The sequence below is a fragment of the Lipotes vexillifer genome, unplaced genomic scaffold (assembly GCF_000442215.2).
Source record: "Lipotes vexillifer unplaced genomic scaffold, Lipotes_vexillifer_v1.1 scaffold152, whole genome shotgun sequence".
Lineage (NCBI taxonomy): Eukaryota > Metazoa > Chordata > Mammalia > Artiodactyla > Lipotidae > Lipotes > Lipotes vexillifer.
The window spans coordinates 349,560-402,521 of NW_006795886.1; the positions used below are offsets into that span (position 1 = coordinate 349,560).

At 41.1% G+C, this 52,962-nt stretch overlaps 4 protein-coding genes and 1 non-coding gene across 7 annotated transcripts in view; 2 read left to right on the forward strand and 3 right to left on the reverse strand.

Annotated features, from left to right (window-relative positions):
- Window positions 1-18,236: 18,236 nt before the first annotated feature.
- HNRNPH2 (heterogeneous nuclear ribonucleoprotein H2) lies at window positions 18,237-24,025 on the reverse strand. Of its 2 annotated transcripts, none has more exons than XM_007467949.1 (2): window positions 23,944-24,025; window positions 18,237-20,506 (listed from the first exon to the last, which is right to left on the reverse strand). In XM_007467949.1, the coding sequence occupies exon 2, from the start codon at window positions 20,451-20,453 to the stop codon at window positions 19,104-19,106; it is 1,350 nt and encodes a 449-aa protein (XP_007468011.1). In that variant the 5' UTR covers window positions 20,454-20,506; window positions 23,944-24,025; the 3' UTR covers window positions 18,237-19,103. The 2 variants fall into 2 exon arrangements, with proteins under 2 accessions (XP_007468011.1, XP_007468012.1); XM_007467950.1 differs by lacking the exon at window positions 23,944-24,025 and having other exon boundaries at window positions 19,104-19,297; window positions 19,358-20,453.
- A 361-nt stretch (window positions 24,026-24,386) lies between these two features.
- GLA (galactosidase alpha) lies at window positions 24,387-32,948 on the forward strand. Its single transcript, XM_007467951.1, is given in 7 exon segments — window positions 24,387-24,595; window positions 27,328-27,502; window positions 28,667-28,844; window positions 29,644-29,735; window positions 31,166-31,327; window positions 31,773-31,970; window positions 32,658-32,948. Coding segments are annotated over 7 exon segments (1,305 nt in total).
- On the reverse strand, window positions 26,279-26,351 carry TRNAE-UUC (transfer RNA glutamic acid (anticodon UUC)). Its single transcript has one exon. It is a non-coding gene; the product is annotated as a tRNA-Glu (tRNA).
- A 2,504-nt stretch (window positions 32,949-35,452) lies between the features above and the next one.
- On the reverse strand, window positions 35,453-38,183 carry RPL36A (ribosomal protein L36a). The gene is made up of 5 exons (XM_007467952.1): window positions 38,031-38,183; window positions 37,509-37,614; window positions 37,240-37,307; window positions 35,808-35,930; window positions 35,453-35,507 (listed from the first exon to the last, which is right to left on the reverse strand). Exons 1-5 carry the CDS (start codon window positions 38,139-38,141, stop codon window positions 35,487-35,489), a joined length of 429 nt encoding a protein of 142 aa, XP_007468014.1. The 5' UTR covers window positions 38,142-38,183; the 3' UTR covers window positions 35,453-35,486.
- Window positions 38,184-41,313: 3,130 nt separating this feature from the next.
- BTK (Bruton tyrosine kinase) overlaps window positions 41,314-52,962 on the forward strand; it is a 28,418-nt gene continuing 16,769 nt past the window's right edge. The window contains exons 1-4 of one of the 2 annotated variants that reach the window (XM_007467953.1): window positions 41,314-41,477; window positions 49,845-50,014; window positions 50,562-50,660; window positions 52,567-52,635. In XM_007467953.1, coding sequence (XP_007468015.1) covers window positions 49,874-50,014; window positions 50,562-50,660; window positions 52,567-52,635 — 309 coding nt within the window. In that variant the 5' untranslated portion in view covers window positions 41,314-41,477; window positions 49,845-49,873. Of the gene's footprint in view, window positions 41,478-49,844; window positions 50,015-50,561; window positions 50,661-52,566; window positions 52,636-52,962 lie in introns of those variants that run through there. The other variant, XM_007467954.1, reaches the window with a different exon arrangement.

Sequence of the window (52,962 nt, forward strand, 5' to 3'; positions counted from 1 at the left end):
AGCACAGGTCACTGCCCCCACCCCTCTTCCGGGGAGCCTGTGCAGCCCGCCACTGCCAGGTTCCCGGGATCCAGGGACAATTTCTCAGGGAGAACACACGGCGGGCCTCAGGCTGGGGCAACGTCACGCCGACTTCTGCCGCCGCAGGACCGCTCCGCACTCCGTGCCCCTCCCTGCCCCCGGCCTGAGAGCGCCAGAGCCCCCGAGTCAGCGGCTCCTTTAACGCCGTCCTGTCTGAGCAAAAAGCAGACGCCCTCCAGCGACCTACACGCAGAGGCAGGGCCAAGTCGAAAGCTGAGCCCCTGTGAGCTGTGAGAACAAAGAAGAAAAAGGGAAATCTCTCCCAGCAGCCTCAGAAACAGCGGATTAAAGCTACACAATCAATTTGATGTACCCTGCCTCTGTGGAATACATGAATAGACAGCGAATCATCCCAAATTGAGGAGGCGGACTTCTAGAGCAAGATCTATGATTTTTTCCCCTTTTCCTCTTTTTGTGAATGTGTATGTGTATGCTTCTGTGTGAGATCTTGTCTGTATAGGTTTGCTTCCACCATTTGTCCCAGCGTTCTATCCGACCATTTTTTTTTTTAATTTTTTTCTTAATAATTAATTTTAATTTAAAGAACTCTGTTATACTTTACCTTCTTTCTATCTTTCCTTCCTTCCTTCCCTTTTTGAGACAACGAATCGTCCCAAATTGAGGAGGTGGACTTGGAGAGCAAGTTTTATGATTTTTTCCACTTTACCTCTTTTTGTGAGGGTATATGTGTATGCTTCTATGTAAGATTTTGTCTCTATAACTTTGCTTCCACCATTTGTCCTAAGGTTCTATCCTTCCCTTTTTTTTTTCCTCTAAATAATTATTTTTTTAATTCAATAACTTTATTATACTTTATTTTATTTTACTGTATCTTCTTTCTTTCTGTATTTTTTCCTTCCTTCCCTCATTCCTTCCTTCCTTCCCTCCTCCCTCCCTCCCTCCTTTCTTTCCTTCTTGCCTTCTTCCTTTCTTTTCTTCTTTCTTTCTTTCTTCCTTCCCTCCTTCCTTCCTTCCCTCCTCTCTTTCTTTCTTTCTTTCTTTCTTTCCTATTTCCTCCTACTTATACTAATTCTCTCTACTTTCTCTCCCTTTTATTCTGAGCCGAGTGGATGAAAGGCTCTTGCTGCTCCAGCCAGGAGTCAGGACTCTGCCTCTGAGGTGGGAGAGCCAACTTCAGAACACTCGTCAAGAAGAGACCTCCCAGCCCCACATAATATCAAACGGCGAAAATCTCCCAGAGATCTCCATCTCAACACCAGCACCCAGCTTCGCTCAACGACCAGCAAGCTACAGTGCTGGACAACCTATGCCAACCATATAGCAAAACAGGAACACAACCCCACCCACTAGCAGAGAGGCTGCCTAAAATCATAATAAGTCCACAGACACCCCAAAACACACCACCAGACGTGGACCTGCCCACTAGAGAGACAAGATCTAGCCTCATACACCACAACACAGCCACTAGTCCCCTCCACCAGGAAGCCTACACAACGCACTGAACCAACCTTAGCCACTGGAGACAGACATCAAAAACAACGGGAGCTACGAACTTGCAGCCTGCAAAAAGGTGAACCCAATCACAGTAAGATAAGCAAAATGAGAAGACAGAAAAACACACAGCAGATGAAGGAGCAGGATAAAAACCCACCAGACCTAACAAATGAAGAGGAAATAGGCAGTCTACCTGAAAAAGAGTTCAGAATAATGATAGTAAAGATGATCCAAAATCTTGGAAATAGAATGGACAAAATGCAAGAAGCAGTTAACAAGGACCTAGAAGAAATAAAGATGAAACAGACAATGATGAACAACACAATAAATGAAATGAAAAATACTCTAGATGGGATCAATAGCAGAATAAATGAGGCAGAAGAACGGATAAGTGACCTGGAAGATAAAATAGTGGAAATAACTACTGCAGAGCAGAATAAAGAAAAAAGAATGAAAAGAACTGAGGACAGTCTCAGAGACCTCTGGGACAACATTAAACGCACCAACATTCGAATTATAGGGGTTCCAGAAGAAGAAGAGAAAAAGAAAGGGACTGAGAAAATATTTGAAGAGATTATAGTTGAAAACTTCCCTAATATGGGAAAGGAAATCGTTAATCAAGTCCAGGAAGCACAGAGAGTCCCATACAGGATAAATTCAAGGAGAAATACGCCAAGACACATATTAATCAAACTGTCAAAAACTAAATACAAAGAAAGCATATTAAAAGCAGCAAGGGAAAAACAACAAATAACACACAAGGGAATCCCCATAAGGTTAACAGCTGATCTCTCAGCAGAAACTCTACAAGCCAGAAGGGAGTGGCAGGACATACTGAAAGTGATGAAGGAGAAAAACCTGCAACCAAGATTACTCTACCCAGCAAGGATCTCATTCAGATTTGATGGAGAAATTAAAACCTTTACAGACAAGCAAAAGCTGAGAGAGTTCAGCACCACCAAACCAGCTTTACAACAAATGCTAAAGGAACTTCTCTAGACAAAAACACAAGAGAAGGAAAAGTCCTATAATAACGAACCCAAAACAATTTAGAAAATGGGAATAGGAACATACATATCGATAATTACCTTAAATGTAAATGGACTAAATGCTCCCACCAAAAGACACAGATTGGCTGAATGGATACAAAAACAAGACCCATATATATGCTGTCTACAAGAGACCCACTTCAGACCTAGAGACACATACAGACTGAAAGTAAGGGGATGGAAAAAGATATTCCATGCAAATGGAAACCAAAAGAAAGCTGGAGTAGCAATTCTCATATCAGACAAAATAGACTTTAAAATAAGGACTATCAGAAGAGACAAAGAAGGACACTACATAATGATTAAGGGATCGATCCAAGAAGAAGATATAACAATTGTAAATATTTATGCACCCAACATAGGAGCACCTCAATACATAAGGCAAAAACTAGCAGCCATAAAAGGGGAAATCGACAGTAACACATTCATAGTAGGGGACTTCAACACCCCACTTTCACCAATGGACAGATCATCCAAAATGAAAATAAATAAGGAAACACAAGCTTTAAATGATACATTAAACAGGATGGACTTAATTGATATTTATAGGACACTCCATCCAAAAACAACAGAATACACATTTTTCTCAAGTGCTCATGGAACATTCTCCAGGATAGATCATATCTTGGGTCACAAATCAAGCCTTGGTAAATTTAAGAAAATTGAAATTATATCAAGTATCTTTTCCGACCACAACGCCATGAGATTAGATATCAATTATAGGAAAAGAGCAGTAAAAAATACAAACACATGGAGGCTAAACAATACACTACTTAGTAACGAAGTGATCACTGAAGAAATCAAAGAGGAAATTAAAAAATACCTAGAAACAAATGACAATGGAGATACAACGACCCAAAACCTATGGGATGCAGCAAAAGCAGTTCTAAGAGGGAAGTTTATAGCAATACAAGCCCACCTTAAGAAGCAGGAAACATCTCGAATAAACAACCTAACCTTGCACCTCAAGCAATTAGAGAAAGAAGAACAAAAAAACCCCAGAGTTAGCAGAAGGAAAGAAATCATAAAAATCAGATCAGAAATAAATGAAAAAGAAATGAAGGAAACAATAGCAAAGATCAATAAAACTAAAAGCTGGTTCTTTGAGAAGATTAACAAAATTGATAAACCATTAGCCAGACTCATCAAGAAAATAAGGGAGAAGACTCAAATCAATAGAATCAGAAATGAAAAAGGAGAAGTAACAACTGACACTGCAGAAATACAAAAAATCATGAGGGATTACTACAAGCAACTCTATGCCAATAAAATGGACAATCTGGAAGAAATGGACAAATTCTTAGAAATGCACAAACTGCCAAGACTGAATCAGGAAGAAATAGAAAATATGAACAGACCAATCACAAACACTGAAATTGAAACTGTGATTAAAAATCTTCCAACAAACAAAAGCCCAGGACCAGATGGCTTCACAGGCGAATTCTATCAAACATTTAGAGAAGAGCTAACACCTATTCTTCTCAAACTCTTCCAAAATATAGCAGAGGGAGGAACACTCCCAAACTCATTCTACGAGGCCACCATCACCTTGATACCAAAACCAGACAAGGATGTCACAAAGAAAGAAAACTACAGGCCAATATCACTGATGAACATAGATGCAAAAATCCTCAACAAAATACTAGCAAACAGAATCCAACAGCACATTAAAAGGATCATACACCATGATCAAGTGGGGTTTATTCCAGGAATGCAAGGATTCTTCAATATACGCAAATCTATCAATGTGATTAACCATATTAACAAATTGAAGGAGAAAAACCATATGATCATCTCAATAGATGCAGAGAAAGCTTTTGACAAAATTCAACACCCATTTATGATAAAAACCCTGCAGAAAGTAGGTGTAGAGGGAACTTTCCTCAATATAATAAAGGCCGTATATGACAAGCCCACAGCCAACATCATCCTCAATGGCGAAAAACTGAAAGCATTTCCACTAAGGTCAGGAACAAGACAAGGTTGCCCACTCTCACCACTCTTATTCAACATAGTTTTGGAAGTTTTAGCCACAGCAATCAGAGAAGAAAAGGAAATAAAAGGAATCCAAATCGGAAAAGAAGAAGTAAAGCTGTCACTGTTTGCAGATGACATGATACTATACATAGAGAATCCTAAAGATGCTACCAGAAAACTACTAGAGCTAATCAATGAATTTGGTAAAGTAGCAGGATACAAAATTAATGCACAGAAATCTCTGGCATTCCTATATACTAATGATGAAAAATCTGAAAGTGAAATCAAGAAAACACTCCCATTTACCATTGCAACAAAAAGAATAAAATATCTAGGAATAAACCTACCTAAGGAGACAAAAGACCTGTATGCAGAAAATTATAAGACACTGATGAAAGAAATTAAAGATGATACAAACAGATGGAGAGATATACCATGTTCTTGGATTGGAAGAATCAACATTGTGAAAATGACTCTACTTCCCAAAGCAATCTATAGATTCAATGCAATCCCTATCAAACTACCACTGGCATTTTTCATAGAACTAGAACCAAAAATTTCACAATTTGTATGGAAACATAAAAGACCCCGAAGAGCCAAAGCAATCTTGAGAACAAAAAATGGAGCTGGAGGAATCAGGCTGCCTGACTTCAGACTATACTACAAAGCTACAGTAATCAAGACAGTATGGTACTGGCACAAAAACAGAAAGATAGATCAATGGAATAGGATAGAAAGCCCACAGATAAACCCACGCACATATGGACACCTTATCTTTGATAAAGGTGGCAGGAACGTACAGTGGAGAAAGGACAGCCTCTTCAATAAGTGGTGCTGGGAAAACTGGACAGGTACAATGTAAAAGTATGCCATTAGATCACTCCCTAACACCATACACAAAAATAAACTCAAAATGGATTAAAGACCTAAATGTAAGGCCAGAAACTCTCAAACTCTTAGAGGAAAACATAGGCAGAACACTCCATGACATAAATCACAGCAAGTTCCTTCTTGACCCATCTCCTAGAGTAATGGAGATAAAAACAAAAATAAACAAATGGGATCTAATGAAACTTCAAAGCTTTTGCACACCAAAGGAAACCATAAACAAGAACAAAAGACAACCCTCAGAATGGGAGAAAATATTTGCAAATGAATCAACTGACAAAGGATTCATCTCTAAAATTTACAGGCAGCTCATGCAGCTCAATAACAAAAAAATAAACAACCCAATCCAAAAATGGGCAGAAGACCTAAATAGACATTTCTCCAAAGAAGATATACAGACTGCCAACAAACACATCAAAGAATGCTCAACATCATTAATCATTACAGAAATGCAAATCGAAACGACAATGAGATATCATCTCACACCAGTCAGAATGGCCATCATCAAAAAATCTAGAAACAATAAATGCTGAAGAGGGTGTGGAGAAAAGGGAACACTCTTGCACTGCTGGTGGGAATGTGAATTGGTTCAGCCACTATGGAGAACAGTATGGAGGTTCCTTAAAAAACTACAAATAGAACTACCATATGACCCAGCAATCCCACTACAAGGCATATACCCTGAGGAAACCAGAATTCAAAAAGAGTCATGTACCAAAATGTTCATTGCAGCTCTATTTACAATAGCCCGGAGATGGAAACAACCTAAGTGCCCATCGTCGGATGAATGGATAAAGAAGATGTGGCACATATATACAATGGAATATTCCTCAGCCATAAAAATGAAACGAAATTGAGCTATTTGTAATGAGGTGGATAGATCTAGAGTCTGTCATACAGAGTGAAGTAAGTCAGAAAGAGAAGGACAAATACCATATGCTAACACATATGTATGGAATTTAAGAAAAAAAAATGTTATGAAGAACCTAGGGGTAAAACAGGAATAAAGACACAGACCTACTGGAGAACAGACTTGAGGATATGGGGAGGGGGAAGGGTGAGGTGTGATAGGGCGAGAGAGAGACATGGACATATATATACTAACAAACGTAAGGTAGATAGCCAGTGGGAAGCAGCCGCATGGCACAGGGAAAGCGGCTCGGTTCTTTGTGGCTGTCTGGAGGGGTGGGATAGGGAGGGTGGGAGGGAGGGAGACAAAGAGGGAAGAGATATGGGAACATATGTATATGTATAACTGATTCACTCTGTTATAAAGCAGAAACTAACACACCATTGTAAAGCAATTATACCCCAATAAAGATGTTAAAAAAATAAAAAAATAATAAAAAAATTTAAAAATAAAAAAAAAGGTAAGGTAGTGCAAAATCCAAATTTGTCTTTTCTCTCTGTTAAGAGAACAAAATTTTCTTGAAATATTGAGCTGCTTTTGATAACAGATTGTAAGTTACTTTACCTTTTAAATAATCTGTTGTACTTTCTGTATTTACCTTTGAAATCTTTTATTGTCGCTTGGTTAGGTGAATAAGTATTATTTCACAGTGCCCGATGATCCTATTTATCCAAATGTTTTAAAACCTTTTTGAGGGACTTCCTTGGTGTCACAGTGGTTAAGGATCCTCCTGCCAATGCAGGGGACATGGGTTCAAGCCCTCGTCCAGGAAGATCCCATGTGTCGTAGAGGAAATAAGCCTGTGTGCCAAAACTACTGAGCCTGTGCTCTAGAGCCTGGGAGCCACAACTACTGAGCCCACGTGCCTAGAGCCCGTGCTCTGCAACAAGAGAAGCCACTGCAATGAGAAGCCCACGCAGTGCAACGAAGAGTAGCCCCTGCTTGCCGAAACTGGAGAAAGCCCGCGTGCAGCAATGAAGACCCAAAGCAGCCAAAAATAAAATAAATAAAATAAATAAATAAATAACTTTTTGATATTTTTGACAAACTGCCCAAAGATCATATTCTAATTGAAGTTCTTTTGACCTCTAGCCAGGTTTGGTATACTTCAGAGGTCCCCTGAGACATCTCAGAAAGAGATATTAAAATAATTACGGGCTTCCCTGGTGGTGCAGTGGTTGAGCGTCCGCCTGCCGATGCGGGGGACGCGGGTTTGTGCCCCGGTCCGGGGGGATCCCGCATGCTGCGGGGCGGCTGCGCCCGTGAGCCATGGCCGCTGGGCCCGCGCTTCCGGAGCCTGTGCTCCGCAGCGGGAGGGGCCGCAGCAGTGAGAGGCCCGCGTACAGAAAAAAAAAAAAAGTAAAATAATTAGGCTTATTTGGTATGTTCAATTACATAAGAAGCATTGTCGAATGAGTGATAAGCCTCCTAAGTTATACCGTATGGGTAAATGTTATTGATATAGATATTCTAGAAATTATATGGAATTCCTAAATATCTGGTATGTCCTGGTAAAATATTATCATTCATAACTCTAGTTATTATCTTAAAATGTTGTATGCCACAGCAGTAACCAAGTTTCTTTGTCAATTGCACTGTAATCAGGTCTTTTTTTTTTACTGAAGTATAGTTGTTTTACAATGTTGTGTTAGTTTCTGGTGTACAGCAAAGTGATTCAGTTATATATGTTATTTATATAATATATATATATTCTTTTTCAGATTCTTTGCCATTATAGGTTATTACAAGGTATTGAATATATCAATAGCTCCCTGTGCTATACAGTAGGATCTTGTTGCTTACCTATTTTATATATAGTAGTGTGTATCTGTTAATCCCAAACTCCTAATTTACCCCTCCCCTCTCCTTTCCCCTTTGGTAGCCATAAGTTTGTTTTCTATGTCTGTGAGTCTGTTTCTGTTTTGTAAATGAGTTCATTTGTATCATTTTTTTAGACTCCACATATAAGTGATATCATATGATATTTGTCTTTCTCTGTCTTACTTCACTTAATATGATAATCTCTAGGTCCATCCATGTTGCTGCAAGTGGCATTATTTCATTCTTTTTTTTGACTGAGTAGTATTCCACTGTGTATATATCCCACATCTTCTTTATCCATTTACTGTTGATGGACATTTATGTTACTTCCACGTCTTGGCTATTGTAAATAGTGCTTCTATGAACATTGGGGTGCATGTATCTTTTCAAATTAGAGTTTTTGTCATTTTTGGACAGGAGTGGGATTGCTGGATCATATGGTAACTCTATTTTTAGTTTTTTAAGGAACGTCCATACTGTTCTCCATAGTAGCTGTACCAATTTACATTCCCACTAACAGTGTAGGAGGGTTCCATTTTCTCCACACCTTCTCTAGCATTTATTTATTATTTGTAGATTTTTGATGGTGGTTATTCTAAATGGTGTGAGGTGATACTTCATTGTAGTTGTGATTTGCATTTATCTAATAATTAGTGCTGTTGAGCATCTTTTCATGGGCTTGTTGGCCATCTGGATGTCTTCTTTGGAGAAATGTCTACTTAAGTCTTTTGCCCATTTTTTTTTGTTGGGTTGTCTGGTTTTTTGATATTGAGCTGTATGAACTGTTTGTATATTTTGGAAATTAATCCCTTGACAGTTGCATTTTTTGCAAATATTTTCTCCCGATCTGTAGGTTGCCTTTTCATTTTGTTTATGGTTTCCTTTGCTGTGCAAAATCTTATGTTTGATTAGGTCCCATTTGTTTATTTTTGCTTTTATTTCTTTTGCTTGGGGTACTGACCTCAGAAGACATTGCTACAATTTACATCAGAGAATGTTTTGCCTACGTTCTCTTCTAGGAGTTTTATGTTGTCATGTCTTACACTTAAGTGTTTAAGCCATTTTGAGTTTATTTTTGTGTATGGTGTGAGGGAGTTTTCTAACTTCATTGATTTACATGCAGCTGCCCAGGTTTCCCAACACCACTTGCTGAAGAGACTGTCTTTTCTCCATTGCATATTCTTACCTCCTTTGTTGAAGGTAATCAGGTCTTTGTGCCTTTTGTCATTCATAGACGGTTACTGTTTTACTCTGATACTTTTGCAAAAATGCTTCATCTTCTAGAAGATTCATAGGAAGGACTTATTGACAAGTATATGTTTCTGACAAATTTCAGATCATACCACTGAATTGGATACAAAATTAAATAATTCTAATGGAAACCCTGATGGCTTCACAAAACTGTTAACAAGAGATTAAGAATTAGCTACATAAGACTGAGTGAACTGATGAATATGGTTATAACTTTATGGGATTTTTTTGTCTGAAATATTACTGGGTTTTAATCTGTGTTTTCCAGATATGAGGAAACCTTTCTCCTTAAGCTAATTATGACTTACAGCAATTTGGTAAATTATACCTTTGCAAGCAGAACTGAAACATTTATCTTTTCTCTCTACCTGATCCCTCCAGAAACTGGAAATTCTTAGGTTCCCAACAGCCTTACCAGGTGAATAAGAAAGGCCACCTCCTGACAGGTGCAGGAATCTCAAGATACCTTGGGGACCTCAAGAAGAGAGGAATTCATCCATATCTACAGATACTGCAGGTAGAATCTGATGGCAAGCCCTTGCCATGGCTTTCCTGGCCTTGAGAGGCCTTTTGAAACTTGAATCTGAGATTCCTTATGAAAAGTTCCAGCAAAGCCAATTTTTTTTAAAAGCCTGTATGATCAATTACACATATGTAAATAATCAAGCCAAGTTTATTGAAACCAGACTTATTTTGCAAACAAATTAGCCTTAATTTGGCTATATTTGGTAGAAATAAGGGTAATTTTAGAAAGAAAAAATTATGTTTCAATAATAAACTTTTGTGAACATTCTCTGACATAAATCATACCAATGGTTTCTTAGGTCAGTCTCCCAAGGCAATAGAAATAAAAATAAAAATAAACAAATGGGACCTAATCAAACTTATAAGCTTTTGCACAGCAAAGGAAACCATTAAAAAAAAAAAGAAAAGACAACCTACAGAATGGAAGAATATACTTGCAGATGATGCGACAGACAAGGTCTTAATCTCCAAAATACACAAACAACTCATACAATTCAACAAGAAAACAAACAACCCAATTGAAAAATGGGCAGAAGACCTTAACAGACATTTCTCCAAAGAAGACATACAGATGGCCAGGAGGCACATGAAAAGATGCTCAACATCACTAATTAATTATTAGAGAAATGCAAATCAAAACTATAATGAGGTACCAGCTCACACTGGTCAGAATGGCCATCATTTAAAAGTCTATAAACAACAAATGCTGGAGAGGATGTGAAGAAAAGGGAACCCTCTTACACTGTTGGTGGGAATGTAAGTTGGTACAGCCACTATGGAAAACAGTATGGCAGTTCCTCAGAAAACTAAAAATAGAATTACCATATGACCCAGCAATCCCATTACTGGGAATATACCCAGACAAAACTATAACTCAAAAAGATACATGCACCCCTATGTTCATAGCAGCACTGTTCACAATAGCCAAAACATGGAAAAAACCTAAATGTCCATCTACAGATGAATGGATAAAGAAGATGTGGTACATATTTACAATGGAATACTACTCAGCCATAAAAAAGAATGAAATAATGCCATTTGCAGCAACATGGATGCAACTAGAGATTATCATACTAAATGAAGTAAGTCAGAAAGACAAATATCATATGTTATCACTTATATGTGAAATCTAAAATATGGCACAAATGAACCTATCTACAAAACAGAAACAGACTCACAGACATAGAGAACAGACTTGTGGTTGCCAAGGCGGGGTGGGGAGGGAGAGAGGTAGACTGGGGGTTTGTGGTTGGTAGATGCAAACTATTACATTTAGAATGGATAAACAACCAGGTCCTAATGTATAGCACAGGGAACTATATTGAACATCCTGTGATAAACCATAATGGAAAAGAATATAAAAAAAGAATGTATATATTTGTATAACTGAGTCACTTTGCTGTACAGCAGAGATTGGTACAACATTGTAAATCAACTATACTTCAATTTTGAAATTTTTTTAAAAAATTAAAAATATATATATACTTTTGTGGATATTAAGTTCTAGCACTGAGGTTTGGTATTCACTGCCTAAGACTCACTTCCTAGATGGCTCCTTGTTGCAATGTTACACTATTATAAAGCTTAAATGAATTTTTTTTTATTTTTTTAACATCTTTATTGGGGTATAATTGCTTTACAATGGTGTGTTAGTTTCTGCTTTCTAACAAAGTGAATCAGTTATACATATACATATGTCCCCATATCTCTTCCCTCTTGCATCTCCCTCCCTCCCACCCTCCCTATCCCACACCTCCAGGTGGTCACAAAGCACCAAGCTGATCTCCCTGTGCTATGCGGCTGCTTCCCACTAGCTATCTGTTTTACGTTTGGTAGTGTATATATGTCCATGCCACTCTCTCACTTTGTCCCAGCTTACCCTTTCCCTTCCCCGTATCCTCAAGTCCATTGTCTAGTAGGTCTGCATCTTAATTCCCATCTTGCCCCTAGGTTCTTCTGACCATTTTTTTTCTTTTTCTTTTTCTATTTTTTAGATTCCATATATATGTGTTAGCATACGGTATTTGTGTTTCTCTTTCTGACTTACTTCACTCTGTATGACAGTCTCTAGGTCCATCCACCTCACTACAAATTATTAAAAGGACATTCTAAGTTTGTTTCTGAAGCTTATCACAGTAATCTATCTTTGGATGAAGATCAGATGTCCCATGACCTGCAACTAGGAGATTATGCATACTGGAAAAGCCATCATTTAAAGGGCTATCTCCAACCTAGATGGAAGAACACTTATCAGGTTCTCTTAACTAGCTCATACACAGAAAAACTGAAGGGAATTGACTCTTGGATTCATATTTCTCACTTAGAAAGTGCTCCTGCATCGGACTGGTCTATAGAGAGGACTGCTGACCTCAAAATCACCTTAAAACAATGCTCAAACCGAGGAGAAACTACACCCATACCAGGATGAGAAGAAGATGACATCAGAAGCAGAAAGCTATCCCATGGTACTGGACCTGAGCCATATGATTATTTACAGTGCTTTCTTAATTTCTTGGATTTTTGCATAAATCAATGTTTTCCTATCATGGGCACAAATCCTATGCAGAGTTTAAAAATTAATCCAGTTTTTGGGTTTATGGTCAATTACCTACATGCAGTACTTCTGGGTTTCCTTGGTGGATTTCTCCTCTCCAAGGATCGAATTGGATGGCCCTTAGGAAATTTATTCTAGAAGAAAGAAGCTATAGCTCTGTTTGGGCCACTGTTGATATTACTAGCTGGGACCCCCTCACTTGGCTAATCAGTCATACTTGCTCTGACCATGACCATAAATATGACTTTTCTTTTAAAGTTACTCAAGCTCAGTCAGAGCAATGAGCTAAATTTCAGTCAAAGAATATAACCTTCCTCAGTTATGTATGGGATGGATTAATATGACTAACATCAGGCTACAGTCATCTAAGTTTAAAGCCCCCTAATGTTGGGAACAATTGAATCATACTAAGGATAATCAGCCTAATAATCAGCCTAATAACTAAGGATAATCAGCCTAATAACATACTAAGGATAATCAGCCTAATAACAGTAGGTAATTGAGCTGGGTGCCTTATGAATAATGACAATATATCCTTACCTTAAAGATAGAGATTGGTATGGAACAGACCAGGTCAGATGACCTGGGGATATACTGGGCCGCACCTAATGGAAGTTCTTAGTATAAGTATTTACTTATAACCCTATTAATGTTACTAGCTGGGAATTCCCTGGTGGTCCAGTGGTTAGGACTCCACGCTTTCACTGCCAAGGTTGCAGGTTCAATCCCTAGTCAGGGAACTAAAATTCCACAAGTTGCATGGCGTGGCCAAAAAAAAAAAAAGTTACTAGCTACATTACTTGTATTCTGCCTATTTTACAAGATTATTGTTTTTTGCATTACCAAAGTATGACTGAGCCTCCGATAAAATGATGATGACTAGGCGACTTGAAACATCTGACCAAATATAGTTCTATAAAATCAATGATTATAATAGTGTAACTCCAGATATGGGAAGAAGCAACAAGAGGGAATCATTTCCTGGAACATAACAGACTAGTAATACAGGTGGTCCAGAGACTTTTGGCTACTGTTAAAAGGGTCTAGTCTAGTAATAGCACATTGAATGGCCTATCAATGAAATCCTGGCCTGACCTGGGAATTAGCATTCCTAACACCGTGGGACAAAATGGTCATAAAACGCCTCCCAAACTTTGGTCACATTTATGACAAAAAGGGGGCACTGCCAACTGAAGAAGGTCACTCACCATCCACTTCTACAAGGATTGAGTCATTAGCCACTGAAGTCACCGACCTTTAACACACTCTAAAAGGGGGTCAGGGTAGAGATCAGGAATGAGGAACTCTGTGCTCTGGGAAAACTAGCAGAACAGAGCTTCATATAGTTAGATATTTTCAGAAGAAATGTTTTATGAACCTGAATTCTTTCATCTTGCCCTACTTAGAAAAGCACTGTAACCATTAACCAAGATATCCATTCCTTGGGACTAGCTGCAACCTTCTACCAAGATGTGTGCTTGGTTGCAGGTAGCCCCTCTGCCAAAATCGTACGTGCTGACCTCTCCCCTTACCTCTTGGGAGCAGTTCTTCAGAGCTCTCTGAGAAGCTGTTTCCAGAGCTATAGTCCTCAGTTAGTCCCCAAATAAACCTGAAACTCACAGCTCTCACTTTTCGTTTCTCTAAAATCTCCCCCTTCACCTCTTTGGAACAGTGCTCAAAACTCTTGAGAGACGGGTCGCCCAGGTTATAAACCTCAGGTTGGCTTGAATAAAAATTTCCATTTCTGGACTTCCCTGGTGGCGCGGTAGTTGAGAGTCCGCCTGCCGATGCAGGGGACACGGGTTCGTGCCCCGGTCTGGGACGATCCCACATGCCGCGGAGCGGCTGGGCCCGTGAGCCATGGCCGCTGAGCCTGCGCGTCCAGAACCTGTGCTCCGCAAGGGGAGAGGCCACAACAGTGTGAGGCCCGCGTATCGCAAAAAAAAAAAAAAAATTCCATTTCTTTCTTAAATTGACTATTGATTACTTTTTTTCACCTACAGGGGCCAGACTTAGCACGCCCTGGGTGTTTACCAAAGTAGGTGTCTCCCCTCTCGGAGCTGGGCAGGGACTCCGGAAACCCCTTCCTCCCGGAAGCCACGGGCATCAGTCACCACGCTAACCACGCCCCCTCAGCCGCGGCCTGTCCCAGGGTGGCCATTGCCAGGCTCCTTCCCCGTCCTGCTTGGGAAAGGAAATACACGGGGGACGGAGAGTGGGAGGGTCGAGGGTCTCTGGAAAGCGGGAGGGGAGAGGGAATAATGAATTCTTATCAAATTCTTTCTCCGTCCTCCTGAGGCCCTCCTACCTGACCCTCTCCCCGACACTCGCGGGCTAGCAGTGGGGAAAGGGAACTTTGGTCTGGGGAGCGATAGAAGAGCTTGACCCAGGGCTGGTCAGCGCCACCCTCCTCCCTCATGTATCAGGGCACGGGCACCCTTCCACCATTCCCTGACGATCTGAGACATTTCCTTCTCTTTCCCTGGCCAGATGTCATTTCCTCCACTCTCCAGCATTCTGCTTCTTTCCCAAAGGCAGAGTTGATTCCTACCCTCCCTGAGACGAGTTTCCTCATCTCAGAAGTAATGACATGCTTGCATGAGAAACGAGCCCTGTGTGAAGAAGGGAGGGAGGCAGAGAGGGAGGGAGAAAAAGGACTCTTGGAAAAAGTCCTTCCACAGACAGACTCCAGGCACAACCTAACCCCCTCACCTCCCAAATGGGGTCTTGCACCACGCTAAACTGGTGACCCCATAGACGTGCGTGTTTTGTATTCACAAGACTGAATTTTGGTCAGTGTGGGAGCAGGTTGTGAAATGGCCCTTGTGACAGTCCCAGCCTGTATCAGGCACAGCAAGTGGAATTTCATTCCATCAGCAGCTGTTTTGCAACAGTGCTCAAGGCCCAGCTTGGAGAAATCTTCATTTTTGCTGACAGATTAGGCATTTTCACTGAAGGAAAAGGACCTTGATTTGTAAATGAACTTGCAGTGCATTTTCATATCAATTCGACGGGTGGGGGGTACGGGCTGTCAAGGTACAAAAGATGTGCCGTGTTTACAGATAGGATTGTCTCTGGCTTACTGACCTCCTTTATGGTTGGATGAATAAATGTAGAAATAAATGAATGGGTGAATAAGTAAATCCATACATAAACCAGTGGTTCTGAGCATCAGAATCACCCGTAGGGCTTGTTAAAACACAGATTTTGGGACCCACCCCCAGAGTTTCCGATTCAGTCAGTCTGGGATGGGGCCAGAGAACTTGCATTTCTAACAAGTTCCCAGGTCTGCTGATAAGCTATAAGCTTATCAGTGGAGACTCCCTTAGGCCATGATTGTTGTCACTGCAAACTTTCGGCCTGATTCTGCCAAGTAGCCCAAGGGGGCAGTCTAAAATGAATCCTTACTTGGTTGCAGGGTATGGGTGGGTTGCCCACTTTACCTCCCAGCAAACTCTCCCGGGTAGTGTTAGTGTTAGATTTAAGAGAGTTAGAGGTGTTTTGTGTGTGTGTGTGTGTGTGTGTGTGTGTACACGAGCATCTCTGCTGCTGTCCCCACAGGTACTGCTATCCCTTTTCACACCTCTAGTGCTAACCGCTGGCCTTCTCCAGGGTCTCTCTTAACTGCTTCCCTGAGCCCCTCTGAGTTTTCTTCTCCAGCACAGAGGAAGCAAACACCATTGATGGCCAGGCTCAGCCAATCCTTTCCCAGGGTTTGGTGACATCTAGTGGCTAACTGGAGAATCTTTGCTTACACTAAGAGAATGTTCTGGAAAATTAACTGAGCAGCCTGGAAAGCAAAAACACCTACTTGTGAACCCTCTGCAAAAGCCCTCCTGAAGACCTTAGGAGGGCAAGGTAAATGACTGGCTCAGTATGACATGAGTTGAAATGGATGTCTTGCTCTCTTGGCAGCTGTGACAGAAATTAGAAGTCATCAAAGAATCTCAAATCACCACCCACTGTATCCTCAGCATGAATGGTTTTCAATAAAAAGTGTCCTTGGGGCTTCCCTGGTGGCGCAGTGGTTGAGAGTCCGTCTGCAGATGCAGGGGACACGGGTTCGTGCCCCGGTCTGGGAAGATCCCACATGCCGCGGAGCGGCTGGGCTCGTGAGCCATGGCCGCTGAGCCTGCGGATCCGGAGCCTGTGCTGCGCAACGGGGGAGGCCACAGCAGTGAGAGGCCCGCGTACCGCAAAAAAAAAAAAAAAAAGTGTCCTTGAATAAAATGGAGTCAGGTACTACCAATTTGGTATTTGATTCCCTTCTCAGGGCGTTTCTCTGGGCCTCAAGCTCTGAACAGACCAAGGATTTCCAGGCTAGTCAAGAGATGTACAAAAAGATCTATTGAAGTTCAGGTGCATCTGGTACTGATCTGAGGGCGTCCAGACCTGAAGGTCATTGAGTTGTTAATGGCCACTATGATATGGGCGGAAGTGTAAGATAATCCCAGATGTCATGTTTTCAAAGTTCTCATGGGAGGTGCAAGGTATTACAAATAGTCAAATGCAATTTATACTTTCATAGAAAGCTTAAACTACTTGTTACAGGAAAGTAAGGGGCAATTGGGGATCATGAAGGAAGCGGCTTCTTAGAGTTGCCATTTCACGGTTTATAGGCCTGTAGCCATTAGAGAACTATGATGGATCACAAAACATGGTCTTGAGACCTGCAGGATCAGCAGATTCTCAAGCACCACCCCCGAACTACTGAATTTCAGAAACTCTAGGAGTGGGCCCCAGTAATCAATGTTTTAACAAGCCCCATAGATGATTCCAGTGCACACTAAAGTCTGAGAACCATTGGTTTAAAACAAGCTTTAGGGCTTCCCTGGTGGCACAGTGGTTGAGAGTCTGCCTGCCGATGCAGGGAACATGGGTTCGTGCCCTGGTCCGGGAAGATCCCACATGCCGCGGAGCGGCTGGGCCCGTGAGCCACGGCCGCTGCGCCTGTGCGTCCGGAGCCAGTGCTCCGCAACGGGAGAGGCCACAGCAGTGAGAGGCCCGCGTACCACACACACAAAAAAACAAAAAAACAAAACAAGCTTTAAATGCCCCCTGAAAAACCTTGAATAGTGTTTAGACTATTAATGAATTCATGGAGGAAACTGAATTATTTCTATGATAACATAGGCCTACTTCTTCTTTTAAACATATAAAGGTGTCTTAGATCTTCTAATTTATGGTTAAATGAAAGGAAGAGGATTATTTATTTGCCTTTACTTCTTTGGATTTTGGAGCGTGCTGTCTTGATAAAGTACAATGTCTCCGGAGTAGCTCAACAGTCCTGTGGATGTGGTGAGGATAAACGCAGAAAAAAACAGAAAAATGCTCCATCTTAATATTAATCTAAGGAACACAAATTATCACGGAATACCACTTTTCAACTAACAAACTGGCCAAGATCAAGCAGAATAATGTGTTTCATTGAGCAGGCTATGGGAGAAATTTTTTTTAAAAAATACACTCCTAGTGGAAACACGAAGTACCATAATCTTTCTGGCAATACAAATCAGAAGCCTTAAAAATGTGTGGACCTTTGACTAAGCAATTCCACTTCTAGGAATATATCTTAGAAATAATTAATGATATGTGCAATAATGTATTATAAAGATGCTAAGGTATATTTATAATAATTAAAAACAATTTAAATTTCATCAGCACAGGACTGTATAAAAGAAATGGCTCATATGATAGAACATAATAAAAATCAAGCTATACAAGATTTTTCCAGTTTTCAAAAGGAAGATTTATTTAACAAGTTTCACTTAGTACAATACATCTAATGGAAATCACAATACAAGGAAAGATTTAAACCAAAGCCTCCGAATTTCATACAAACGACATGACCAAACTCCTAAGTATTGGTATTACATCTCAAAATTGTCCCAGAGCGTTTTTTTTTAAAAAAGTAAAAGTGTACACTCACGTGCCTTATAGGATATTAAACCGAAAAGCTAGAATTAACAAACATGCCAAATGTTTTCACTTTAAATCGTAGACACAGCTCCTATATTTGAGTTTTACAGAAAAGCATGTTTCTCAACATGCATCCAAAGTTTTCAATGTATTGTGGTATAAGAGCAACATTTAACATAAGTGAAATTGCTTTAACCTAAATACGCTTACTGCTTAGGTACACTCCTACAACATAACTAACTTGAGGAAAGCTGAAAGTTGTTTTAACAGTTATGGTCAATACTGAACTTTGTTATTACATCCTAGGTGAATGTTTCAGTGCTCAAAATTACTGAGCTTGAAGTTTTAAAACAATCTTGACTTCCACTTTACAGTAAGCATGAATCACAAGCTGTAATGCGAAACCGTTAAACATAATTTTTGTTTGTTTTCTTTTAAAAAAGGAGAAAGCAAAAGGAAGAAAGGAAGGAAGGAAGGAAGGAAGGGAGAGAGAGAGAGAGAGGGAGGGAGGGAGGGAGGAAAAAGAAAAGGAAGCTAGCTGACCAAGAGTGATCAGAATCAACGATATTTCCCATCTACCAATCATACTGGATATGCCTGATATCATTCCTATTCTAGTCAACTCCCATAAATGCACGGCTGTTATTTGTTGCTGTTGTTTAGTACTCCTTCTCTAAGCGAGGTTTGATTGATAGTCACTGGAGTTTTCCTGCAGAACTTGGTCATATCCACTCATACTGCTCTGACCACCATAACCACCTCCGTAACCACCACTCAGCTGCTGGCTAGCAGGACCTCCGTAACTAGACTGGTTGGATATGCCCATCCCTCCCATCATTTGGCTACCATAAGCACCACCACTTGCCCCTGCTGTAGAATTCAAAAAGAGCTCTACGTAGCTGTGATCGTAAGCACCCCCACTTGTGCCTGCGGTAGAATTCAAGAAGAGCTCCACGTATCTGTGTTGCATGTTAGCTTTGTCTTTTGCCATAGCTGCCACAGCATCTTCATGAGTAGCAAATTCAACATCTGCCTCACCAGTAACTCTGCCATCGGGTCCAATTTCAATGTGTACTCTCATGGGGTTAAGAGGTGAGAAAAAATTGTAAATATCATTCTCAGTGGCTCTGTAAGGTAATCCCCTCATGTGTACACAGTGCCCTGTGGTGCTCTGAAAACTGGACCCACCATCTCCATATCTATGATCAGACATTCCTGAAAAACAGTAATTGAGGTCTCTTCCAAATCTATCAGACCCAAAGCCATATCCATCATTATAGCCACCATAGTCATCATAGCCTCCATACCCTCCACCATAGGCACCCCGCCTCATCCTTTCAAACCCAGCCCCTCTGCCAATGCTATTATACCCCCTGCCAGCCCCTGGCCTATCATAGGGACCCGGCCGCTGCATAGCCATGAGCTTTCGAGGGGGATCGTAGTGGGTTCGCACTTCAGCTCGGCTACTCTTGAAGATTTCAATGTACCTGTGCCCTATTCTTTCCTTGTGTTTCTTTAAGGCCTTTTCAGCTATCTCCTGTGAAGCAAATTGCACAAAGGCCTCCCCTGTGCTCCGCCCCTGAAAGTCCACCGGCAATGTCATCCCATTTGGCACAATTTCCAACCCAGAAAAGAACTGAACAATCTCTTCCTTGCTACAGCCAAATGGGAGTCCTCTAAGCCGGACGAAGCCATCATTGGCAGTATCAGGACTATTTGGACCTGTATGCTTCAACACCCAATCCATTTCAACACTGTTGGACTTGAACACTTCAACGTATCTGTGTCCCATGGTTTCTCTGTCCTTCTTCAGAGCCAATTTCACTTCATCTTCGGACTCAAGTTCGACAAACGCTTCACCACTTGGTCTGCCTTCTCTGGTGTAGATGAAACGAATACCTGATGTGCCATTTTGGATTTTGCAATCGGAGAAGAAGCGCATCACTTCATCAGCTGAGCAGGACCAGGGCAGGCCCCTGACCTTCACCACGAACCCCTCCCTGCCTTCTGTGCTCAGCATCATGGTGACTGTTGGGCTCTTGCTGGCAGGCTCGGTTCAGTGTAATTTCGGTGTAGCTGGAAAAAAATTAAGACTAATTGTCATGGAAAAATGTTCACAATATAGTAAGAGAAAAAACCAAACTATTAATAGAAAACTCAATTACGCTGATAGCTTTTTTGTAAGGCATTTGTATAAACAAAAAGACTTCACCAAATTTCTAAGTCATTCATTCAACAACTATTTATTTGATACTTATTATGTGCTGGATACCATTAATGGTGGCTATTTCTGGATGGTTAGATTATGGGAGGTTTCTGTTTCAGAGAATGTTTTCTTTGGCCATTTCTGTATGTTCTAAGTTTTCCACATTGATCATATATAAACACATAGTCAGAAAAGATATACAAAAGATGAAAAGATATACAAAGTGAATGGCAACAAAATCAGTGGAAGACGTCAAGAAAAATGGTTACATCTGATTACATAAAAATGAAAAACTTCATTACATCAAAAGTAAGATTAAACATAAAAGACAAACAATACACTTAAGAAGATACCTACAACAAATACTATCCTCATTATATAAAAAAACTCATACAAATTCATAAAATCACGGAAATATTAAGGCCAAAGAGGTAAGTGGAAAAAAGACATTATAGAGCATTCACACCTTCATCTTACATTTTTCAGTTGCCAGGTCCAGTACTCGGCTCTGGCATACAAGGCTCAATAAGCCCAGAAAGGGCTTATGGTCCTACAGAGGCACTGTACATCTTTACTAAAGACAAAAAGGGCAAATAAACATTATCCGTGCTATGACATAATTCTGTGCAGGGTGAAAGGGTGTTATAAAGCAGGGACTGGTTGGTCAATTCTATCAGTATAGAATGGTTAAATGAAAGGACTACCCGGCTCAGGGATCTACAAATTCTTAAAATTATGATGGAGCATAAAATAGAAGGAGGCAAGGCAAGAGATAAGGCTGGCTAGGTAGAGATCGATCCAGGAGTTCTTTTGCGACAGACAAAGGCTAAGGACATTTTAAGGGTTTTAAACAGGGGACTGAGGGGAGAAAAGTGAGGAGAGGGAAGTGAAGGGAGGAAAGAGAAGAAGGAAAGTGAGGGGAGGAGAGTGAACCTTTCAGAAAGATCACCATGGCAACAGTGTGGCAGTAACAGAGGGGATTGGGGTGACACTAGCAAGAACAGTTAGAACTCTGTCTCTTAGAGATATGTTAAGGGATTCACCTAAGGCAACAGCAGTTTAAAAAAAGGGGGGGAGGAAAGATATGATCTACACATTCAAAGCAGTGGACTCTGTGGGACTTGGTAACAGATTAAATATACCAGCAGTACAGATGTGAAGATACAGGAGAAGAGTCTGGGAAATGTTCAAACCTCATCAGTCATCAGAAATACAAGTTAAAACCAGAATTAACTGCCATTTTTCACCCATCAACATAGTGAAGTTAAGCAGGGAGGATAAGTCAATACTGATATTCAGGTTTCACAAACTAATATACTCCCAGAGGAGTGAAAATTCATACAGTATCTCTGGAAAGCAATTTGGAAATATGTATCACGCCTTTTGATACAGTAAACCCACTTCCAGTTATGTGCCCTAAGGAGAGGATCTGAAATTCAGACAAAGATTTACGGAGCTATATATTCTTTGAAAGGTATTTTACTAAGAAAGATAAAATATTACACACTTTAAAAATTATAAAAATAATAACATGAGAAATTACTTAGGCTATAATCTTAAGTGACCCAAGATCATAACTGTTTTATAATCTCAACTATGAAAAAGATATATGTTCACATATCCTTCGATCATGGTAGAATTCCTTCCATGAACCTGGTCAACAGAAATACTCACAAATGTTCACTGCCACACTGTTAGTAATGGCAGAAAATTAGAAACCTAATTATCCATCAATAGGGGGATGGCTGAGTGAATTATATTTTATCCTTAAAACAGAATGCTGTTCAGCTGTTTAAAAAAAATCTGCCCTGACCTAGGAAGATTTCCAAAATATATTAAATGAAGGAACATGCAGAGTATGATTCTGCTTATTTAAAAATATAAGCAGGCACATATATATGTATGCAAATTCACAGAAGTTCTGGAAGCATTTAAGTTGTTTTCTGAGAAAATGAACACTGGCAGGTAGGAAGAGTGTAGTGGAATTTCACTGTTTATCCTATATACTTCTAAATAGTTTTAATTTTTAAAAGTCACTGTAATTGGAATTAAAAAAACAATGTTACAAAAGTACATGCATGGGGAATATGTCACATGTTAATAGTGGCTACTCTAGGTGGTAGGTTTATAGCTTTCTCAACTTTCTTTTTCAATTTTTTTGTGCATTCTTAATTTTCTATAGAGAGTAATCACTTTTATTTCAGCAAAAAAATAACAGAAAACAAATTTAAATGTTTACTTTTCTGGGATTTAGTATAGCAAATTTGATAAAATTTTCTAATTTTGTATGTGCATGGCTTATCTGACATGGTCTGGGAACACTGGGCCTCTTGGAAAGAAAGTACAAAGTGTACTAACTGCCCTAAAACTACACTGAGGATTCAAGTCAACATTCACTAATTGCCTATTATGTACCTGGAACACTGCACATGCAGTGATAACAGTCTTCCTATAGACCATATTTAGGTCTGAGTGACAGATTAACGCCCTGGTTTTTGCTTGCCTTATCTCTTGGATGATCCATCCCATTTAATGTCCCTGCAGCCCTCTAGGCCTTAACATCCCCTCTGTGGTGGCAGGGAGGTTCTGCTTCATCACTGTGTCTCCTGGGAAGGCCACGAGGACTCTGTTGCCTGAAGTAGGAACCAGGATTCCATTTGTGAGTTAAGAATTTGTGCATTTATGTGTGTGTTATATACAGATGTTTTACAGACCAAAATGCTGAGTAGTTATCTCCGAGTGATGAATTACGTGTATTTTTAAAAATTTATAGCATACTATTATTTTTCCAAAGTCCAAAATTGAACACGTAGATTGTTATAAGCTGAAAAATAAACGTTATTTAAATATTTAATTCAGTAAAAAAAAATTCATTGGGCGCCTCGGTCAGGCACTCAGTATTTGCCTAGATGTGCCTCCCCCTACAGACCGACAGACAGACAGACAATCAGGCACTGGAGACTGGGTGCCTGAATGGACGGACCAGCATTCAGGCCACTGGACTCAAGATCTGTTTTTCCTAATCCAGGGACGTGGTTTTCAAATGCTTTCCAGCTTACGGTTTCTCTTAAGGGTCCTTTGAGACCCGCCCAGACAGATAGATATACAAAAAACACAGACACAGTCACGAGCGTCCACCATTTCCCCACCAGGCGCAGCAAAGGCGGCTTCCCGGCACTGAGATGGGGGGAGGGGGGTGCGGGGGAGGGGAAAGCAGGGAACGAAAAAGGCGGAGGCGGCCCGCGGACCCCGCTTTGGTCTGCATCATCACCACCCCCGGGTCCCCGTTTCCCACCCACACACCAACCTCTAACGATACCGGATAATTTTCCTCTTTCTTCCCTCAAACGGCTTATAGCGAGACGGTAGACGACGACCAGAACTACTTCTGCTCACGTAAGCGTTTGGTCACGTGAGGATCTACGTCATGTGAGATCTGGGTCACGTGAGCACCGCTCGGCTCTAACTCGGGATTATTAAAGTGCCGCACTTCCTTCTGGTACGAAAATAGGGCGGGTCGATATCCAGAAAGAGAGAGAGTGGTTGGTGGCGGCGCGTCTTCTATGACTGGTCATTGGTCCGCCTCTGGGGATAACCATCCCAGTTGCCGGAGAAACAATCGGGTCAGGGCTTAATAACTCACCGGTGATTGGTGATGAGGACGAAAGCGGGTTCCCCGGGCCGCCTCTGCCTTTTTAGCTCTTAAGGTTAAATTTAAAAGCCCAGGTGACTCGTGGAAATCTGTGCTGCATGATGACAGCGACGGTGAAGCTGGTGAGCAGAGTCCGGCGGGTGGGCTGCGTGCTGGCCTTTTGCTTCCTGGCCCTGTTTCTCTGGGGGCTCCCTGGGGCCCGGGCCCTCGACAACGGCTTGGCGATGACCCCTACCATGGGCTGGCTGCACTGGGAGCGCTTCATGTGCAACGTGAACTGCCAAGAAGAGCCGGATTCCTGTGTCAGGTATCAGCGATATTGGGTACCCGCTTCCCTTCGCCTTTCCGTGTATTTGTCTGGCTGTGTTTGGAGGGGTGGAGGGTCTCAGCGAGAAAATTTGAGCCCGAGGGAGAGCTCCCCTGTTGCTGCTGCTTTTTTATCCCCAGCAGACTGCCCTGAATGGGGACTAGTCCTAAATTCTCTCCATGTGACCCCTCTTGGCGTGGGAGTCCGGCCAGCGACCTCTGCTTCTCCACCTCTCTCTGCTTGATCATCCAACTAAGGACTTTCTCCATTTACCATCCAGTTCTGTTCAGACCCTTATTGAGAGCTGCTGCTCTGTCTCTGCCGGGTACTAGCAGTGAGGACAGCTGTGGTGAGTAGGAGAGACAGAGGACTAAGACGAGTGCCGTTTCTTCTCCTTTTGGGGTCACGGGTTCCTTGGCTGTAGCTGGAGGGAATTTAGATTGACCACGGAGTCTCTGAGATCTCCCCACCCCGTAGCCCTTGGGTATGGCATGTGCTTGGAAGGTTGAAGTGGAGGATCTTTATCTGTGGAAAGTGGATAAGACAGGTATCGATCCATTCTGACCCACACATCCCTCGTCTGTAAATTGGGAAAACAACTCATCTCAGGGAATGACTCTGAGGATAGGTAAAATAGTTCTTATCTCACACAGGTTGGCTTTCAATTAGATAACCCATTTAAAGGACAAAGTACAATGCAGTACCAGACTCCTCAATTAGGCATATAGAAGAAATGTTCTTAACCTGGAATCCATGGGAAAATTAATGCAAATCTGCAAATATGAGTATGTATGTTTTTCTGAAGAGAGGATCTTGAGCTTTGTTCACATTCTCAAAGGGATCCATGACCGAGAAACAGTTAAGAATCACTGATAGATATTGTTTAAAACATAATAAAGACACCCTTGTTGCAAAGGCCCCTCTGTAAGCAGCAGTCATGGTAACATCCCAGTGGCCATAAGTTATTCCTATGAATGTCTTTACAAATGAAGTCAGGATGTTGGTCAAACATGACAAAATTAATTGGCTTGCTAAGTTTCAGACTAAATCCATCCATCGTGACCGTGGGGTAAATTATGGCCATCACATATTTCTTTTTTTGTCTCTTCCTTTTTTCCTAAGTGGTGGTTGTCTTATTTTTGTATCTGATTGTATAATTCATGCATGATCATGGCAAAAATTGTAGATGGTAAAGAAGAGTATAATAAAAATAAAGATTCCCCTCATTCCACCACCCAGAAATAATCATAGTTAAAATGTTAATATATGACCTTTCAATTTTTTTCTATGTGAATAGAAACAGATTTCTTTTAAAGTGATTTTCAGTAAAAATGAGATCACGTTTATGTTGTGAGCAGTTAACCACAAGACTGAAGTCTACCTGCCTGGGTTCAAATTCTAGCTTATTATTACTTAGCCAGGTGATCTTGGGCAAACTAAGTACCCTTTCTAAATTAAAGAGTGAGTGCCTGGCACAGAATAAGAGCTTTAAAAGTTAAATTGACTCTTTGCATGGTTTCTTTTCTGCAATTTGTTAGTTCTCTATTTTTCATCTGGTATGTTTAGGGTTCTTTTTGTTTGTTTACGTTTTGGTTTTTCTTTGTTTTTGGTCTATCATATGTTGTGAATACAGTGGTTCTTTTTTTTTTTTTAAGCCACGCTGCATGGCTTGTGGGATCTTAGTTCCCTGACCAGGGATCGAACCTGGGCCCTCAGCAGTGAAAGCGCGGAGTCCTAACCACTGGACCACCAGGGAATTCCCAATACAGTGGTTCTTGCTGTATTTTGGTTTTGATATTTATGTATCCAACATCACGTTTTTCCTTTATTATTTCTGGCTCCGGCATCATGCAGAGAAGGTTCTTTCCTACCTGAAGATAACATAGTCATGTATATTTTGTACTAGTATTTTTATGTGTTTTTAAAGTATTTAAATCTTTAATCCATCTGGACTTTATTCTCCTGTAAGCAGTACTACATTTAATATATAGTAAATTTCATGGTATCAAATGGCTGGAAGGATCTCTTTCTGCACTTTCTCTTTGATTCCATTGATCTGTGTATTCTAATGCTAATGGTACTACACTAGCTTCATTTACCTTTTGTAGACTGTTCACCTGTTTAATCTTTGAGGTGAACTTTTTGAGTCATGTTGCGAAGTTCCTTAAAAAGTCCTTTGGGGATTTGTCCAGGGTTTTATTAAATGTCTAGAAGTGTATAGGGAGAATTACCTTTTTTTTTTAGTATTGAGTTTTCCTATTCAAGAGCAAAAGAATGTCTCTCCATTTATTCAAATAATTTGGGAACATCATAGTTTTATTCAGATGAGCCCTGCACATAATTTTAAAATTACCTCTAGGTATTTTAGGTTTTATCTGTTGCTTTTTTGGTTTCTCTTGTGAATGGTGTCTTTTTCTCCAAATAGGTCATTGCTGATATCTAAAGAAGCTGTTATGTTAACTTTGTAGTTTTACTTTAGTGAACTGTCTTCTTAATTCTAATATCCTTTTCAATTTCTCATTCCTCTTTTAATTGTTTGGCGTTCTTAGGGTAGAGGGGAAAGGAGTGAGAAGAAAAAGGGCCTAGTCCAATTTACCTTGCATTGGTTGTGATTACTACCAAATTATTACTGGGTTGAAAAATAAATTGCAAAACCCCAAGATGCTTAACAAATAGGAGTACCCAAGCATTTGTTTAATGAATTGTAATGATTCTTGGAATTTCTCTTTCAGTGAGAAGCTCTTTCTGCAGATAGCTGAGATCATGGCCTCAGATGGCTGGAAGGATGTAGGCTATGAGTACCTCTGCATTGATGACTGTTGGATGGCTCCCGAAAGAGATTCAGAAGGCAGACTTCAGGCAGACCCTAAACGCTTTCCTGGTGGGATCCGCCGCCTCGCTAATTATGTGAGTTTATAGATAATTCTTTTTCATTCAGGAGACTATAAGCACTTCTGTACCTAAGCTTGCTCAGATACACTTAGAAAGTAAAATAGCTGCTGTTATCCAAACAATGAATTCTAAGGCTAATCAGGTGGAATTTTCATCCCATCAGCAGATCTATGTTTTGCAATAGTTCTTGAGGCCCATCTTGAAGGAGTTCTCCTTTTGTGGAAACAGGTGAATTCTCTAGGAGGAAAAAGGAACTTGGTTCTTGACATGTGTGCATGTATTTCCATATAAGCTTTGAGCAGCTATCACAGTTGTACTATAAACTAGAGTTTTAGAAGATAGAAGGGATATATTCTGGAGATTGTTAAAGAGTAATAGAGCTGGACACTAGTTAAAGTCAGTGATGAGTGATACTGAGTACAATTCAGTACTACTGCAATGCGGGGAAGAGCCAAGCTCAGTTCCAAATACACCAAAGAGGAGTGGGGTTTTATAGCCAACAAGCAGATTGTGGGGGTCAGTGGATGGAAAATTACTAAGATGAGACCTCAGGAGGAGGGGAATTCTTGCTAAAGGCAGGCTGAGGATTTGGACATCAAGGGTGAGGCATAAGGAATTTGATCAGATATCAAAAGGTGGGGAGATGACTTCACAGGATTCTTGCTAAAACTGGACACTGAAGACCAAGGTAGAGGCCTACGTGAGAAGAGGTTTCAGAGGGGCCTAAGGTTTGGTTAAGGAGAGTCTTTGTCCAGCTAAATCTATCATTGACCTGAAAAGGTAACTTTTAAGATCCCATCAGAGCCCGCACACCGCAACAAAGAGTAGCCCCTGCTCGCCACAACTAGAGAAAGCCCACGCGCAGCAACAAAGACCCAACACAGCCAAAAATAAATAAATTTATATAAAAAAAGATCCCATCAGAGGAAGATTAGAGCAACTGACAACTTTCCCTTCAGTTCTATGCTATAGTTACATGTATAGTTTGAACTCAGCAGAATTGGAGACTTTGTTCTTTATCTTCCAACAAACTCATCTGGATAATTTTGGGGGTTTTGGGATGGAGGCAAAGCCCCCCAGTACCTGGTGAAGTGTACTGGTCTCTGCCTCCAGCCTGGAGTGGTTCTCTCTACTTCATGATTGCCCTTCTACTGAGGTGACTCTTTTCTCTCATTTCAGGTCCATAGCAAAGGACTGAAGCTAGGGATTTATGCAGATGTTGGAAATAAAACCTGCGCAGGCTTCCCTGGGAGTTTTGGATACTATGACATTGATGCCAAGACCTTTGCTGACTGGGGAGTAGATCTGCTAAAATTTGACGGTTGTTACTGTGACAGTATAAAACATTTGGCAGATGGTATGTTTCATTCAAAAGATTTAGCCATGAGCAAAGGGCAGAACTTTGAGGCCAAGGTAGCTGAGCATCCAAAGTACTAATTCTCACGTTGGAAATACCCAGTCACAATACTGGAAATAATTATTCTCAATGTGCCAGAGCTCCTGCCTCTTCTCTTCTTGCAGTTTGTCCATGCATTTGTTCATTCACACATGTAAAATCCACATGTGCCTAACCACAGCTAATACCGTGCACTTTTAATTCAAGAGGGTTCTGAGTGGGCTTCCCTGGTGGCGCAGTGGTTGAGAGTCCGCCTGCCGATGCAGAGGACACGGGTTTGAGCCCCGGACTGGGAAGATCCCACATGCCGCGGAGCGGCTGGGCCCGTGAGCCATGGCCGCTGAGCCTGCGCATCCGGAGCCTGTGCTCCGCAACGGGAGAGGCCACAGCAGTGAGAGGCCCGCGTACCGCAAAAAAAAAAAAAAAAAAAAAAAAAAAAAGAGGGTTCTGAGTTAATTACAAATAGTAATTGTAACTCTCCATCCATCAGTTGGAAAAGCATCCAGAATGTCAAACAGTCACAGAGAGAGGAGCATCTTCATTCCTGCCTCTCCTCAATATATGCACCATCCCACACTGTCTCCTTGGAACAATCCCAGCAGTCTGTGCAGTACTACACACAGTGTAAGCACAGAGCAGTCACCTGTCTGCTGCTGGTTTAAAATATAAACATGGCCCTTCCAGGCAGCCTCTTTTAAAAATATACAGCCCCAGCTGGAAATTCCCTTTCCCTTATTTTACACATTGTTTTCTCATACAGGTTATAAGCACATGTCCTTGGCCCTGAACAGGACTGGCAGAAGCATTGTGTACTCCTGTGAGTGGCCCCTTTATATGTGGCCCATTTTTAAGGTGAGCTAGTGAGCACAGAATCCAATAGGGCCTTGTTGATAGATTTTCAGAACTCAAGAACAAAGGAGACGAAGGTCCCTGTCAAAGCCCAACCTTACTTAACACTGTCATCCTACCATCTCTCCCAGGATCCACCCACTTCTCACCATCCCCACTGCTATAACTGGAGACTAAGCTACCATCACTTGGGAAGCCAGTCATCTTTGATTCTTCCTTTTGTCTCACGGTTCCCAACCTATCCACCAGCAATCCTCTTAGTACTATCTACAAACTATATCCTGAATCAGCCCACTTCATTATCATGTTAACCTATTCAGTTTACTTCTAAGGGCTTAGCACTATATGGAATTATTTGTTGATTTGCCTATTGTCTGTCTCCTCCATTAGAATGTAAGCTCCAGAAGGGCAGGGACCTTGTCTAACTTTATTACTGTATCCCTACCATATGGTAAGTGTTGAATAATTATTTATGGAATGAATCCCTGTTGTCTCCTTCTAATCTCTGCAAAATTCTCTCACCTCTTTCTCAACATCTTAAACCTCAGATATCCCACCTACCTATCTACAAACTTTTATTCATTCCTTCAACAAATTATATGCCTAGGATTCAAATTGCCTTATCATATGCTTGCTAAGTCCTGTGTAATTTGCAGGTTTTACTTATTAAAATCATTTTAGTTATTTTTTATTGAAGTATAGTTGATTTAAAATATTATATTAGGAGATCGTTGTATTTATTTCTGATTATAAAAGGAATACATGTTCATTTTGGAAAAGTTTGAAAATACAGTGAAGTGTGACAAAAATTAAAATCTTCCATAATCCCAGTACAGTAGTCCCCCCATCCATGGTTTTGCTTTCCACAGTTTCAGTTACCCACAGTCAACTGCAATCTGAAAATATTAAATGGAAAATTCCACAAATAAACAATTCATAAGTTTTAAATTGCACACCATTCTGAGTAGCATGATAAAATCTTGCACCATCCCACTCCATCCCGCCTGGGACATGAATCATCCTTTTGTCCAGCGTATGCATGCTGTGTACGCTACCCACCGGTTAGTACCTGTATAGGAAAAAATGTAGTATATATACAGTTTGGTACTATCTGCGGTTTCAGGCAACCACTGGGAGTCTTGGAATGTATCTCCCGCAGATAAGGGGGGACTACTGTACCTAGTTACCATTTGGTAAATTTCCAGCAAGAACAGTGTTAAAGCCATTTTAAGTAAGATTTTAAGTTATATAGCCTACTTCTGAAGCAAACTTCTTAAAACGAAATTCCATTATAATAAGGATTTAGCTCTCCTCATGGAGACCTTTAATCTGTAAACTAAAGAGGCTATGAGAGCCTTTTTTAAACATGATTGTTTTCATATCACAAGAATATTAGTAGAAAGTAAACAGAGGAGTTATCTATGTTTTCACAGCCCAATTACACAGAAATCCGAGAGTACTGCAATCACTGGAGAAATTCTGCTGATGTTTATGATTCTTGGCAAAGTATAAGGAGTATCTTGGACTGGACAACTTCTAACCAGGAGAGGATTGTTCCTGTCGCAGGACCAGGAGGTTGGAATGATCCAGATATGGTAAGAACCTGAGCCCTCCTGTTCAAGCCCCTGCAGTGGACCTGTTTCCTACTTGACACTCAAGATAAATCAGAAGGGAGAAGTTCCTGGGAGCAGGCTTTATGTGAGAGTACTCAGAGCAGGGTGCCCTGGAAGGTGACTTGTCTGTATGTCTAGGCAACTTTAAGAATGTTTTGTCTTATCTCACTTGAATTCTTTTTTAAAAAAATCTCTTTATTTATTATTTATTTGGTTGAGCCAGGTCTTAGTTGCAGCAGGTGGGCTCCTTAGTTGCAGCTTGCAGGCTCCTTAGTTGTGGCATGTAAACTCTTAGTTGTGGCATGCATATGGGATCTAGTTCCCTGACCAGGGATCAAACCCAGGCCCCCGGCGTTGCAAGTGTGGAATCTTAACCACTGTGCCACCAGGGAAGTCCCTCACTTGAATTCTTCATTCTTTGTCCCAGTTGGTGATTGGCAACTTTGGCCTCAGCCGGGATCAGCAAATAACTCAGATGGCCCTCTGGGCTATCATGGCAGCTCCATTACTCATGTCCAATGACCTCCGACACATCTGCCTTGAAGCCAAAGCCCTTCTTCAGGATAAGGATGTAATTGCCATCAACCAGGACCCCTTGGGCAAGCAGGGGTACCGGCTTAGAAAGGTACAGTAAATAATGTTCTATGGGACAAACTAGGAATTGGCCAGGAACATCTTTTCCTGCCTTTTAGTTTACAATTCATCCAAATGTTTATCTGGGGTGTGTATTTTATTTTTTTTATAAATTTAGTTAATTAATTAATTTGTTTTTGGCTGCTTTGGTTCTTTGTTGCTGTGCGTGGCTTTCTCTATTTGCAGCGAGCGGGGGTTACTCTTCGGTGCGGTGTGTGGGCTTCTCATTTTAGTGGCTTCTCTTGTGGAACACGAGCTCTAGGCACGTGGGCTTCAGTAGTTGTGGCACGTGGGCTCAGTAGTTGTGGTGCATGGGCTTAGTTGCTCCATGGCATGTGGGATCTTCCTGGGCCAGTGCTCGAACCCGTGTCCCCTGCATTGGCAGGCGGATTCTTAACCACTGTGCTACCAGGGAAGCCTGGGGTGTGTATTTTAAGATGGTTTAATATCCAAGTACCAAGTTTGTCTTGCACCTAAATCTGTTACATTGGAGGATCTGCACTGATCTTTTGAGAATGTATTTTTTAATCTTGATATAATCAGTAATGAGGCTCCCTTGTGCTAATTTTTCCTAGAAGTGCTCGATAGTTCTGATTATAAGACTTAATGCCACAACTAACAAGGCAGCTTATTGCTAGTTACCAAGCTATCACACCTATTTTCTTGGCTTACTTTTCAGGAGGACAACTTTGAGGTGTGGGAACGCCCTCTCTCTAACTTAGCCTGGGCTCTGGCTGTGGTAAACCTGCAGGAGATTGGTGGACCTCGTTCTTACACCATCTCTGTTACTTCCCTGGGTCAAGGACTGGCCTGTAATCCTGACTGTCTGATCACGCAGCTCCTCCCTGTGAAGAGGAAGCTTGGGTTTTATGAATGGACTTCAAGTTTAAAAACTCAAGTAAATCCCACAGGTACTGTTTTGCTTAGGCTAGAAAGAGCAAGCTAGACTGCATTAAAAAGCTTCCTTTAAAATGTATTATTTTGTTGCCAGTGACTACCCCACTTTTGTCCACCTTCAGCTGTTCTTATTTCCTTGAGTAAAAGTTTCTACACTTGAGCTTTTTTTTTTTTTTTTTTGCTGTACGCGGGCCTCTCACTGCTGTGGCCTCTCCCATTGCTGAGCACAGGCTCCGGACGTGCAGGCTCTGGACACGCAGGCTCAGCGGCCATGGCTCACGGGCCTAGCCGCTCGGCAGCATGTGGGATCTTCCCGGTCCCGGGCACGAACCCGTGTCCCATGCATCAGCAGGCGGACTCTCAACCACTGCGCCACCAGGGAAGCCCCCTACACTTGAGCTTTTTGATGATTACCACTTTTAAAGCTATCTGGAGAACATTTTTGGGGAAAAGCCTTTGAACCTAATGTAAACTGCTGAGAAAATAATAGCTTAATAATATAATAAGTAAAATAATAATTTACAGACATACCTCATGTCATTGCACTTCACAGATACTGTGGGGGTTTTTTGGTTTTGGGGTTTTTACAAATTGAAGGTTTGTGGCAACCCTGCGTTATCACAAGTCTATTTGGCCCTATTTTTCCGATAGCATTTGTTCATTTTGTCTCTGTGTCACATTTTGGTAATTCCTGCAATATTTCAAACTTTTTCATTATTATTATATTTATCACGGTGATTGCAATGTTACTACTGAAAAAAAAATTGTTTCTCTGAAGGCTTAGATGATGGCTAGCAATAAAGTATTTTTAAATTAAGGTGTATACATTGTTTTAGACATAATGCTATTGCAAACTTTAATAGATTACAATATAGTTTGAACATAAGTTTTATATGCACTGGAAAACCAAAAAAATTGGTGACTACTTTTATTGGAACCAAACCCGCAGTATCTGTTGCCTGTATTGGAACTATGTGCCAGGCACTATTCTAGACGCATATGGTGTAGTGACTCATTTTTATCCTCCCAACAACCCTGATGTAGGTACTTATTCACTGTAAATTACAGCCAGGATTTAAACCCAGGCTTTTAACCCTTACACTGCCACCTACTGAGGTATTAATACTTGGATGGCACTAATTGTCTTGGCCTAAAGAAGATAAAAACTGCTTCCTCAGTTGAAGGGCAAAAGAATACCCCAACAGGCATAACCTTCATAAATGGACAATTTAGAGGCAACCCAACAGACATTACTGAATTTTTATGGAAGAATCTTGCCAAGAAACATACCACCTAGGTTTCCAAATCCAAGTTGTTTGCAGTCTAGATCCAACAAATGCAATTGGCTCACTTTCACCAACAATAGTTGATACATTATGACCTAAAATACTGAACCTCTGGCCAGAAGACCCCCTCCACTTTAAGATGAATTATCTTATCTCTTGAGGTTCCGTGATGAAGCAATGAACTTCAAACTGGCATATGGAAGAATGAGTTACTGAGGCATTTCCAGATACTCTAATTCCTTGCTTTTCCTCCAACTGGTTTACCTGAGGACCAACCTGCAGTCAGTGCTTCAGGCCTGCTCCTTCCCCACCTCCCCTTGTGCTATCACCCTTCTCCCACATAAGCAAAAAAGGGTGTATTCATCTCACCAATCCAGAATGCAGGACAGTACAAAAGCTAACAGGGCACAAAAGGCCCACTCAAAATACAAAGTGCATGCTGTTGTAACAATCTCTTTGCCTGTCAGGTGATTACCAATTATTTTCAATAAAATTGGAGGGCTAAGCATTGTCAGTTTATAAAAACTGGAATAGAATTGGTAAATCCTGACAATTCAACCACAGAAACTTGGAAGAAAACTGCTCTCATTGAGATGTGCTTCCAGTCACCAAAATATGTAGCTTATTTGCTTCACATCCAGAGTTTTGCAGCACGAGAATGAAGCATACAATAGCATACAAAGAGGATTCCAACTATTAGGCATTTTACAAAATGGACAATTATCCCCCATAGGTTCCATTGGGGAGTTTCACTGGAAATTCTGTCCTTTGCAATTATTTCAACATGATGAAAATAATTTATATCTACTTTAAAATGTGAGGAAGTATATAAAAATGTTTAGGGGGCATGAAAGTAAGTCTAATGACATATATAATATAGTATGCTGTGCCTAGAGAACCGGGTTGAAATTCCTCATACAGTGACTTTAGTAGTAAACATTATTTGAGACAAGTTATTTCACTCCTGGTGAACCTCATATTCACTATGGATGTAATTGTTACTGATCTCATTCTATTTGCCCTGGATTCAGGTCTCTACTTATGTCCCATGATAACTAATAACAGCCTTTGCTTTTTAACAAAAGGAATCCCATTAAGTCCCAAGTGATTAAAGTGCAAATTAGACCATCATAGCATCTGATGTGAGTTCAACCAGTCAAATTCAACCCCTAATAAGTATCCAGAACCATCAAGCATAAATTTCCCAAGGAGAATTTTATTGATGGCACTAGTTAATTTCCCTTCCAAAAAAATAAACAACTGAAACTAAACGAGTAAACCATCTCAAATGTTTATTGCCTTCATAACAAAACAAAATATGAAGCTCAGAACTGGATCACTTGGCCCTGTAATAGAACAGGAAGAAAAATGGTGAGTTTTTGTATTTTGCAAAGAACCTTTACTCCATCAAGAACAGCGTCTATTCCTAAAGGGATCACCATCCTTTATTAAGGCCAGTCTTATTCTCCCCTTCCTACTCATGTCAAAACCAACACCAAACTACTATGAGCTATGGATCTAGTTTAGTTATTTTGAGGATTGCCCCTGATCTTGATGCCACAAAAATGAGTAGGCAGAAATGTTCACCTCTCAACATAATAAAGCCACAGAGAAAATATTGCACCTTCCACCCCATAATTATCTACCTTTCTCTTCTTATCTCCTCCCAGCTCAAAATGCTTGCATCTCTTAATAGCCAGCATTCTCTTAGATCTGCAGTTTGGCTCAACACATTCAAGCCTCAGCACAATCTTCTTTGTAGTTTTAGCCTGGAAAATAAAATTAAGTCAAAGCCTTCATAAATCACTACAGAAAATCTTTCTTCAAAAATATGACTGTTGGGTCAAGTACTACTTAAGGCAAAGCTCTGCAAAGTTTAAGAGTTGTGACAATCTCTTTTCAGCTATAGGGAGAAAACAGAAATGTGAAAATCAGTGTATTTAAGAGAAAATGGTGGCAGATTATCTAACTGAAATCAAGATCTCCATTCATATCAAACATCCTAGAGGGCTTCTTATCAAATAGGCATTCATCACACCACCCTGGCCTTTCAGCTCTACGTAGTTAAGTATTCCACACACCCAAAAATGGGTCAACTGAGTCCATGCAACTATGAAATAAACACAACTTTCACAACCCATTTAAATAAGAGTTAATAAGTACTACTTAATATCTATTCTCCGGAGACTACCCACAATCACATCTAGGTTTTATGTGCATTCAACTATATTATTTAACTCCCCCAAATACTCAACTTCTAAAGCCTGCTCCTGTAGTTAGAATTCTATTCTTAAAAGTTCTCAAAAGAGCAGAAACCTAAGTACAATGTCCCTATCTCCTAAACAAGTTACCCAAATGTGAAAAGGCATATCACCACCTAGAGATCAAACCATTTATTGCACCTAAATGAACACTAAAATCACTCCTGAATACTTTCTGGAACCAGGCTGAATGAGGACCTAAGTGCCAAAAGAAATGCTATGTTCGTGGGAAGGCTATGCTCCAAGCACTGTATACTTTAGGGGGTAGACAGATCACCTGAGGTAGAACAGAAACTCAGAAATTCAGCCTGAGACCAACAGGGAATTCAGGAAGCCAGTGGAAGACCTAAATAGCTATTTTAAAGAGCTTTAAGACTTCATGAGTTAGGTAGCAGACTGACTGCAGACTTCTGAATTGAGAAGCAAAATAAGAGAACAATTCTTACTGCAAGCATGAGCTAAGGATTCGTTAGGACATGGCAACGGATAAGGAAGAGGGTGAAGAAAAGGATTTACAGGTGTCCTCAAACTTCAGTCCTGAGGAAGGCAGGGCACATTCCTTGATGTTTGCCTCTTCAAAAAGAGGACAAAAAAATATAAAACAATGAGGCAGTGCAGTATTGTAGACTGGAGTGAGACCTGGATTACACTTCCAGCTCCACTGCCTACTAGATGTATGTCTCTGCAGGTAACTGAGATAACTTCACTCAAACTATGAAAACACATACCTATATTGTAGAGATGTGTGGGCTAAAAACAAATGGGAAGTCTCTGCCACAGTAAGTGGGATGCATATCAAACAGTAACCACTACAAACCTTTTTCCGGAAAATCGGCTTAGTCTGCCCACCATAGCCACTCTGCTTCCTGTCATAACGCCGCTTTCCTGGGAGAATGAAAATTATTTGTCAGGGTTTATCAAACATAACAAATCACAACAGACAGTGGAAAAGTCTTCTCAGCGGTTTTATCTTGGGCTTTCCGGCAGAAATATCAATGCCCAAGTGGGGAAGGGAGGGAGGACTGGGCTCGTGTATTATATAACACAAATGCCGCATTAAAACCAAATCACGTATGCCCATCTTACCCTGGGCATACAGAGAATCCTTGCCCTTCTTGTACTGTGTCACTTTGTGGGGTTGGTGCTTGCCACACTTCTTACAGAAAGTCCGGCGGGTTTTAGGAACGTTCACCTAGTAAATAAACCGTTCAGAACGCGCCGTGTTATCAGACCATCCGCACAAAACGCCCGACCCGACCCAGCTAAAACTAAGGCATCCCACGAGGACTAAACTCTCAAACTCGCTAACACACAACGCTGACTGGAAGGTGGTCCGGCCCCACGTGCTTCAAATACAGCGGCCTCCGCCGAGCCCAAACTAAAACGAGAACATAATTCACTCTACCGCTGGCTAAGTCTACCTCTTTGACCCCATCACTTCAGTTCCTGGCCCCGAAGCCCGGTCCCTTTGGGCTCGATCGCGGCAACACTGAGTTTCTTTGGTACAACGAGTCCACGTAGGAGCCTGGACGCATCACGGGAAGGAACCATCAACCGGGAAGTAAAGATTACACTGGATGTTGCCTGGCCGCCACCCCAAAATCCTACCATGTTTGCGAGAGCGCTATCTGCACGGAAAGAGAGAGGCCTGGCCGGAAACGGAAGTATATAGGAGGTTTCTGGTCGCGCTTCCTCATGGGAGTCGGTGGGAACGACCATAGAGTTTAAGCCTCTGTGCGCCGCGCCCTCTGGCGGCTGAGAGGACTCGATTCAGGATCGCGGGTGCAAGCTTAAGGAAGGGTTCCGGCTGAGGTTGATCCACTCTCTTCAACTTCCACCCGCCTCCCTCCAGCTTTGCAACTTTTCCTCACTTCATCACTTTTGGTGGATATTGCTGCGTAGCACCGTTAAGTGAAGGAAGCAGTGCTCTTCCCAGACCATCTGGCCTCCGTGTGCCTCCCGAGGGAAGCCAGGACTAGGGTCGGTCAAGTGGAGGAGCCCTCCACCTCCATATCCCATTCCAGTTCCACTTCAAGGACACTGGGAACAACGTCTTTCACAGTGAACTGCTGGTTCACTGAAGGCTTGGAGGGAGCCAGTGCTCTAGTTTATCTATCACATGGCTAGTTTTTGCATTCAACAGATGTTTATTGAATGCCTATTCTGTGTTGGCCACTGTTCTAGGGGAGGGACACAGTACTCAAATAATCAATGTCACAAATGTATAATTACAGACTAAATACTTTGTGAGAAAGGAACAATGCTCAGCATTTAACAGCTCCCTTTTGTTGAGGGAGCAAGTTGGCTGACCTAGGTTCTGAAAAGTGAGGATGAAATTGTTCAGCTCCAACAATAACAATAACCAGGCCAAAAGATAGGAAGTATCCAGCATTTCTTCACTTCCCTGCATACCTGGCAGAAGGCATGTGCTAGGTTTCAAGAGGGTCCAGCAGAGAAAGACTGCAGGGTACTGAGCATTTTAAATGAATTGTCCCATAAAATTCTCACAGTAATTCTAAGAGGTAGGTGATACTATTATTCCCATTTTACAGATGAGGAAATTGAGGCCATAGGGTGTTAAACGATTTGCCCAATGCTGCTAGTATTTAGTGGAGTCAGGGTACAAACATGGGTGATATGACTCCAGAGCTTGGGTTCCTTTACCATTATATGATATGATTGTGTGGCCTGGTAATTATAATAGCTAACAATTATTGAACAATTATTATATGCCAGGTATTTTCCTAACTACCTTACATACTACCTCTTTTAATCCTAACAACCCAAGTGGTATGTACATTTATTAGTGTTTAACAGGCGAGAAAACTGAGGCACAAGAGGCCTTAAATTCACTTACCCAAAGTCACACCAGTGGTTATTTTATGGAGCTGGAATTTGATCCCAGGTAGTTTAACACCACAGCCTTGCACTTAACCACAAATCACACAAGGGAAGCAGGAGCATCTGCAGGGTTGAGGATGATAAGGAGTCAGAATTGGGCAGGGACTCAGGAGGAGGTGTCAGTGGATTAGGGCTAAGGAACCATGACAGCTTGGGGTCTCCTGCTTGCATAACCCTCCAGAAACACCCATAGGTTCAGAACTGACTCTCTGATCAGCTCTATTTTGTTGGACGGTCTCTGGGAATGAGATAATAAAAACATTACCACTGCCTGCTACATTTCCTAAAAGTTTCTTTGCCAAACAGCCAGGCTGTAGGCTCAGAGCATTTCCTTCTTCTCTCCAGGCTGTTACGCCGTCTTACTGGGCTTTGAGGAGTTTCTAAAGGTTTTTGATGTTAGTAACATGGAAATATGAAGACAGACAGTGAACATGGCCCCTCTTAGTCTAATCAACCTTAGTTCTTTCTATCACACCTTTATGTGGCATGGCTTTGGTTTAGATTCCTTCACCAATCCTGGTCTCTGGTTTGGACATGCTCCTGCTTATTGATTTCCCTAAGATGAGGAACTCAGAATTGAACACAGGACTCTACATGTGGCCTGGCCTCGCAGAGTAAGTGGTTGTTCACTTTCCTATGTCTAGATATTGGCACTATTTGGGTGCAGTCCTTCCATCACCTGGACAAGTCTGTGAGGAGAGTGCACATGGGCAGAGGGTGAAGACTCGCCTAGTTTTACTTTCCCCTCTCCCTTGTCCTGCTCTCCCTTGTCTAGATCCCCCATTAACGCCCAGTCTCCACCCCCAGAAGGACCTTGGGAAGGAACAGGGCATGTGACAACAAGTAGCATCTGACTGATGAAAAGGGGAGGGAAGGTGAATGTCTGTGACCAACTCTCAGGCAGGCCACTGGAGCAGCTATTCAGAGGTGACTAGTGAAAGGATATAAATTGTCAATAAAATAGAGAGATCATACAACACTTGCTGCCCCTTTATCTTGTGTGGACGTGAGGATTAACTAGTCTACTATCCTACAAAATACTTTAAAAATATATATCCTGTTCCCTTAAAAATTCTGACGGACTTCTTCTAGTGGGATTTATGATCTGTTCCTACATACAGCGCCTGGGGCAAGTAAATATGGCAGTGGCTGATGTGTCAAGATGGGCAAGCAGATCAGTCACCAGGGGCTTTGTGGCCATCCTGGTCTACAGCCAGTACTGTCTGCATTTCCTAGGAGAGTCCTCCGGGAGAAGATCGCTGCTAGAACATAGGCTAGGAGGTGGCTGATGAAACATTCAGGTTTCAAGTAACACATCTAGTCTAGTTTATTATTTTACAAGATTAAAGAGAAAGTTGTAAATTAAGAGTGAATCCTTGAGGCCAAATCTAAAATGGAGAAAATCAACATCCACAGAAAACGGGAAGGACACACGTCAGTATGTGAGCTTACATTCGGACATTTTTATCTGTAGAAAAAATGCTTTCTTAGAAAATGACTCAGCAGGGGGAAGTCTTGTCTCTACCTCTGTCAGGATCTGTACTTTGGGGTCTCTTCGTGAACACTGTCCATCCTTCACTAGCAAGTGTAACCGTGTGGCCTTGAGTCTCTGCCTTAGAGGATATGAGAAGCTAAAGACGCCCTTCCTCGCCAGTCCCTTTGTTTTGTCTCCACATGTCTGCATTTCTCCTCTTTTCTGTAAGTCTCCACTGTCCTTTAGCGATGCCAGCCCTTTACCTCGGGGAGGTCGGCCTGAGGACGTGTCTGCTCAACCCAGCCCAGTCTAGAGTCTCAGTGGCCCCAGTAATGTTGAGGAGGGTTCTTTCAGAGCAGACTCAAGAAGTCCCAAGCAAATGAAGGGCGGGGACAGCTGGGGCGGGGACAGCTGGGGCAGGGAGTGGAATAGGGACAGCAGCAGGGAACCAGATACCATGCTGCTGAGAAGAAGAAAAAAAAAGACATTGGTTTAAGTCAGGAAACAAAAAAAGGGAACTGAGTGGCTGTGAAAGGGTGGGGTTTGTTCAGACTGTCCTTCCTCTCTGGACTGTAAGAATATGTCTCCAGGGCCAGTGTCTTCTGAGATCGAGTCCCACCTTCAAAGTCCTGGCATCTCAATGCATCCGGGAAGCTACCTGCATTAAAGTCAGGACTGAGGTGGGTCTGGGGCATGGCAAGGGCTGGGCAGCAGCAGCAAGTACCTTTCGTGGGATCTTGGGACCCTTGAAGGCCAGATAGAAAGCGTGGCTGGTGCCATGTAGTCTGCTGGAGGAGGAGGCTGACAGAGGGTGGGAGTGTCATCAGCACAAGGCCCTGACAGTCTCTTCAGATGATCAGAAGGGGCTGGAAGGGTCTTTTCTGAGGAGGTTGTGGGGGGAACAAGAAGAGAAAAAAGCGCTATGAGGTGACCATCTGAACAGGTAGCAGATGTTGGAAAGAGGCACCTCTGCACAATTTGGCAGAAAAGTAAGATTTATTGCCGGTGGCAAAATAAGCCAGGATAAAAATAAGCCCTTTGGTCAAATATTGCCGGAAGACCCAAAATGGATATGTGTGTCAATAAGACCCTTAGAAGAAGGAATTTTTAAGAGGCAGATTGTCTGAGAAAATGGTCAAAGCTCACATGCCACAATAGGCTTTTGAGCTGTGTAAGCTAAGGAGAGGTGAAACCAGGGTGTAAAGCCTCAGGCTGCATCGAGCCAACATTGCTGGGATCAGAGCTGGCTTGTTGGAAGGACTGTGTCCGCCAACCTCGTGGTAACAGTGGGTAAGAGGCTGGGCCAGAAAAAAGCAGCCTCAGCCTCAGCCCAGACAGTGTGGCCAACCCCTGAGGTCACGGGGAAGCTTTTTCCTATTACCATTGCCTGCCATGTGCATGGCTCTCTTTTCTCTAGGCTTCATCATTTTCTTCTCTCCTTTGCTCTCCTCTCCTCCTCTCCATCCTCCTCCTTCCTCTACCTGTATCCCCTCTTCTTTATCCCCTCCTTTATTTTGTTCATTACCATCCCTGAAACAGAGTCAGTGCTTAATAAATAATTGTGGAATTGCATTGAATTATTCTTGCCCCTTTCTTCCCCTCCCGTTTTCCCTTTTCCCTTTCCCCCTACTTGCCTAGTGCCTTCCTCATAGTATTGTTGTGAGCAGTAAGTGTGTTAATCTATGTAAAGTAGTTAAAATAGGGCCCAGCAATAGTCAGTGCTCCTATCTCACTGTTTGCTATTATTTTTATTCTGCCTGAGACCTGCCAAGGTCCTCAGAGGATCTGCCTAGAATAAATGGTGTGGCATTTAAAATAAAAGGGATTGCTGGGCCTGACCAAGACATCCTTGGGTGAGCTGCTGGACCTCCAAATGGAATCCTTGTCCAGTTTCCTGGCCACCCAGCTCTCCAAGCTCAAAGTCTCTATCTCATGCTGTTTGTTTCCAGAGGCAGGGCAGCAGCAAAGCCCAGAGGCAGGGGTCTATACAGCTCAGGGGTTATCTTCTGTGCTGTTAGTTGTGTGCTGGTTCTGCTCCTTCCCTCATTTTGCATGCCAAGCCCCTGACCAAGGGTGCTACAGCCCTTGGAGCCTCAGATATTTGATAAAACAATGTCACCTACCAAATAAGCCACAAAATGCAAATACCCTAAACAATCTAATGCATTCTACTGAAACAGGATCCCTTAGTGTTAGCCCTGTCTGGTCTATTCTGACCCCTTTTATATTCAGAATATTTAAACTATCTGCTTGCATTAAAGTCCAAATTCCTGTGGCTTATGGCTAGTGATGTATTTGTTTAGAATCTTTTGTAAACGCCTCATGTTGAGAACTAGTGTAACTTTCCATCCACTTCTAGGGTCTTGGTGCAATGTAAAATTATCATCAGTATGATTTACTATTTCCATTCGAGCAAATTTCCTATAGAGAGTTTCCTTTCAGTGGACTAGACCCATACCAGGAAGTGACTTAGGTATAAGGGGAAGATATGGCTTTTGAAAACCAGTTTGGGTGTTCTCCAAAGAGTCATCAGATGCCTGCTGCTTTTTGCCCATGGATGCCATGCCTATATCCAATTTCTAGCTCCTGCGAATAAGGGAGAGCTAGAATTTTCAGTGAGGCAGTGCTCAGTAAGAAGCTAGAGACAGACCTTGACCTAATTCACTCCAAAGCTGCTGGGTTATGCAAATGAAGCCATCAGGGGAGGGGGAGAGAGAACTCCTCTGAGGACCCTGAAACAAATGGGCCACGTGTCACTTTCAGTTTCTCTGGAGGTTCCTGTGCACTGACTGAGGGTGTTGGGAGAGCATTCGAAACACAAAAGCCTTGATCCCAGGCTTTCCACCTCCCTCTCGGAGAGCCATCGTCACATGCCTTAGGGTTAGCATCAGTTAGCTGAACTTCAAGGAGAAGCTCTACTCACTGCCTTGACTCCCAGAAATGAAAATGAACTATAGTCTATTAACTCATCCTTACATATCTGTCTGTAATAGAAACAGTAAAAAAAAAACTGATTAGAAGTGGAGCAGAAAAGAGACAAAAGTGTGGGAAAAGTAGGCTCTCCAAAACTGCTATTTGGAGTGGAAATTGGTTACAGTGTTTCTGGAAACTATTTTGTCAATATATTTCAAAATTCAAAATGTACAAACTTTTTGACTTGGTAAATGATGCTTATATAGAGATCCTAATATCATGGGAAAATAATCAGGAGTAACATTAAACAAGAACTTTAGATATTTTGAGGACAATATGTGTTGGATGGATGGATGGATACTTAGACAGATAATGTTAAGAAAAATAAGCAAACTACAAATAGTATGTGCAATATGATCTCAAATATAGTCAGAAAAATGCAGAGAAAAAGAATGGAAGGAAATATGCCTAATATTAATGTCTCTGGATAATGAGCTTATAATTGATGTTTTCTTTTTAATATCCCTGTACTTATTTTCTATAATGAACATGTGTTATTGTGATATTGACAGAAAAAAATAAAAAGTTTAAACCAGGGAAAACAAAAACTAAATTGAAAAAGAAGGCCAAAGGGTCACACAAGTCCAGAGTGAAAGACGGACAACCCAGCAGTCACCCTCAGAGCAGAGGAACAATGCTGAAAGTATTACCACCAACCTGATGCTCAGTGTAAACTTGCAGATTCGCTATCTGGCTCTCCTTTCATCATTACTTGGCCAGAATCTATTGTCTCTAGTGCAGGGAAGAAGAGATGACAGACCCAGAAGTTTCCAAAACCACAGAAGAAAATTGTAAAATGTTAACAACATGAAATGCTGAAGAAGACCAGAGCGCCGAGACCTCTTAGAAATGATTACAGTAGATGAGAATTTCACTGGTTAGCCAGCAGCCAGAAAACTGATTTTGCTGGAAGTCTTCACCACAAATTGGTCACCTGTAGCACTGACCCTGAAACTTATCATGAAATAATTAGCTTTCATTAGGGCCTGAACAGAGCTTCTTGGGAACTTAACAAGAGTAATTATGGCTCTTTGTTGCTATGGGTACGATATTTTAATGACGACTTCTCTTCTGGTTCCAAGACTGGGGATTCTCAATCAAAACCTGAGAGATGCTTCTTGGGCTTGAGAAGAGATTTTTAGTAGGCCTATCAGTTATACTCTACTCTAATGAGAGATCATTGATAAGTCTACCAGATTTCATAGTAAAGCCTCAGGAAGATGGGACTAAAAAAGGAACAAGGGATTACACAAAGTGCATACTCCAACGCATAAGCTGGACCTGGGTTTGCCACGTTGTCTAAGTAACTGAGAATTCATTCTGAGAGTGGAAAACTATGACCACATGTACAAGATTGTTCATGGTAGCATTATTTATAATTGAAAACAAACAACCTAAATATCCATCAGTAGGAGAATAGATAAATAAATTGTGATGTATTCATCATATAGAATACTGATACATATCAAAATGAATTAAAATGTATGAACTAGAACTGCCAAGATCAATAAATCATAAGAAATGAGAAAAATTGAGAAAAAAAGTAAGTTGCTGAAGACTATGTAACACATATTAAAATGTGAAACATGTAAACCAATACTAAATGTCTTTTTTGGATACTTACATATGTAGTAATTATATAAAAACATGCCTAGGAATGATAAATGCCAAGTTCCAGATATTGGTAACCTCTATGGAGGGAGGGAACTAAGATTGTGGAAGAGTACACAAGGGTGTTTTGACTGTATGGATAGTATTTCATTTCTAACAAAACACCAGAAACAAAATGGCACAATGTTAGGATTCTATAGAGCTAAGTGGTGAGCACATGAGTGTAATGTTATTCTCTTTACTTTCTGCCTATTTGCAATATTTCACAATATAAAAGACAGTACATTCAAGCAAACTTTTATATTCACAGTAAGCAATAACAACCCTAGAATAAAGAGTTGGTGTTCTGCCTAAACACTTTGCTTTCATCCCATTAACAACAAAAAATCCTGAAGGAAAAAACAGCTGGGAACTCTAGAAGTCGACCAGTTAAACAAGATCTCCTTATAGAGGATTTAAAGGAAAATGTAAGAAAACCTTGGCAGAACTGAGAAGAATCCACATGTGGGAAAAAGTACTGTTGTCAGTTAAGGGAGACATATCATCCTTTCTAGCCAGAGGAATATTGCAGAGGAAAGTGCCCCTGGATCCTGAATTCTCTCTTACTTATCCCCTGTACTTAACCACCATTTCCTCCTTTGGCAAATGTTCTTAGAAGATGGAGAGGGGTCTGTCCCCAGTGCTCTTTGCTGATAGCCATGGGGAATAACAGGGTGCTGAGGTGGATGGCATCACACTTCGTTGAAGGCAAAAAAAAAATCCCTCTGGGAGGCAATGAGGTACAACAGAAACAACAAGGGTGTGGGGTCACAAATAGATAAGGTTGGGCCAGTCACATAGCCTCCCTGAGTCTCATTTTCCTCATCTGTGGTGAGGAATAAATGAAAGAATGTGTGTAAAATGTCTGATGGATGGACTGCACTGGGAGAAGCATGTGTTCCCTTCCATTCCCTTGGGGAGAAAAGGGAATGGCTAGAATCTTGCTGGACAATTATGTAATACTTTAAAGGAGAAATAAACACAAAACGCAGCTTATTGGATATTTTGGCTTAATAGTTATTTGAACCATGACTGACTATTTCTAACTAGCTTCTCCTGGACCCTTCCCAGTCATAGACAGGCTGTGTCATTTTCTGATTTTTCTCTGGTGTTGTCCCTAATAGTGTTTTGTTTTGTTGTTTTATTAATAATAGCCAATTTTTTAAAAATAAATTTATTTATTTATTTATTTATTTATGGCTGCGTTGGGTCTTTGTTGCTGCATGCGAGCTTTCTTTAGTTGCGGCGAGTGGGGGCTACTCTTTGTTGCGGTGCATGGGCTTCTCATTGTGGTGGCTTCCCTTGTTGTGGAGCACGGGCTCTAGGCGCACGGGCTTCAGTAGTTGTGGCACACGGGCTCAGTAGTTGTGACTCGCAGGCTCTGTAGTTGTGGCGCACGGGCTTAGTTGCTCCACGGCATGTGGGATCTTCCCGGACCAGGGCTCAAACCTGTGTCCCCTGCATTGGCAGGCAGATTCTTAACCACTGCACCATGAGGGAAGTCCCCCTAATAGTGTTTTATCTTAGCATGAGCAAAGATAGGAGCCAAAGGTGGTTTAGTTTATCGATTCTGCAAGTGCTATTTACATTAATTCCTTGGCATAGTGCAGTTTGTAAAGTGGCTGAACTCTTACTACTAAGCATTCTTTTTTGGAATTCCACTGCTCCATAAAGAGCTGCGAGGCTGCAAAAGGTGGCCGTGTGAAAATCTTTGCATTTGTAGTTTAATAAAGAGAACATTGTAACACTGGAACTTTATATTTTAAATGAAGAGCTCTGTGTGTGTCTCTCTATTCTTTTTTCTCCTCTTTCTTTCTCTATGTGAAGTGTGTGTGTGTGTGTGTGTGCGTGTGTGTGTGTGTGTGTTTAATATTCATGTCACTTCCGTTTCCACCCCCAACCCCACCACTTGAGTGAGGTGCAGGGTCAGCCCTCACTGTGCATCTTTTGTGGTCAAATTGACTCTGTGGGCTGCTGAAATTGTTAGAAGAAAATTAGGACCTTTCACAATAAGTACCCAAAGAAGCTGCAACTATCCTCTAAAGCAGAGTGTCCATTACACACCAACCTTCAGGAAGACATAAAAGCAGATGCCTCTCCTTTCACATTAGTGGTGGATGGACTAATGGTGACTAAGGAAGAACTACCACATTTTCAGGCTGTGTGTGCCTGGAGTGGATCACAAGGAATGGGGGAAAGCAATCAAAGAGGGAGCAACCAGGCCATGGAAGTCCCAGCAGTCCTCCAGCTCAATGATCTAGAAGTAGAGGCCATTTCACCCCATGCTCAGAGGGGCAATGGCTAGTGAGAGGCTTATTTACTTCCTCATACTTAGACCAGCACTAAACCCTACCCCAACACAGACACTTAAAAGAGAGGAAGGCTTCCTCCTGTACAAACTGGATTTGTTCTAAAAAAGAAAAAGAACAGAGGCAGCTTCCAGAAGGACCTGTCTTATAGGAAATAAGAGCAGACGCCAAGACTGAAGCAGATGCTGGATCTGAACAGGGGAGTGTATCCACCAAGAGCTTGCAACAAAACTAAAGGTAAAACGATGGGTGTGCTTTACTCAGCTAAAAGAGGAACAACTGGACGTGGTTTGTTTGGATGCTTCTGATCCAATTTACTGGTCATGCTACTCAATTTCTTTAGGGTATTATTTTGTCTTCTCTAAGTTGAGTCTTTGGTTGTGAATAGGTACTTAATTGGAATTCACCATGGGAACAAATGTGATATTAGTACAGGGATCTCGATGAGTTGGCAGCTCCTGAGACTAGACTATTATTACTTGGTTACCACTACTTCTGAGTAAATGAAAAACCTTAATGTTAAAAGAAATCTTTTTGGGGTTTGAGCTGAATCTGAATGCTAGATAGAACTCTAGTTGGTTGCAAACTCTTATCAGTTTGTCACTCCTGTGAGAGATGATTTAAACTGGGGAGTCAGGGAAGAAAGCTGTGTGGAGGGGGTAGGGAAAAGTTTGCTCCTTTGCCCAATTTTCTCAAAAGATCATTTATAAAAAATTGAACAAGTCTACCACCAGAAAACAGTGGCATCCACATGATGAATAAATAACAAAGTGATCATTCTGAACATCCCTGGTGTTCCTGTAACCTATTTTTGTCTCCTCAGTACAATAATAGAACATTTTACACCACAGGAAAGAGCAAAATAATGGTGTGGATAGCCTCAGGCTTCGATAAGAAACCATTCCCTTGCTTTCCTGGTGTGAGAAGTAACCTATGCTTGAAAAGTACAAAAAACTACTTACTTTATTCTGCTTCCATGGTGCCACCAAAACCATAAGGAGTTTAGTTTAAAAAAAAAAAAACCTACACCCTTCAGGAAAAAACTTACCTCCAACAAAACTTGAGGGAGAAGGGGCTGGTGATTTGGTGATTTTTTTCAGTATTTTTTTTAGTGCTCTATTTCTGTGGCAGTATTTATATTTTCACTTTATCTTTCTAATGAAGGTTTGGGTTAGTAATAAAAGATAGTGCATTTAAGTGAATAACTGTGTGTTTTGTGTGAATAAAAAAAAACAACGGTGACTTTTTGTAACTTTCTTTGCCTTTCTGTATTTCAGTTACCTAAACTGAATCTTTCTGAAGTACTGTAAGTTTGGAGAGGCTAAACAAGTTACTTTTCATAAATGATCAGAGAGAGCATCTATAAGATTAAGACAGTTGCATCACTTTTGCATGATGCTGTCTGAAAGAACTAATCTAAGCAAAAAGGAAGGGAAAAATCAAAAACAAAACAAAACAACTACCTCTCAAAAATTGTTTTTCAATTTTAGAACAAAGCTTCTATCCTTTGTAGCTCAGCCATAGGGTGATGGGCAAAATTAGTTGGGTGGCAGTTAGTATATGTCCATAACTGCAGGTGCAGCCTCCATATCCTTATTAGACCCCTTGGTTACAGACCCCAGTGGGACAATGTATGAAAAATTACACTCACTGTCTAGGAAACTGGGAACTGAAAGTCCAATATCTGCCTCAGTGGAGTTCTGGCACCTGCATTATCCCTTCTGGGGATATAAGGGTCAACAGCTGCAGAGAGACTTTTACTGTTCACAGATTCTGCACGTAACATAAAAGGGTGGTTAGTGTAGAGCTGCCTCTAGACATTACCAAGCACGTGGGTACATATCACTTGATATCCAGAGCATTCCATTGCCTTATACAAGAACCCAGTTTATATGAACTCATGATGTAGAATCAATCACCCCACTTCGATGTGCATCCATTATACCTGAAAACTGGCAGAAATGGGTGCTATGGAAGGAGGACGTCAAAGTAAGTAGGTTCTTTGTTAGCTTTGAACATTTCTGTTCCATTTGAAACTAGGTGGCTAGGCTGAGGGGGAACCAGGAGGGGTGAGGTTCAATGTGCTGGGTCCTCAAGAACTTTCATTATCAACAGCACCCAGTGAGCTCCAGAAAGAAGAAGCTATGGCTGCAGTGATATTGGAGAGCATCTTTCTGAAGCGATCCCAGCAGAAAAAGAAAACATCACCTTTAAACTTCAAGAAGCGCCTCTTTCTCTTGACCGTGCAAAAACTTTCCTACTATGAGTATGACTTTGAACGTGGGGTGAGTTTCTGTGCTGTGAAACCTGAGTTTTAAAGACTTGGCCTTAGATCTGCCTTGGGGGGAGGTAGATCCTTTTTGGTTGGAGGGGGTAGGTGGAAGGGACCCAAGTACACTTCAAACTCAGCAAAATGTTTCCTAGCCCAGAACTAGCTACAGACATACTGGAGCAAAAATTCAAAGGTGCTAAGAAGCTATGGGGAAAATCTCACCATGGATTCTTGCAGTTGGTGAGCACTCATTAAATGATTGTTGAGAATGAAATCAAAGACTTGGAGATTGCTTCCTTATTTTTTATGTTAAAGGCACACAAAGTCATCCACTCTTCTATAGTGTTTGCCCTCCATCTGGTAGTCAAAAAAGGTTAGGTTAATAGATCTGGAAGTTGTTTGGGTTTTGTTCGTTTGTTTGTTTTTTCAAAATGACAGGTCCTGATATAGAGTGTGGGTGTCACCTCTCTGTGTTGAATGATGAGATAGCGAAATCTAATCATCTGGTTGCTTAATTGCTCTTAATCTTTCTCCATTTTCTTCCTCATTCTCTTTCTCAGAGAAGAGGCAGTAAGAAGGGTTCAATAGATGTTGAGAAGATCACCTGTGTTGAAACAGTGGTTCCTGAGAAAAATCCTCCCCCCGAAAGACAGATTCCGGTGAGAAGAGGCCATTGTTAGAACTGGGCACGGGGGCCGGGGGCAGGAGGGTTGCAGTTACGAAACTTGGAACACTTCAGTTCTCTGTAAATAAACCTGTGATGCTGTGCAGTGTGGGACACATAAAGCTCCCATATATGTTCTTCACTCTGCCACATATTGGTTATGCTGAGTCTCAGCGTCTTTTCCCCAGATGCAGAACAACTCACTTAATCTGGAAAACTTGTAATGCCAATCTTAAGATGATATCACATCAATTTTTCAAACTGATCAGAGATGATTCGTTTTACTCCCTCAGTCACCAGGATCAGATTTACAAGCTTGAGTTAGTCTGAAAGCCAGAACTCTAGGGCTCTGAGTCATGAGATTCTTTAGTAGCTCACTGTTTTTTCTCTCATTTCCCAGAGCCTCTCGAGGACATAACGTCTACTGATTTCCTAGTTGATTTTTTTAAATATCATTTTTTCCTGATGTCAAGAGTAATGCGTATTTATTATAGAAACTTCGCAAAATACAAAAAAAGCACAAAAAAGAAGATAAAATCATGCATAATCTCATTATTCAGCTAAAACAACTATTAACATGTTCGTGTATGGACTTAACAGATGTTTTTCTCCATTAACAACACATACACTCACACTAATATATATGTTATATATTTAAAACATAGAATCATATTATACCACACATCTTACTTTGCAACCTACATTTTCAATTTAACAATATAAACTTTTCCCCATAACAATAGATACTCTTTAATAAAATGATTTTAATGACTGTATAGTATACCCTATCATGGATATATTGTAATTTGTTTAACCAATCTCCTATTACTAGACATTTGTTTCCAATTTATTTGATATCATAAATCATGTTGAAAGGAACATTCTTGCATACATCTTTATGTACTTTTGTTACTCTTTTCTTTATAATAACTTCCTAGGAGTAATATTTTGTTCTTTTCTTTATGAAATCTGTATGCTTTGATTATTTTTATAGTTTTATTCTATTTAATTTTGTAGAAGTAGAATTTGAATATCATATACACCTATAAGCTTTGTATGACAGTATCTATTCCTCTACATTCTTTCCAATGCCAGATATTTTAAATATTTGTTAATTTGAAAGCCAAGAAAAATGATACTTCATTGCTGACTTATTTTGCAATTTTTTTGTTACTCATAAGGTTGGACAATTATATGGCTACAGCTGATTTATATTTTTCCATTTGTGAATTCCTGTTAATTTTTTGGCCAGTTTTTCTATTGAAATGTTTACCTTACTCCTAGTACTTTTTAAGAGATCTAGATATGTTAACTTTAACTATAATATATGTTGAAAATATTTTTCCAGTTTTTCATTTATCTTTGAATTTTGTTTATACTTGTCTTTTTTAACCATAGTGGGTTTTAAAGTCTATGTCATCAAATTAGCTCATCTTTCTCTTAATGGTTCTAACTTTTAGCATTATATTAGAAAGGACTTGCCTCTCACAAAATTATGTAAATAGTTATGTTCTTTTCTGTTAGTCATAGTTTCATTTTTTTATATAAAGCTCTTGAATCCATCCAGAATTTACGTTGGTATATGGTGTGAAATAGCTATGTTAACTACTCGCCCCCCACCTCTGACAATATTAGTGGTTAAATGTTTGTCCCAGCATCATTTATTGGTTAACCTCCCTTTTCTCAATAGTTTGAGATACCTGAGATTTTTTTTTGAATGAGTATGTGCTGGATCCTATGGATATGTTTCCCTACTGGGATATAGGAAGCAATCACTAAGGATTAGCATTGTCCATGCAGGAGAGCCTTCTGGAACCACTGCAAAAGACTCCCAGTACCTAGGGAAATCCAGAAAAGAGCAATGCATCAACCAATAACTATGATTTCTTCTGTCACTGCAGAGAAGGGGAGAAGAGTGCAGTGAAATGGAGCAGATTTCAATTATTGAAAGGTTCCCTTACCCCTTCCAGGTAAGGTATTTTCTCTCACTAGCTCACAAAGGGACCTGTAATATAATCGTTAGGGATGGCATGGGCTGTGAGTGTTTGCTTTTCAGTTTTTCCAATCAAACATACTTTCTTTTAGTCTCTACACCTCAAAGAGAATCCATAATGGCACTAATTCTATTATGGTGTGTCTTGTCTATGGCAATGGCATTGAGAAAGATGCTCTGTTTGTTAAGTGAGCATTTCACTTCCTTCTGGTTCTGCCTATCTGTCTAATGGTGGTCAGTCATGTGGGTTGAAAAGACAGCAGAGGGGAGGGAAGGAGTAGTATTAGGAAGTTCGGTGTAGGGA

What these genes read in the sequence shown, in the direction of transcription:
- HNRNPH2 (XM_007467949.1), bottom strand. Translation starts at nt 20,453, where the DNA reads ATGATGCTGAGCACAGAAGGCAGGGAGGGGTTCGTGGTGAAGGTCAGG.
- RPL36A (XM_007467952.1), bottom strand. Translation starts at nt 38,141, where the DNA reads ATGGTCGTTCCCACCGACTCCCATGAGGAAGCGCGACCAGAAACCTCC. An exon ending in ATAGCGCTCTCGCAAACATG is followed by an intron (nt 37,615 to 38,030) that starts GTAGGATTTTGG and finishes TTTATTTACTAG; the next exon opens with GTGAACGTTCCTAAAACCCG. An exon ending in GAGGAGATAAGAAGAGAAAG is followed by an intron (nt 35,508 to 35,807) that starts GTAGATAATTAT and finishes GTTCTATTACAG; the next exon opens with GGCCAAGTGATCCAGTTCTG.